Genomic DNA, 72089 nt, shown 5'->3' on the forward strand with positions numbered 1-72089 from the left:
CACCACCCCCACACATAATTTTTTTTTTTTTTGTATTTTCTATTTTCTATTTTTTCGTTTTTCTTAACCCACACCCCCCCGTGCAATTTATTTTCTTATATTTTCAGTTCTGGTTTTTTATTTTTCAGTTCACAAGTTTAAAATTTTACGAGTTCCAAAGTTATGAGTTCAAAGGTTTATGTAACTACCCGTCCGGTTATTTTGAGTATTACATCCTAATTCCCCCATTTACTGCTTATTCTGTGTTCAATTATAATTATGTGACTCGGCGGAGAGGGTTCAAAATGAATTGGAACACTTAGTTCAAAGATTTAAAGCTTAAGTTGAAATAGTTGACCGGATGTTGACTATGTGTAAACGACTTCGGAATATAATTTTGATGATTCCAATAGCTCTATATGGTGATTTTGGATTTAGGAGCGTGCCTGGAAAATCAGGCTTGAAATGGCTAAAATAGAAATTTAGGTTTGAAAGTTTGACCGGGGAGTTAACTTTTGGATATCGGGGTCGGAATCCGATTCTGAAATTGGAATAGTTCCGTTATGTCATTTATGACTTGCGTGCAAAATATGAGGTCAATCGGACTTGATTTGCTATGCTTCGGCATTGAATGTAGAAGTAGAACATTCTTAGTTTCATTAAGCTTGAATTGGGGTATGATTCATATTTTTAGCATTGTTTGATGTGATTTGAGGCTTCGACTAAGTTCATATCGTGTTTTAGGACTTGTTGGTATATTTGGTTGGAGTCTCGGGGGCCTCGGGTGTGTTTCGAGTATGTTTAAGGTGTTATCACATCATTTTAGTCTACTTTGGATGCTGGTTTTTTGATGTCTGGTATTGTGCTTTGCGTTCACCAGGAGCCTCTCACGTTCGCGAAGAAGGATTTGACTCCTGAGATTTTGTTCTTTGCGTTCGCTGAGAGATTCTCACGTTCGCGAAGGAGGGATTCCTGTTGTCCGTCACCCGATGAAGCTTATATATTGTAATCTATAAGGAATTTGGAGATGATCCAAAAAATGAAAGTTGTAGCCCTTTGTGTCTAGTTTTGCATAAAAGTAAACCGTTTGGAATTTGGAGTTGTGTATAAAAGGTTATAGTGGATAAACTACAGGCTGTCTGGGAAGAGTTTCGAAATTGCGAAGAAGAAATTTGTGCTGCACAGGGCTAACTTTGGAAGCTTATATCTTGAAATATATAAGGAATTGGGAGATGAGTAAAACATGAGATAGTCCTTGATGTCTAGTTTTCAGAAAGTTAGACCATTTGACATTTGGAGTTTTGTACAAAATGTTATGACCATTATACTAGAGGCTGTCTGGGAAGAGTTTGGAAATGGCCGTTGAGGAATTTGTTCATCGCAAACGCGAAAGGATGGTCGCGAACGCAAAGAACAAATCCCTGGGAAGCAAATTTAAGTTCTGAAAATGGGACTTCGTCCCATTTTCCATTTTTAACGATTTAGAGCTCGGAGAGAGATGATTTTCGGGATATTTTCAAGGAAAACAACAGGGTAAGTGTTCTTAACTCAAGTTTGGTCAAATTATCCAAATCTATTGTTATTTTTAGCATTTAATTGGTGTTATAAGTTGAAAAAATTATGAAAACCCTTAAGTTTAAATTGTAGATTTGAGGGTCGAGTTGATGTCGGAATTTGGTAAATTTGGTATGGTTGGACTTGTGATTGAATGGGCGTTCATATTTTGTAAATTATGTCGGGTTCCGAGACGTGCCCCACCGGCAATTATTGGGTGCAATTTTGAATTTTGTTGGAAAATTAATATTTTCATATGGAATTAATTTCTATAACTTGTATTGACTGAATCAAATTATATTTGACTAGATTCGAGGCGTTTGGAGACCGATTCGCGAGACAAAGGCATAACAGAATAAAGAATTACATAGTTTGAGGTAAGTAATAGTTCTAAATTTGGTTCTGAGGGTATGAACCCCCAGATTATGTGTTATGTGATCGGTTTTTACGTGACGCACATGTTAGGTAACGGGCGTGTGGGCGTGCACCGTAGGAATTGTGACTTGGTCAAATTTCATGGAACTGTAGTTGAATAATCTGTTGTTATATGTACATTCTCCATGTAGTAGAGAAATTGAACCACAAATCTTATTCAGATTATGTGTTGGCACTGTAGTGACCCACAAAGGTCGTGTACATGTTGAATTATCTGCTAAATCACTATTTTGTACTCAGTCACAGCTTACTTGTTTATTTTATCTTAGTCTCTATTGTTATTTGTTGATACATTATATCATTTCTGTTGGGGTTGATTCTCATGATTACTGAGAGCCCGAGAGACTGGAGAGATTTATGATTGAGTGAGGCCAAGGGCCTGGTTGTGAGATATTATACCATAGCACGTGAGTTGTCCGTGCGGATCCAGATATTATACTATAGTATGTGAGTTATCCGTATAGCACGTGAGTTGTCCGTACTGATCTAGATATTATACTATAGCACGTGAGTTGTCCGTGCAAATTAGAGCGTTTGGGCTGAAGGAGCCCTCCGGAGTGTGTACACCTCCAGTGAGATGAGGTACCTACTGAGAGCGAGTTTCAAGTGCTATGCGAGTGGAAGGACTGAGTGACTATTTCTTTGAGAGGATGGATTGATTTCGTTATTGTTGTACTACAATTGTCATGTATCACTGTTTTAGAAATTTCTGAGAGATTATCTTCTGGTTCAGTCGAACTTGATATGAAATTACTGTTTGGGCCTTAATTGGTGAACTTGCAAGCATGCCTACTTTCTTGTGTTGGAAATTTATGTAATTGGACTTAGCTGTGAAGCTCATCACTACTTTCAGTCCTTTATTTAGTATTGTTACTTCCTGAGTTGGTTGTACTCATACTACACCCTGCACCTCGTGTACAGATCCAGGTGCTTCCGGATACGATGACTGTTAGTTCTCAGAGTGTTATTAGTTGGAGACTATCAAGGTAGCTGCTTGGCATCCGCTGACCTTGACTCTCTTTCTTTCAGTTATTGTACTGTTCTATATTTTCATACATTGTTTTTATCAGTCACACTTTGTAATAATTTAGATGCTCATGTACTTAGTGACACCAGGTTTTGGGAGTGTAATTGTATAAAAAATTATGGGATTTTCTGTTACTTCTACATATTATATTTTCAAACGTAAGAGATTATAATGTTTATTGAGGTTATCGGCTTACCTAGTGTTGAGATTAGCTCCATCACGACATGTTAGGATTTTGGGTCGTGACAAGTTGGTATCAGAGCCTAGGTTACATAGGTCTCATGAGTCATTAGCAGGTTTAGTAGAGTCTTGCGGATCGGTACAGAGACGTCTGTACTTATCTTCGAGAAGCTTCCGAACCCTTAGGAAAATTTCACTTTCTTTATTCTATTGTGCATAATTGATTCAACTTGAAACATAACTTTTCGAATTCCTTCCACGCATACGTATGCGCATGTGAGCGCTCGTTATCAGTTGTGCATCATCGGCTGTGGTTCCATGAATGGGGTTCGTGATGTGTATTCTGTGTTTTGATAATGGGCCAGTCTGGAGAACTTGAGGCCAGGATTAGATCGCAACTTAATCTCGGTAGTTTCGGTTGTGATAACTTGTGTGTTTGGACTTATGCATCCGATAGTGTCCCTATTAGTGAAATTTGTGGCTCGATGAGCGATTGGATGACTATGTGTTGGATTGAATGAGTCAGGGAGAGTTTCTCGAGATGTAAAAAGGGTTATTGGGTGCTTGATGTCTGTCTTGATTTGACATATAGTCTCGAGTATGAATGTGTTAAAGAATCTTTGACATTGTTAAATTGTGGGACAAATTAAATTCTCATGTCTTGTTAATGAGTGTGGACTCAGAAAGATTAAGTGATTGTGTAGTAATTGTGGTTGCGAAAGTGTATAACAAGATGCCAATGTGAGGCTAAGTAGGTGAGTTATCTCCTGAGAAGTAATCTACGTATGAGTGTTACTTATAATGTTGAGTGGAGAGTTTCTTTTCTACTAGCGGGTGTATGTGATTAGACTTGAATTTGAATCTGGTTTAGAAAATCGACCTGACCGTCGTGAGAATGAAGGCGAGCCTAGAAGATGAATTGAGGTATCTTTATGGTTTGTGTTACTTGAGCGTGTGAAGCATTTTTGTTGAAGTGACTACGGGATTATGACAATAGTAGAGTATGGGTATGGTCAGTTATCAAATGTTTTATTATATAGCTTTGAGCCAAGTGGGGGAGTCTTCTATCTACGATTTGATTGCACGATTATGTGTTGTATTGGTTTTGGTTCGAGGCATACTTGTGGGTTAGTTATGAACTGCAAGGGTTGAGATCGAGGATGACTGGAGTAAGAAAATCCCTGGATATGGGTTATATTTCACTTTATGAGTATATGAAAGAAATCATGGGATGAGTGAGTTGTTATTTATGACGGATGTAGTGCTCACGAAATATGAATTTGATTGGTGTTTTAATGCAGGGTTACTTCTTTGGGTGTTGTTGTACTAAGGGGGCATGTGTATTTCGGTCAGTTTGAGCGGTTCAATTTGGGTTTTTGAGCAAAGGGGATGACTCTTGAGAGGGTTCTAATCGATTCAAAATGTATATGTGGTAATTGAAAATTTTTCGGATTCGTATATCGCTAGAATTGGTTATTTACATTGGATGGTGTCGGTACTTACGGTAATTCTGTAAGACTATGGATTTTACATTCTAGTATCAGAAAGGTAAAAGAATAATTTTTAGTTCAAATAAGGTCTTTTCAGAGTAGGCGTTCGGTTATGGTACTTATGGGGGTGCTTAAGAAGAATACAATGGCTTATGGGCCTTAGGGCAGTGTAGTTGTATGTTAGGATGTCTTATAGTGAGCTTTGGGTAAGGATCGTGGAGTTCTAACAAGGAGAAGTGTCAACTTGAGGGTAATTCAGATGAAACTCTGAGAAAATAGGACGACTAGATAGTAGGTTGGACTAGTTAGGTAATGGTATGATTGGTTCTTTGTTTACCTATGATGTGGTGAGGCTTTACAAATGCTTTGGCGGCAATATTCTCAGATTTCGCAACATGTGTGGCTTGTTCGAGTTAGAAGAATTCAGTTCTGATAGCTTGGTTATGTGCAAATGGGTTTCGAAGAGTTCTCGATGGTTTCTATCATGATTTAAGATGGATATGTCCTACCGGTGTAAGGAACATGTTGTGTATTGTGATTTCCTACGGTATGGGAGCAAATGGAAGGTTTCTAACCAATCGGGTATGTATTTTGCTGGTGACTCAGAGTGTTAATGAAGATCTCATGTTTTCATAAGATGACCTAATAGAGGCGATGAGTGGAGTGAGATTGGGATTTGCATGTGCAAGTATACGATTCAGTTTCAAAGGGAGGTAATGAGTTTATGGAGAACAGACGATTTTAGATATTGGCACTAGTGGTATTATCTGAGAAGAGGGTACATTCAAAAGGGCACAATGTGTTTTGACTTACGGATGTTTTGTTGGTATTGCGATACTCACTTGGTTGATTTATTGCTGATATTTAGAATTTTGCTATGTGGAACAGAAGAATCATAGAAGTATTCCTCGCGGGATGATCTTGTATGAGAGATATGTTAGACATTCGGGCGGCGAAGTTGGGATCAAATATGGTGATTCGTGTGTTCTATGGATTTGGAGACCGAAAATTCTCAGAAGCAGATTGTTTCATGGTTGTGGACCGTGAAGATGTGGCCAAAACCAACCAGATGATAGTATGTGTTATGATTCAGTCATTGTGGACTTTCTGAGGGTTATTTATCTATTGTGGGTGGCCAAAGTTGGTTTGGGGTCCATGGTAGGCCCAATAAGGATGTGTGTCCTACACCAGGTCGAATTGGGTAACTCAGTACTGCCATTGTGAGGGATGTGCCATTCGATTAGTGTTGAGCTTATTCGTGTTCTGATATATTCCATGAGTTACCCTTCTATACCACGAGGGGTTGTGGTTCGTTGGTTAAATGCACACATGGTGCAGTTCTATTGGGGCCTTATAGCGGAATTTGAGTAAGATGGGTATTTGGGTGTTGCATGATTGATTGCGCATTGGTTATGTTCTTCCAGGTTTGTGTGGCATTGTGTAATTTTTTTGTCCGTTGTTATGGTCATGCACCTTGGGTACTTGATGTCAAATTGCGCGTTGTTGTGGTTTTGAGCATGGTAGCTGGAGGTATTTCATGTGGACTAATGTTTGGATGGGGTCACACATTGTAGCGGGGATACGTCAGGATATGATACTTTGTTTTAGATTCGTGTGTTTTGGTTCTACTATGTATGATGAGCTAATAGCATTACGATGGTAGTGGTGCTTGTGAACTTGCGAAATGGTTCTCTTCTTCGAGACATTTCCTATTTTGGGGGTGCACAGATTATGCAGTATGTGGCTTGAGTTATATTGGTGTGGCATGTCTGTGGAATAGTTGTGTTTAATAATATAATGTCATTATACCTAGAATGGGTACTATCAAGTTGGATTACGGTATATTCGGGAGGATAATATTGAAAGTCGGCTTAGAAAGTGATTATGATTCTGGTTGGGGCAAGAGGGCTCCATGACTTTTTGATCTAATAAGTGGTTATGCGATTCCGCGTGTTTATTTCATTATCGGCAATGTATGAAAGTTTTGGAATGAGGTTTTGTTGATATGGGGTTTAATACTAGTACCAGGTTGGTTTTGAGTGGTTACTGTGGTCGGAAATGGTGATGCGAGTATGCGAGTTGTGTAGTATGTTATGTAATTATATGTGGGGTTATGACTATGTATTGATAGAGTTTGTTCAGGCTTATACAGTGTGTAGATGTGAGATTCGGGTCTTGAAAAGAAATTTTGAATGTTGGAAATTGAATTCCAAGGTTAGGGACTAAGGTTGAATTAATGATTTTCAGTTATGTTGTGTTGTGGGTCTACATAGAATAGGGTGACGTGGGATCACCCCCGGGTATGTGCATGGTTGGGTGGAACAGTGATTTAAAGGCTTAGGAACAACTCTTGGCACGTTCGAGGACGAACATATGTTTAAGTGGGGGATGGGGTATGTAATGACCCAGCCAGTCTTTTTGAGTATTACAGCTCCGTTCCCCCGTTTAGTGCTTATTCTGTGTTCAATTATAATTATATGACTCGTCGGAGAGGGTTCAGAATGAATTGGAACACTTCGTTTCAAGATTTAAAGCTTAAGTTGAAATAGTTGATCGGATGTTGACTATGTGTAAATGACCCTGGAATAGAATTTTGATGATTCCAATAGCTCCGTATGGTAATTTTGGACTTAGGAGCGTGTCCAAAAATTTATTTAGAAGTCCGTAGTTAAATTTAGGCTTGAAATGGCTAAATAGAAATTTAAGTTTGGAAGTTTGATCGGGGAGTTGAATTTTGGATATCGGGGTCAGAATCCGATTCTGAAAATTGGAATAGGTTTGTTATGTCATTTATGACTTGCGTGCAAAATTTGAGGATAATAGGACTTGATTTGATAGGTTTCGACATTGAATGTAGAAGTTGAATTTTTTTAGTTTTATTAAGCTTGAATTGGGGTATGATTCGTATTATTAGCATTGTTTGATGTGATTTGAGGATTCGACTAAGTTCGTATCATGTTTTAGGACTTGTTGGTATATTTGGTTAGGGTCCCAGGAGGCTCGGGTGTGTTTCAGGTATGTTTCGGATGTTATCGGATCATTTTGGGCTACTTTGGATGTTGGTTTTCTGATGTCTGGTATTGTGCTTTGCATTCGCGAGGAGCCTCTAGCGTTCGCGAAGAAGGATTTGTCTACTAGGATTTTGTTCTTCGCGTTTGTGAAGAGACTCTCGCGTTCGCGAAGAAGGAATTCCTGTTGTTCGTCACCTGATTTCGGAAGCTTATATCTTGCAATCTATAAGGAATTTGGAGATGATCCAAAAATAAAAGTTGTAGCCCTTTGTGTCTAGTTTTGCATAAAAGTAAACTATTTGGAATTTGGAGTTGTGTATCAAAGGTTATGGTGGATAAACTACAAGCTTTCTGGGAAGAGTTTGGAAATTGCGAAGAAGAAATTTCTGCTGCACAAGGCTAACGTTGTAAGCTTATGTCTTGAAATGTATAAAGAATTGGGAGATGAGCAAAACATGAAAGTTGTATCCTTTGATGTATAGTTTTTGAAAAGTTAAACCATTTGTCATTTGGAGATTTGTACAAAATGTTATGACTATTATACTAGAGGTTGTCTGAGAAGAGTTTGGAAATGGCGTGTTGAAGAATTAGTTCATCGCGAATGCGAGAGGATGTTCGCGAATGCTAAGAACAAACCACTGGGCAGCAAATTTAAGATATGAAAATGGGACTTTGTTCCATTTTCCATTTTAACAATTTAGAGCTCGGGGAGAGGCGATATTAGGGAGATTTTCAAGGAAAACAACTGGATAGATGTTCATAACTCAAGTTTGGTCAAATTACCCGAATCTATTGCTAATTTTAGCATTTAATTCGTGTTTTAAGTTGGAAAAATTGTGAAAACCCTTAAGTTTAAATTGAAGATTTGAGATTTGAGTTGATGTCAGAATTTAGTAAATTTGGTATGGTTGGACTCGTTGTTGAATGAGCGTTCATATTTTGTAACTTTTGTAAGGTTTTGAGACGTGGGCCCCACGAGTGATTTTTGGGTGCAATTTCGGATTTTATTGGAAAATTAATATTTTCATATGGAATTAATTCCTATAATTTGTATTGACTGAATCGAATTATTTGTGATAAGATTTGAGGCGTTTGGAGACCGATTCGTGAGGCAAAGGCATAACAGAATAAATAATTATACAGTTTAAGGTAAGTAACAGTTCTAAATTTGGTTCTAAGGGTATGAAACTCCAGATTATGTGTTATGTGATCGGTTTTGAGGTGACACACATGCTAGGTGATGGGCGTGTGGGCGTACACCGTAGAAATTGTGACTTGGTCAAATTCCATGGAACTGTGTAGTTGAATAGTCTGTTGTTATCTGTACATTCTCCAGGTAGTAGAGAAATTGAACCACAAATCTTATTCAGATTATGTGTTGGCACTGTAGGGACCCACAAAGGTCGTGTACATATTGAATTATCTGCTAAATTGCTGCTTTGTACTCAATCACAATTTACTTATTTATTTTATCTCAGTCTCTGTTGTTCCTTATTGATACATTATATCATTTCTGTTGGGGATGATTCTCATGATTACTGAGAGCCCGAGAGACTGGAGAGATTTATGACTGAGTGAGGCTGAGGGACTGATTGTGAGATATTATACCATAGCACCTAAGTTATCCGTACAACACGTGAGATGTCCGTGCGGATCCAGATATTATACTATAGAACGTGAGTTGTCTGTGCAGCACGTGAGTTGTCTATGCAACACGTGAGTTGTCCGTGCGGATTATATCGCTTGGGCTGAAGGAGCAGCTCCAGAGTATGTACACCCTAGTGAGTGCAGGTACCTACTGGGAGCGAGTGAAAAGAGTGACTGGTGCTCTAAGAGGATGCTTTGATTTTGTTATTGTTGTACTACAGTTGTCATGTATCACTGTTTTGGAAATTTTTGAGAGATATTATCTTTTGGTTCAGTCGAACTTGATATGAAATTACTGTTTGGGCCTTAATTGTTGAACTTGAAAGCATGCCTACTTTCTTATGTTGGAAATTTTTGTAATTGGATTTAGCTATGAAGCTCGTCACTACTTTCAGTCCTTTATTAAGTATTGTTACTTGCTGAGTTGGTTGTACTCATACTACACCCTATACCTCGTGTGCAGATCCAGGTGTTTCCGTATACAACGACTGTTAGATCTCAGAGTGTTATTAGTTGGAGACTATCAAGGTAGCTGCTTGGCGTCCGTTGGCCTTGACTCTCTTCCTTTTCAGTTATTGTATTATATTTTCAGACAGTGTTTTGATCAGTCACATATTGTTATCATTTAGATGCTCATGCACTTAGTGACACTGGGTTTTGGGAGTCTAATTGTATAAAACATTGTGGGATTTTCTGTTACATTTACATATTATGTTTTCAAACGTAAGAGATTATAGTATTTATTGAGGTTATCGGCTTTCCTAGTGTTGAGATAGGTACCATCACGATAGGTTAGGATTTTGGGTTGTGACAAGTTGGTATCAGAGCCTAGGTTACATAGGTCTTACGATTCATGAGCAGGTTTAGTAGAGTCTTGCGGATCGGTACAGAGACGTTTGTACTTATCTTCGAGAGGCTGTCGAATTCTTAGGAAAAATTCACTTTCTTGTATTCTATTGTGCGGAATTGATTCAACTTGAAACATAACTCTTTGAATTCTTTCCACACATTCGTATGTGCATGTGATCGCTCGTTATCAGTTGTGCATCACCGGCTGTGGTTCCATGAACGGGGTTCGTGATATATATATTCTGTGTTTTGGTGATGGGCCAGTCTGGAGGACTCGAGGCCAGGGTTAGACCGTAGCTTAATCTCGGTAGTTTCGATTATGAGAACTTGTGCGTTTGGACTTATGCGTCCGATAGTGTCCCTACGAGTGAAATTTGTGGCTCGATGAGCGGTTGGATGACTATGTGATGGTTTGAATGTGATGGGGAGAGTTTCTCTAGATGTAAAAAGTGTCATTGGATGCTTGATGTCTGCCTTGATTCTACGTATAATCTCGAGTATGAATGTGTTGAAGAATCTTTCACGTTGTTAAATTGTGGGACAAATTAAATTCTCATGTCTTATTAATGAGTTTGGACTCAGTAAGATTAAGTGATTGCGTAGTAATTGTGGTTACGAAAGGGTATAACAAGATGCCAATGTGAGGCTAAGTAGGTGAATTATCACCTGAGGAGCAATCTACGTAGGTGTGTTCCTTAAAATGTTGAGTTGAGAGTTTCTTTTCTACTAGCAGGTGTATGTGTTGAAACTTGAATTTGAATCTGGTTGAGAAAATCGACCTGACCGTCATGAGAATGAGGGCGAGCCTAGCAGATGAATTGAGGTATCTTTATGGTTTGTGTTACCTGAGCGTGTGAAGCATTTTCATTGAAGTGACTACGGGATTATGACAATAGTAGGGTATGGTCAGTTATCAAATGTTTTATTATATGGCTTTGGGCCAAGTGGGGGAGTACGCTATCTATGATTTGATTGCACGATTATGTGTTGTATTGGTTTTGGTCCGAGGCATACTTGTGGGTTAGTTATGACCTATAGGGGTTGAGATCGAGGATGACTCGAGTAAGGAAATCCCTAGATACGGGTTATATTGCACTGTATGAGTATATGAAAAAATTCATAGGATGGGTGAGTTGTTATTTGTGACGGATGTAGTGCTCACGAAGTATGAATTTGATTGGTGTTTTAAGGCAGGGTTACTTCTTTGGGTGTTGTTGTGCTAAAGAGGCATGTGTCTTTCGGTCTGTTTGGGCGGTGCAATTTGGATTTGAGCAAAAGGGGTGACTCTCGTGAGGGTTCTAATGGATTCAAAATGTATATGTCGCAATTGAATTTTTTTTGGATTCGTATATCGCTAGAATAGGTTATTTACATTGGATGGTGTCGGTACTTACGGTAATTCTGTATGACTATGGATTCTACATTCTAGTATAAGAAAGGTAAAAGAATAATTTTTAGTTCACATAAGGTCTTTTCAGAGTGGGCGTTCGCTTGTGGTACTTATGGGGGTGCTTAAGAAGAATACAATGGCTTGTGTGCCTTAAGGAATTGTAGTTATATGTTAGGATGTCTTGTAGTGAGCTTTGGGTAAGGATCGTGGAGTTCTAACAAGGAGAAATGTCAACTTGAGGGTAATTCAGAAGAAACTCGGAGAGAATAGGATGACTGGTAGTAGGATGGACCAGTTTGGTAATGGTATAATCGGTTCTTTGGGTACCTATAATGTGGTGAGGCTTTACAGATGTTTTGGCAGCAATATTCTCAGATTTGGCAACCTATGTGTCTTGGTCGAGTTAGAGGAATTCAGTTCTGATAGTTGGTTATGTGCAAATGGGTTTCGAAGTGTTCTCGATGGTTTCTATCATGATTTAAGATGGATATGTCCTACCGGCGTGAGGAACATGTTATGTATTGTGATTTCCTCCGGTATGGGAGCAAATGGAAGGTTTCTAACTAACCGAGTATATATTTTGCTGGTGACTGAGAGTGTTAATGAATATCTCATTTTTTCATAGGATGGCCTAATAGAGGCGGTGAGTGGAGTTAGATTGGGATTTGCATGTGCAAGTATACGATTCAGTTTCAAAGAGAGGTAATGAGTTTATGGAGAATAGACGATTTCAGATATTGGCACTAGTGGTATTATCTGAGAAGAGTGTACATTCAAAAGGGCACACTATGTTTTGACTTACGGTTGTTTCGTTGGTATTGTGATACTCATCTGGTTGATTTATTACTGATATTTAGACTTTTTCTATGTGGCACGGAAGAATCATAGAAGTATTCCTCGCGGGATTGTAAGGCCTTATAAAATTTCACAAAGGAAAAACAATGCTTCGTGCTGCCGAACTGGACTTTTTTGATTGAACAATGCACTGAAAAGTAAAGGAAAAATTTAGGCAGAAGAACGACACTTCTGCGGCCCACTATGTGGCCGCAAAATCACTTTGTGGACCTCATAATGGCCGCAAAGTGAGGCAGGCAACTGGGGAGTTTTTGATGTCATTTCGCGGTCCTTTATGCAACTGCAAATCGATTTCGATGGCCGCACTCTGACCGCATATCCATCTTTGTGATTTTCGGAGGGAGGTTTTGCGACGCATTATGCGACTGCAAACCAGTTCTATGGTGCATTATGCGAACGCAGAACAAGTGTGTGAGCCGCATAATGACCGCAGACCGATTAAGATTTTCCCAGCTCCGAAGGCAAATTATGCGGCATGTTCTACGAACCGCATATCCATTCTGCGGTAGCATGTGCGACTGCATACCCTGTTCCGGAGCTTCATTTTTGGGGTTTTATAACCCGACCCTATTTCGTTAAATAGATGATTTGTACCATCTTTGACCAAAAATCTGATATTTTTAGAGTGAGAGAGTGCCCTAGAGTGAGAAAGTGTTCTTCAACAATTTGTCCTTTAGTTCTTGCTAGAATCTTGGAAGATTAACAAGGAAAACTCACTAGGTCTTCATCCTAAAGGTAAGATTCTACACCCTAACCCTCAATTTCGAATTTTGTCTAGAAGTGGGTAATTAGTAAGATAATATTTGGGCATGGGAGTTGTCCATCTTGCATGCACGTATTATCAAAGGGTGTAGGAAGATTGTTGAGCTAAAAATTGTAAAAAATGTGTTGTGGGATGATGGAATCCTGCATAAAAGGACCTTGAAACCTTAATGCACACCTAGTGTTTGATAAAATGATCAAATGAGCTAGAACCATGATCATCTTCCTAATGTTGGTTCAATTTGTTATATTTCTAAAATAGATTGAAGTTGCTAGAAATTCCGAAATATTTTAGAGTTTAAGGAAGCTCCATTGAGGTATGTTGGCTAAACTCTTCTTTAAGAATTGGAACCCCAATATCCTTGTAAGTTCTAAGATATTTATTACAAGTTGAGTATTCCGAATAAGTTTTGTGACAAAGATATATGTTTAATTCGTGTTTCAAATGCTCTTATCATATTGTATTATAAATTGAGGATGTGTTCCAAACTATGGATTTTGTATCTACGTGTTATGATTCAAAGTCGTGATTTATGTGGAAAACTATTATGCCAAATTTGTGTAGAGCTTGTGATTGGGGTTACACCTTCACCCGCATATATTGGGGTGAGGCAGAAGAGTCGCTTTGTGTATGGTTTTGGTATTGCTGTTGCACCCCCCCACATATATATATATATATATATATATATATATATATATATTGGGGTGAGGAGGCATGGTCGTTTTGTGTAGGTATTGGTATCACTGATGCATTTCCACCCGCATATATTGGGGTGAGGCGGCGGGGCATTTTCATGTGAAAATGGGTATTGTGTTTACATCTCCACCCGCATACATTGGGGTGAGGCGGCAGGGCCGCTTGAGTGGAGTTTTGTTATTGTGTTTACACCTCCACCTGCATACATTGGGGTCAGGCGACGGGGCCACTTTGTGTGGAAATGGTTACAGATGATCTCATCTTAAATTCTATAAATGTTAATGACAACTCTTGATAAGCTTGCTTTGGTTTAAACGACTATCTATGCTATTCTATTGACGCCCTGATTCATCATATTCATATTGTATTTCTGAGTTCTTAAATTTGTGTTTGGTTTTCATACTAGTACTATTCGACATGTACTAATGTCCTTTTTGCCGGGGGCGCTGCATCCTTAATGGATGCAGGTGGTTCCACATCGGAGGATACTGACCAGTAATAGCAGTGATTATTTTTCCCAGCTGACTTGGTGAGCCCCATCTGAATTGGGTAACTCCGTACTGCCATTGTGAGGGATGTGCTATTCGATTAGTGTTGAGCTTATTCGTGTTCTGATATGTTCCATGAGTTACCCTTCTATACCACGAGGGGTTGTGATTCGTTGGTTAAATGCACACATGGTGCAGCTCTATTGGGACCTTATAGCGAAATTTGAGCGAGATGGGTATTTGGGTGTTGCATAATTGATTGCGCATTAGTTATGTTCTTCCAGGTTTGTGTGGCATTGTATCATTTGCTTCTCCGTGGTTATGGTCATGCACCATGGGTACTTGATGTCAAATTGCGCTGTTGTGGTTTTGAGCATGGTAGTTGGAGGTATTTCATGTGGACTAGTGTTTGGATGGGGTCACGCATTGTAGAGGGGACACATCAGGATATGATCCTTTGTTTTAGATTCATGTGTTTTGGTTCTACTATGTATGATGAGCTCATAGAATTGCGATGGTAGTGGTGCTTGTGAACTTGCGAAACGGTTCTCTTCTTCGAGACATTTCCTATTTTTGGGGTGCACAGATTGTGAAGTTTGTGGCTTGAGTTATATTGGTGTGGCATGTTTGTGGAATAGTTGTGTTTAATAATATAAGGTCATTGGACCTAGAATGGGTACTATCAAGTTTGATTACTGTATATTCGAGAGGATAATATTGAAAGTCGGCTTAGAAAGTGATTATGGTTCTGGTTGGGGGGGAGAGAGCTCCATGACTTGTTGATATGATAAGTGGTTATGATATTCTACGTGTTTCTTTCATTATTGGCAATGTACGAAGGTTTTGGAATGAGGTTTTGTTGATGTGGGGTTTAATACTAGTACCATGTTGGTTTTGAGTGGTTACTGTGATCGGAAATGGTGTTGCGAGTATGCGAGTTGTGTAGTTTGTTATGTGATTATATATGGGGTTATGGCTATGGCTTGATACCGTTTGTTCAGCCTTATACAGTGTGTAGATGTGAGATTCGGGTCTTGAAAGGAAATTTTGAATGTTAGAAATTGAATTCCAAGGTTTTGGACTAAGGTTGAATTAATGATTTTCAGTTATGTTTTGTTGTCAGGCCTACATAGAATAGGGTAACGTGGGATCACCCCCGGGTATGTGCATGGTAGGGTGGAACAATGATTTAAAGTCTTAGGAACAACTCTTGGCACAGTCGAGGACGAACGTATGTTTAAGTGAGGGGGAATGTAATGACCCGGCTGGTCCTTTTGAGTATTACAACCCTGTTCCTCAATTTACTACTTATTCTGTGTTCAATTATAATTATTTGACACGTCGGAGAGGATTCAGATTGAATTGGAACACTTAGTTCCAAGATTTAAAGTTTAAGTTGAAATAGTTTACCGCATATTGAATATGTGTAAACGACCACAAAATAGAATTTTGATGATTCCAATAGCTCCGTATGGTAATTTTGGACTTAGGAGCATGTCCGGAAAATTATTTGGAAGTTCGTAGTTAAATTAGGCTTGAAATGGCTAAAATAGAAATTTTAAGTTTGGAAGTTTGACCGGGAAGTTGTCTTTTGGATATCGGGGTCGGAATCTGATTCTGAAAATTGGAATAGGTTCTTTATGTAATTTATGACTTGCATGCAAAATTTGAGGTCGATCGGACTTGATTTGATAGGTTTCGACATTGAATTGAGGTATGATTCGTGTTTTATCGGTGTTTAATGTGATTTGAGGCTTCAACTAAGTTCGTATCATATTTTAGGACTAGTTAGTATATTTGGTTGGGGTTCCGGGGGTATCGGGTGTGTTTCAGTTATGTTTCGGGTGTTATCGGATCATTTTGGGCTACTTTGGATGTTGGTTTTCTGATGTCTAGTATTGTGCTTCGCGTTCACGAGGAGCCTCTAGCGTTCGCGAAGAAGGATTTGGCTCATGGGATTTTGTTCTTCGTCTTCGCTAAGAGACTCTTGCGTTCGCAAAGAAGGAATTCCCGTTGTCCGTAACCCGACTTCGGAAGTTTATATCTTGCAATCTATAAGAAATTTGGAGATGATCCAAAAAAGAAAGTTGTAGCCCTTTCTGTCTTGTTTTGCATAAAATAAACCGTTTGGACTTTAGAGTTGTGTACAAAAGGTTATGGTGGATAAACTACAGGCTATCTGGGAAGAGTTTGGAAATTGCGACGAAGCAATTTCTGCTGCACATGGCTAACTTTGGAAGTTTATATCTAGAAATATATAAGGAATTGGGAGATGAGCAAAACATAAAAGTTGTAGCCCTTGCTGTCTAATTTTCAGAAAATTAACCCATTTGTCATTTGGAGTTTTGTACAAAACGTTATGACTATTATACTAGAGGCTGTCTCGGAAGAGTTTGGAAATGGCCGTTGAGGAATTCGTTCATCACGAACGCGAAGAACAAACCACTGGGCAGCAGATTTAAGTTCTGAAAATGGAACTTTTAACGATTTAGAGCTCGAGGAGAGGCGATTTTCGGGAGGTTTTCAAGGAAAATAACGGATTAGTGTTCCTAACTCAAGTTTGGTCAAATTACCCGAATCTATTGCTATTTTTTGCATTTAATTGGTGTTTTAAATTGGAAAAATTGTGAAAACCTTTAAGTTTAAGTTGAAGATTTGAGGATCGAGTTGATGTCGGAATTTGGTAAATTTGATATGGTTGGACTCGTGGTTGAATAAGCGTTCATATTTTGTAACTTTTGTCGGGTTCCGAGATGTGGGCCCCACATGCGATTTTTGGGTGTAATTTCGGATTTTATTAGAAAATTGATATTTTTATATGGAATTAATTTCTATAATTTGTATTGACTGAATCAAATTATTTGTGACTAGATTCGAGGCGTTTGGAGACCAATTCACGAGGAAAAGGCATAGCAAAATAAAGAATTGCACGGTTTGAGATAAGTAACAGTTCTAAAATTTGTTTTGAGGGGGTGAAACCCCGGATTATGTGTTATGTGATCGGTTTTGAGGTGACACACATGCTAGGTGACAGGCGTGTGTGCGTACACCGTATGAATTGTGACTTGGTCAAATTCCATGGAACTGTGAAGTTGAATAATCTGTTGTTAATTATACATTCTCCATGTAGTAGAGAAATTGAACCACAAATCATGTTCAGATTATGTGTTGGCACTGTAGGGAGCCACATAGGTTGTGTACATGTTGAATTATCTGCTAAATTGTTGTTTTGTACTTAGTCACAGTTTACTTGTTTATTTTATTTCAGTCTATGTTGTTCCTTGTTGATACATTATATCATTTATGTTGGGGATGATTCTCATGATTACTAAAAGCCCGAGAGACTGGAGAGATTTATGAGTGAGTTAGGCCGAAGGCCTGATTTTGAGATATTATACCATAGCACGTGAGTTGTCCATGCGGATCCAAATATTATACTATAGCACGTAAGTTATCTGTGCGGATCCACATATTATACTATAGCACGTGCGTTGTCCGTGAGGATTATAGCGCTTGAGCTGAAGGAGCCCCTCCGGAGTCTGTGCACCCCAATGAGTGCAAGTACATACTGAGAGCGAGTGGAAGGACTGAGTGACTGTTGCTCTGAGAGGATGCATTGATTTCGTTATTGTTGTACTACAATTGTCATATATCACTGTTTTGAAAATTTATGAGAGATATTATCTTCTGGTTCAGTCGAACGTGATATGAAATTACTATTTGGGCCTTAATTGTTGAACTTGCAAGCATGCTTACTTTCTTATGTTGGAAAATTCAGTTATTGGACTTAGCTGTGAAGCTCGTCACTACTTTCAGTCCTTTATTTAGTATTGTTACTTGCTGAGTTGGTTGTACTCATACTACACCTTGCACCTCGTGTGCAGATCCAGGTGCTTCCGGATACGACATCTGTAAGATCTCAGAGTGTTATTAGTTGGAGACTATCAAGGTAGCTGCTTGGTGTCCGCTGACCTTAACTCTCTTCCTTTCAGTTATTGTACTGTTCTATATTTTCAAACAGTGTTTTTATTAGTAAGACTTTGCTATCATTTAGATGCTCATGTACTTAGTGGCACCGGGTTTTGGGAGTGTAATTGTATAAAATATTGTGAGATTTTCGGTTACTTCTACATATTATGTTTTAAAACGTAAGAGATTATAATGTTTATTGAGGTTATCGGCTTGCCTAGTGTTGATATAGGCGCCATCACGACAAGTTAGAATTTTGAGTCATGACAATTTATGTGTTTGGAAGTTTGCGGGCATAGAAATTATAGAGTTTACGGGTTCGAAAGTTTGCGGGTTCAAAAGTTTAGCGGTTCAAAAGTTTAGCGGTTCAAAAGTTTATGAAGTTTGTGAGTTTGGAAGGTTGTTGGTTCGAAAGTTTATGGCTTCATGTTTATTGTATCTAAATTATAATTTATGATTACTCTTGAGAAGTCTTTTCCTTAATTTGCGTACCAAACACCGGAAAATGAGTAAGATTACTACTTGTTTTCCACAGAAAATATTTTCCGTTATACCAAACACACCCTTAATCCAAAAACAAAAGACACCTCCGAAGACTAATCCTGGCAAGAACATGAGATGCTATAAAGTTTCCCTTCTTATTGTCAGCATCCAAACTTATGAAATTCTGTAGGCTTGACAGTAATATCATAAAATAGGCTATCATTCGAAACAAACCCAAATTTCTCATAAAAACATTCGAAACAAACCCATAATATAGGCTAGCATTCTTATAGTTGCACCAGAATATACACAATTCTGCAGAATTATATCAGAAACAAACAAAATTTTCTCATAATAGCAGTCAGTACAGAAACATTAAAAGTAGATCACTTATTGCATTCCAGTCATGATAGCAGCCAGTTGTTCTTGAATCCTCTTGGCTACTTCTACACTAATCCGGTTGTCTACTTCCACATTCACGTGCTCACGCATTTCTTCCAACTTCCTTTGCAACTCTTGTTCCATGTTACTTTTTAATTCAGCAACCATTTGTTCACGTTCTTCTTGCAACTTCTGACTTATCCCAGCTTGCATTTCTACACGCACATTTGCCATCGCAGAAGACACACTAGCCTCTAAGTTTACTGCTTGAATGTGACTCTTTTTTGGAGGCTTCTTTCCGTACCCTTTACCACGAACATAGCATGTTCTCTCACTTAGAACGGAGGATAAAATCTCATCTCTAGTCATGGGATGCTCGTTCTCTTCAGATTGTTACTGAGCAACTAGTTCTTGTAGCTAGCCCTGCAATTACTCATAGCCATTTACTCTACTAGGTATTTCCAGTCCTCGATCTCAACATCTTCAGTTCGATGAGATAATACATTTCCATAAGCAACGTGGCGAGAGTAGTGAATGCTCAATTGAGCTTTCCATGCTCTAAAAAGCCTTTGCATAGTATTGATCACAAAGGCTTGCAACACATGCTCTCGCACGCCGCCAATGACTTCAAACTTATCCTGAACATATATAAACGTAACATTATATTAATTTTAACTACAATAATAAACCATGTAATTTGAAGTCAACTGTCAGGATCCGAAATTCCCACCTTCGGCCTAACATTTCACTTGCTAGGCAAGCAACGTTAGAATAATATTATCCATTTTAAAATAATTTTTAAATTTATTAATAATAATAGAATTAAATGCGGAAGTAAAGTCTGAAATGTAGTGAATAATCGATAAAAAAAATAACGGTGTCTAAATACCATCCCAGAATTGGTGTCACAAGTGCACGAGCTTCTAGAATAATACAAATAAAGGGCCTGAATAAAATAAACCTGTCTGAAAACAAACTAAGGCTGCTTATCGAACAGATAATACTCTAAACGGTTTGGCTTATCGGTTATCAGTTTTTAAATGTACTAATCCGTTAGCCAACAAATAAGATAGTGGGCGGTTCGGTATCAAATTAGCAATTATCGGGCAGTTATCGGGCGGTGTATCGGTTAAATCTAAGACTAAGTGACAATAAAAATTTAAATTATATGTAGTCCAACTTCAACTGGCAAAATTAAAATAACCGCTTCTAGTATAAAAGTCATCCTCATATCTGTATCGTAGGACATCATTCTTATTTAAGAGTACCTGTTTTTGACTTTAATGGGATAATCATTTTGCCAGACCATCTTATTTCATAGATTTTAATTGTATTGTTTGAAATTTGGACATATTTAAAGCTAAAAATTGTACCATACATTGTTAGCTAAAATAAAATATTTTTGCAGAATCAAAAGAGGCTAACAATAAAGAGGAAGTCTCGTTTCCGATCATAATACATATCCTTTGGTGGGTAAGCAATATGCAGGATTCATTTTTATGCTTTGAATTGCAATTGTATAGACCTCACTTGTTTTTTAAAGGTATTTTTTAATGAGATTAAATCTTGTAACATAGAAAATAATTTAATTACTTTTCACAATATGCTGTAAAACTTTATTTAATAAGAATTAAGAATAAGAGGGAAATAGTATAGCGAGAAATGCCCTCCACAAATGCACAACAAAGCACACTAGACTGATGTGACACATGTATACAAAAAATTTAAATAATTCTTAACGGGTTAACGATTTATCCGATAAGAAAATCGAGTAATCCATCCCAAACCGTTAAGCCGTTAATTATAAAATCTCAATCCGTTAACCATCGATTACACCGATAACCCGATACCAATAAGCTACTAAGCCATCTGTTCAGTTTGGTTAACGGTTACGGTTCGGTTTTGAACACTCCTAAAACAAACACACAGCTAAAGTAAAGTAGACGGGGACGTCAGAACTGCGGACGCCGTGAAGTTATACCTCAAGTCTCCTCTGGGTAGCTGAAATCCGAGCAAGTCTATGGTACGCCGCTGGGACCAACTCCGAAATCTGCACAAGAAGTGCAGAGTGTAGTATCAGTACAACTGACCCCATGTACTGGTAAGTGCCGAGCCTAACCTCGATGAAGTAGTGACGAGGCTAAGGCAGGTCACTTACATTAACCTGCACGCAATAATAGTGATAACCACAACAATAGAATTAAATCAGATAACTCATTTTTAATAGTTGAACCCAACTCAGCAGTCATAACCAATTTTAGTTGCAGCATGCAACCCGCTCCCACAATATATTCATTTTCAACCCTCCAATATATTTATTTTAATCAAGTATATATATAGACTTTAAAATAAGTCTGTTACGGCGTGCAATCCGATCCTCCAATATGGATTTTTAAACAAGTCTGTTGTGTTGTGCAACCCGATCCCCCAATATGAACTTTTTAATAGGTCTGTTGCGGCGTGCAACCCGATCTCCCAATATGGACTTTTAATAAGTCTGTTGTGGCGTGCAACCCGATCTCCCAATATGGACTTTTAATAAGTCTGTTGTGGCGTGCAACCCGATCCCCCAATATGAACTTTTTAATAAGTCTGTTGCGGCGTGCAACCCGATCCCCCAATATAATTATTTACTTACCAATTCTTATAAAAGAATTTGCCCCAATAAATACAACAATTAATCTGAAATTATAAGACAACAAACATACAATAATTATGATTTATTCATGAAGCAGATAATGACAAGTAGCAATTTATTTTAAAAATCAGGGAGAAAATAGGCTGTTTAATATTTAATATGCTAAATGTCAAGTAACAATCAAGACACATAAATCAAATAGCATGTAATAAATATTGCAGGAATTCAAGAATTAATATTTGACAAAGAATAGGAGAGAAATAATTATTATAACAATTAATTCGTGTCTTAAAATAATTTATGATTTCAAATAATTATGCAAACAATTAATTTGACGACGTATAGACACTCGTCACCTTGCCTATACGTCGTTCACATGCATTTCACATAACAAATAATTTAAGGGTTCTATTCCCTCAGGTCAAGGTTAACCACGACACTTATCTCGCTTTGCAATTTCAATCAATTACCCGGCCACAACTTTTCCTTCTGAATTTGTATCCAAAAGTGTCAAATCTATTCACAAACAATTTGATATACTCAATATGAATCATAGGAATTAATTCCATATGAATTTATTAATTTTTCGGATAAAATTCGAAATTCACTTTAAAAATTGACAGTGAGGACCATGTCTCAAATCTCGGAAAAACTTACGAAATCCGAACTCATTCCGAGACGAGTCCAACCAAATAAAAATTATCAAATTGCGATGTCAAATGGACCGTCAAATCTTAAATTTTCGTTTTTGGAAGATTTTATAAAAATCTGATTTTTCTCCCAAAATTTCACGGATTCATGATATAAATGAGTATGAAATCATGAAATATAATCAATATAGGATAAGGAACACTTACCCCAATGTTTTCCCGTAAAAATCGCCCAATAATCGCCTTACCCGAGCTCAAAAATGAAAAATGGTTGAAAATGGGACGAAATCCCATTTCGAGAACTTAAGTTTTGTTTTACCGATTTTTACCCTTCGCGAACGCGGTCAGTGCCTTGCGTTCGCGAAGCACATTTTTGTGCTGCCAAAACCTTGCTCTTCGCGAATGCGAAGGCAACCTTGCGAACGCGAAGCCTTTCCAAATTTGGCCTTTGCGAACGCGATACACACTACACAAACACGAAGCTTTATCGCTTGGTGCCCGGCCAGACCTCGCTTTCTATGCAAATGCGAACGCTTCCACGCGTTCACGATGAACACTACCCTCTACCCTTCACGAACGCGACCCCCTCTTCGCGAACACGAAGAGTACATTTCACCTGCCTCAAGTACCTCTTCGCGAACGCGATTCCTCTATCGCGAACGCGATGAAGGAAACCAGACAGTGCATCAGAAAATTTTCCAGCAGAGTTTCAAGTCCAAAATTCAACCCGTTAACCATACGAAACTCACTCGAGCCCTTGGGGCTCCAAATCAAACATACACCCAAGTCCTAAAATATCATACGAACTTGCTCGCGCGATCAAATTGCCAAAATGACACCTAGAACTACGAATCAGACACCAAATCAAAGGGAATTTTCAAGAAAACTTTAAAACTTATATTTTCACAACCAGACGTCCGAATCACGTCAAATCAACTCCGCTTCTCAGCAAATTTGGCATACAAATCATAAATATTATAATGGACCTATACTAGGCCCCGGAACAAAAATATGGACCCGATGTCAATAAATCTAACATCGGTAAAATCTTAAAAATCATTAAGCTTTCAAACTTTTAATATTTTATCAAAATTCCATATCTCGGGTTAGGGACCTCAGAAGTCGATTTCGGGCATACGCCCAAGTCTCAAATCACGATACGGACCTATCAAAACTGTCAAAATACTTATCCGAGTCCGTTTGCTCAAAATGTTGACCAAAGTCAACTAGTTGAGTTTTAAAACTCTATTTCACATTTTAATCTATTTTTCATACAAAAACTTTCCGAAAAATTATACGGACTGCGCACGCAAGTCGAAAAATGATAAATAGTGCTTTTTGGGATCTTAGAAGACAAAATTAATTATTAAATTTAAAGATGACATTTTGGGTCATCACATCAACATAATATTGAAAATAACTTGTTACCTTAACCTTTAACCATATTGTTTCTCCATATTTTGAAACAATCTTTTGCCAATTCCCACCCCGGAATTAGATAGTGTTCCTCATGATCAAACCACAGTAATTAACAATATCTCTTGCCCCAGCACCTACTGCTCTATCAATGTCATCTAGAATCGTAATTGTGATTTTTTCGCCGTACTTCGTTTTAATATCTACAGTGTTAGATTTATATTTTCCTCTTCCTCTCTTGTTGTTCCTAGAAGAAATTGCAAAGGAAAAAAAAAATACTGAGAAAGCATAATACTGATACTTGTACCAGTAAATTTAAGAAATAACATATGTGGCCAAATATATATATATATATATATATATATATATATATATATATATATATATATATATATGCAGTTACATTAAAGGAAAAAATAAAAAACTAACCTGCACTACCAATTTTAGCTTCTGGAGAAAGATACGCACTTCTGTCCAGATTTCTTGATGAAACTGTCTCTACAGAAGGTCTCTGCCAAGGGTTGCTTGATATTTGTCTTGTCTCTATAGGTTCTTGACAAGGATTATTTGATTCTCCTGTCTATAGGGATGCTCTAGTATTTCCCCTTAGCTGCAATTGTGGCCAAGACGTCGCTCCACAATTGCTTCATCCATGAAAATGGCCACGTCCACAACCAGTTCCACCTCGACCTTTGCCTCATCCAATTCTTGTCATGTGGAACCTCCTGCATGATATAGAAAAATATTAGTAAGAACAAAGGCACAATTAGGTGTAAGAACTTATCATTATACATGAAAAATTAAAATTAAGCTTACTGCACATAGAAGGTAGGTAACAATTCAATTCATAAAAGCATAATAGATAACTAGTTATGAAATTAAAGTTACAATCTGTTGAGGTTTTATTTTTTAAGATGTAATATTCTTAAAATGAGGGTGAATGGGAAATGGAGGGAAAATGAAATTTTGAGTAAAATTTTAAGTTTCCCCCTCTTAACAATGAGACATTGTGTTCCAACCCGCATATTTTTCGCCCAAATTCGCCGCCTAAAGGGCTGCCAAACGAGCAAAACTGGGCTGGCAAAGACCAGAAGGTCTTTGCACATGGAGGCAACAATCTGACAGGCTGTCCGGGCCCTCATAGAGGCTACTTTCCGCCAGCAAAACCAAGTGCTGCGCCGCTAAGTAGGGCCACATCCTGTCTGGAGGAACATGGGAGCAAATCCCGCCAGTAAGAAAGGGATCACAGCAGCTGGACAAGTCAAATGGCAGCTGGACTGCCAACATCTTCCAGGAATCCAGCATAGAGCAGTGCATCCCAGGCTGGCCGGTCCCACAGCCAACTTAATTGCCTGTGGGCATTTTTCTGTATAAATAGGATACATAAGTCTTGTTAGAAGACAGATCTTTGTACTTGTATTTCCTTCTTTTGTATATGAGATAAACCCCGAAAATTGGCCTTGGCCTCCCATCTTTGTGTCTCTCATTTCGTTATCCCTCCAACCTTTCAGTTTGTGTGATTGCCTTGGTCCCAAGCACGATTTTGTGCTTGTTTCTTGTTAAGGGCTGAAGCAAGAGTAGTAGTCAAGCTATCTTGCTGCCCTCGCGGAGTCCTCAGAAAACGAGTCCGTGATAACTGGTATCAGAGCAACGGTTATCGACCATGGCAACTGATGGAGATATCGCAAATCTAGACAATAATCGTGGCAGAGACGAGTCACCAACAAAGAGGCAGAAACCAAAGAAGAGAGGAACAAGCAAAGTTCGAGATCCCACCATAGCCATAACAAGTGAGGCGCCAGCTTTACCGCCGCCCCCACAACATGTTAGACTTGGTGAAGATCGTGAGGCTTCTGTCTCAGATCCTTTAAATGTGAGAATGGGTCTCACTGAAGCTAGTTTAGATGCTCTAAACCAGCACATGGGGGAAGTTCTACATAACTTCCAAGCACTTGAGTCTACGACGCTAGATGGACTTGACGAAGTCAAATAGTCAGTAGATCAAGCAAGTATTGAGCACAAGGAAGGACTAACCAACCTTGAGCTGAAGCTGACCGAGGCTGTATCAGCATTGCACGGGGAGATTGAGCTCCTGAAGAAGCAACTGAAGGCAGTAGAGTTAGCCGGTGGCACTGGTCATGTGACAGTGCGAGAAACCAAGATCGAGGGCCCAAAATCGAAGGAGTTTAGGGGCGAACGAGACGCTCAAGAAGTAGAGAACTTCATCTGGAAGATGGAAGACTACTTTGAGCACCTTTACATCATTGATGAGGCTGCCAAGATCCGGCCAGCGACGATGTATCTTGCCGAGACCGCCATGCTTTGGTGGAGACGGAAGAAGGCCGATATGGAGAAGGGAACTTGCTCCATCAATAGCTGGGATAAGTTCAAGTTCGAACTAAAGCGCCAGTTTTACCCACAAAACATTGTCAATGAGGCACGTAGGAAGTTGAGAGAGCTCAGGCAAACAACTTCCATAAGTGAGTATGTGAAAGATTTCACGAAACTCATTCTGCAGATTCCAAACTTAGCAAGCGATGACTTGTTATTCACTTTCATCGATGGTCTTCAAGACTGGGCAAGACAGGAATTGCAGCGACGTCAAGTCAAAGACGTCGATGAAGCTATTACGGTTGCGGAGTCCTTAAATGATTATAGGACAGAACCCACAAAGGCGAGGGACACCAACTTCCAGACGGATGGAGACCATGGATATCATGATAGGGGCAAACAAGTTGCTGCCCCAGATCGCGATTCCAGAGAACAAGGCAATCAGGCGCCTTGGCGCGATCGGTACAACCAAAGGAGGAAGGATGATGGTTCCCGCCATCGTTGTTACATCTGCAAGGAAACCAGTCATAGTCTTAAAGATTGTCCTACTTTGAAGAAACTCGGCACTATAGTTACTGCCGAGCGGAAGCTTACAGAGGAAAGATTTCAAGCAGGTCAACAAGCCAGAGAACAACCGCCGCACATAGCTCATCTTGGCAACATGGTACTGGGCGCAGTAGTTGCCGAAAAGCCTGCTTTGAAGCAGGTCGCCCAGGGAAAGCATGACATTGTCAAACTGGTTCACGCTTTAAGCGACGATGTGATTGACAAGGAGCGTCAGTCAGAGGAACCAGGGTCTCTGTTCGTGGATGCACAATTAAACGGACAATCAGTCCGCATCATGGTAGACACCGGCGCGACACACAACTTTGTGTCCGAAGCAAAGGCTAAGTCACTTGGCCTTGTGTTCGGTCCTAGCAGTTCTGTACTGAAGACGGTAAACGCCAAACCCACCAACGTGAAAGGGATCGCCCGCAATGTGCAGCTCAACTTAGGAGCTTGGCAGGGAAACGTGAGTTTCTTTGTCGCTTCCCTGGACGTGTTTGATCTGGTTCTGGGGCTAGATTATTGGGAAGCAGTGAAGGCATTCATCTGCCCATTTCTCAACCAGATTTACATTTATGACCCAAGGGGTCCGTGTGTGGTGCAGGCAGTTAGGGTGCCACAAGTTGTTAGTTTGATGTCCGCAATTCAAACCGTAAAAGGCTTCAAGGAGAAGGGAGCACCGGTGTTGGCAGTCGGGACAGGGACTAAGGAGGTCAAGAGGGACAAAGCCTTGACTCCTTCGGAACAACGAGTCCTTAAGGGTAAGGACTTAATTGTGTGGACGAAGCCACCTGCCAAGGGTCCGTACATGGCACCTCCAAAGTTGGGGGAATCAAGGAAGCAACGTGGAAAGCTACATGGGTCGAGGCATGTCAGTCCGTTACAGGCACCTTGTAGGGACAAGGGTGATAAGGAGCGGAGGCAATCCAGGCGACCAACAGTTTTCACAAGTTCTTCGGTCGTCGACAAAAAGGTCGAGACCATTATCAATCATCGGGTGATACAAGGAGTAGGTTGGGGCAATTCAAGCGCCCAATTCCTTGTCCGATGGAAGGGGCAACCGACAGAAGGGGCGACGTGGGAAAAATATGAGGCATTATGGCCGTTCAAAGATCAAGTTCACGACTACTTGAATCGTTGTGGTGCCGAGGTCGTCGCCATTTCAGGTGGGGGAGAGTGTTCCAACCCGCATATTTTTCGCCCAAATTCGCCGCCTAAAGGGCTGCCAAACGAGCAAAACTGGGCTGGCAAAGACCAGAAGGTCTTTGCACATGGAGGCAACAATCTGACAGGCTGTCCGGGCCCTCATAGAGGCTACTTTCCGCCAGCAAAACCAAGTGCTGCGCCGCTAAGTAGGGCCACATCCTGTCTGGAGGAACATGGGAGCAAATCCCGCCAGCAAGAAAGGGATCACAGCAGCTGGACAAGTCAAATGGCAGCTGGACTGCCAACATCTTCCAGGAATCCAGCATAGAGCAGTGCATCCCAGGCTGGCCGGTCCCACAGCCAACTTAGTTGCCTGTGGGCATTTTTCTGTATAAATAGGATACATAAGTCTTGTTAGAAGACAGATCTTTGTACTTGTATTTCCTTCTTTTGTATATGAGATAAACCCCGAAAATTGGCCTTGGCCTCCCATCTTTGTGTCTTTCATTTCGTTATCCCTCCAACCTTTCAGTTTGTGTGATTGCCTTGGTCCCAAGCACGATTTTGTGCTTGTTTCTTGTTAACGGCTGAAGCAAGAGTAGTAGTCAAGCTATCTTGCTGCCCTCGCGGAGTCCTCAGAAAACGAGTCTGTGACACATTGTCTCATATTGGAAGTGGAAGACATTTTTGGTGGGTATATATATAATTGCTCTTCTTATAGCTCTTAAAGAGTTAAGAAGAAAGCAAGCCTCGCGCCATCGTCGTCGTCGCTCGCTCGGCTCAGCTTCGGCTACGGCTACGGCTACGGCTTCGGCTTCGGCTTCGGATTCGGATTATTTTCCAATCCGTGTATTGATAATTTGGCAGCCGGATAATGGTCTTCCCACCATGAAGTGCTTGCTCCACAAACATGAAGTGCTTGCTCCACAAATATGTAATGCTTGCTCCACCATGAAGGGTGGACGTTTGGTCTTGCACTCCTTCTTGGCTGCTATATATATGAGCAGCAAATGGTGAAGAAAGACACTCAACTCAACATACAATTCGCTCAACAAATTGGCTATACATTGCACTCCTTCCTCTCAGAACTTCCATACGTTTTTCTGAGTATATACTCCTTCGTTCTGCATTGTTTTTAACTTCAAACAAAGCAACTGTAAGTGTGATTTGCTACCGAACTTTGTGTTCGCCGAAACACTGGGGTTTGAAGTACCGCTACACCAGTGTATTATTCGTTCTATCCTGGGAGGAAATAATCCATTACCTTGGGTACTAGGAGGGGATTAAATTCCTTGAGGAAACACTGTGAATTCAGTGGGCTCGAATTTATTATTATTGTTTCATTACGTTAACTTATATTTTGCAGAATTAATATTTACAAATACAACAATATTGACGGGAATAACAATCTTAAGGAATTTAATATTTATTTCTGTATTTGTGTTATTCTAATTATTTTGCAAACCAAAAAACCTTTGTGGTTTGTGTACTCCCGTTTTGGAGAGTTAAGCCTTCGTGGCGTTTTGTTGGATATTAAAATCTACGTGATTTTTACTCCAGTTTGAAAACGTGTATTAAACGTTTGTTTGTGTCATTCTTTTACAGAAAAGATGATGACTGAAAACGAAAACCAAGCTGTTCCGATGGCGACTGCCAACGCAACGACAAGCCGAACACCGGCGTTGGCACCGGCAGAAAAACCCGGAAAATTTTCCGGGATTGATTTCAAACGCTGGCAGCAGAAGATGTTCTTCTACTTAACTACGTTATGTCTACAGAAGTTCATCAAGGAAGATGTTCCTGATCTGCCGGATAAAACTCCAGATAATGAACGCTTTCTCGTGATTGAAGCGTGGAAGCATTCTGATTTTTTATGCAAGAATTATATTCTTAGCGGACTGGATGATAATCTGTATAATGTATACAGTAGCATGGAGACATCCAAAGAATTGTGGAATGCGCTTGAAAAGAAATATAAGACTGAAGATGCCGGGATGAAGAAATTCGTTGCCGCAAAATTTCTGGACTACAAAATGATAGATAGCAAGTCTGTTATTACTCAAGTCCAGGAATTGCAAGTGATTATTCATGATCTACTTGCTGAAGGTCTTGTAATCAACGAAGCATTCCAAGTAGCAGCAATGATTGAGAAGTTGCCTCCGTTGTGAAAGGACTTCAAAAATTATTTGAAACACAAACGAAAGGAAATGTCCCTTGAAGATCTCATTGTTCGGTTGAGAATCGAAGAGGACAGTGTATGGTCTTGAAATTCATCAAATGGATGTTAAGACGGCCTTCTTAAATGGAGAGTTGGAGGAAGAAATTTACATGGAACAACCTGAAGGGTTTGTGGTTCCAGGTAAAGAAAAGAAGGTATGTAGACTTGTTAAGTCTCTTTACGGACTAAAACAAGCACCCAAACAATGGCATGCAAAATTTGACCAAACAATGTTGTCAAATGGTTTTAAGATAAATGAATGCGATAAATGTGTGTACATTAAAAATGTTCCAAATCACATAGTCATTGTTTGCATATATGTGGATGATATGCTGATAATGAGTAATGACATTGCCAACATAAATGCTACTAAGCGTATGCTCAGTAGCAAGTTTGATATGAAAGACTTGGGAGTTGCTGATTTAATTCTGGGAATTAAGATCCATAAGACTCCTCAAGGTCTGGCATTGTCACAATCTCATTATATTAAGACAGTACTTGAAATATTCAAGCACTTGGGCTTTAAAGTTGCAAAGACTCCAATTGACGTGAATCTTGCATTAGCAAAGAATAAAGGCCAAAGCATATCACAATTGGATTATGCTCGTGTGTTGGGATGCTTAATATATATCATGAATTGTACACGACCAGATATAGCTTGTGCTATAAGTAAACTGAGTCGATATACGAGCAATCCAGGCCAATCTCATTGGATGGAAATGAAATGAGTTTTGGGATATTTAGAACATACCCAGAACTTTGAATTGCACTACAGTAATTTCCCTGCGGTGATTGAGGGATACTGTGATGCAAATTGGATCACCGGTTCAACTGATTCTAAGTCCACGAGTGGATATGTATTCACTATTGGTGGAGGAGCGGTATCTTGGAAGTCGTCCAAACAAACATGTATTGCCCGCTCTACAATGGAGGCTGAATTCATAGCCTTAGATAAAGCCGGTGAAGAAGCTGAATGGCTCCAGAATTTCTTGGAAGACATTCCATTTTGGCCCAAACCGTTGGCACCAATATGCATACATTGTGATAGTCAAGCAGAAATTGGAAGGGCTGGGAGCGTCATGTATAACGGTAAATCTCGTCATATACGACGAAGACATAAAACCGTTAGACAATTACTCTCTAGAGGAATTATCACGATTGACTATGTAAAGTCAAGTGATAATGTGTCAGATCCACTTACAAAAGGCCTAACTAGAGAGGTAGTTGAGAAATCATCAAGGGGAATGGGGCTATGGCCGAGAACAAGTCATTGTGGCGGTAACTCTACCTAGAAGACTGGAGATCCCAAGATCTAGGTTCAAGGAGATCAAACAAAGTCATTAATGACGGTTCAACATTGTCAAATAAAATTTTAGTCCATTCTCGTGATGAGACAATGTTCAGTACCAAGGATAAAGCATTAAGGCTTTTTAATGATTTCTAAATTTGATACGGGGTATATCAAATAGTGTATCTACAGGATGACACGTTTAGGAATCACCTATTTAAGTGTGAAGTGTGAGCCGCTTCAAGGAGAACTTTGTAAGGCCAGTTCTCTACGCACTTATGAAACCAGGCGGTGTTCATGGCTGAAACGAACACAACAATGAGAACCAAAGACGGTTAAGGGTTGATTGTGTGACTTATGGTTGTCTAGGTATACACCAAAGATCGACGGTTCAAAGATATCAAATCTACCGATTGACCGAGTATATCCGACATAAGTTTACTACGGAAAGTTCAAAGGAAAACCTACTTATCCAGATGCAATTAATCCTTGATTGTAAATCACACAGTTTTTTCATGCATACTTCCGTGATATAACCATTCCCCATTCATGTGGGGAATTGTTGAGGTTTTATTTTTTAAGATGTAATATTCTTAAAATGAGGGTGAATGGGAAATGGAGGAAAAATGAAATTTTGAGTAAAATTTTAAGTTTCCCCTCTTAACAATGAGACATTGTCCCATATTGGAAGTGGAAGACATTTTTGGTGGGTATATATATAATTGCTCTTCTTGTAGCTCTTAAAGAGTTAAGAAGAAAGCAAGCCTCGCGCCGTCGTCGTCATCGCTCGCTCGGCTTCGGCTTCGGCTACGGCTACGGCTTCGGCTTCGGCTTCGGCTTCGGATTTGGATTTGGATTTGGATTTGGATTTGGTCAAATGATCGATTGATTGATTAATTTTTTGGACCAAATTTATTTGTTAATAGTAAATATTAACGTAAGATTATCCGTATTTGTAATGGATATTTTCCAATCCGTGTATTGATAATTTGGCAGCCGGATAATGGTCTTCCCACCATGAAGTGCTTGCTCCACAAACATGAAGTACTTGCTCCACAAATATGTAATGCTTGCTCCACCATGAAGGGTGGACGTTTGGTCTTGCACTCCTTCTTGGCTGCTATATATATGAGCAGCAAATGTTGAAGAAAGATACTCAACTCAACATACAATTCGCTCAACAAATTGGCTATACATTGCATTCCTTCCTCTCAGAACTTCCATACGTTTTTCTGAGTATATACTCCTTCGTTCTGCATTGTTTTTAACTTCAAACAAAGCAACTGTAAGTGTGATTTGCTACCGAACTTTGTGTTCGCCGAAACACTGGGGTTTGAAGTACCGCTACACCAGTGTGTTATTCGTTCTATCCTGGGAGGAAATAATCTATTACCTTGGGTACTAGGAGGGGATTAAATTCCTTAAGGAAACACTGTGAATTCAGTGGGCTCGAATTTATTATTATTGTTTCATTACGTTAACTTATATTTTGCAGAATTAATATTTACAAATACAACAATATTGACGGGAATAACACAATCATCATGATTAATTTCATTGTTAGTTTAATAACAACTAAGATACAAAGAAAGTTCTATTTGAGCATCTTCTAATAATTTGTAGAACTTTGTTGCATGTATATTTGGCTCTTCATTGTCCTCTGAAAAATTATTATTATCCGCCATATTAGTCTATCCACAAGTATCGTGAATCATTTCCGTAATATTATCCTCTTCAATGCTATCATCTCCTACTTCATCATTGCGTGCTACATTAAAATTTTCAATTCTAACTAATACTTCTCCATGCAAGTCCCACACTTTACAAGAACATAACTGAAAAAGATGAACAAATCAAATCACCCATAAAAAATTAGCATTGCGGCAACAACTTTTTCTTATTAAGAGTAGTATCTCAATAGAAACAGTGCATCAAACGAAAATACAGTAATACTATACTAGTCAAAGAGGGAAATGTTTACTGTCAAACATGATCACTTGTCCATAAAATATCTCAATTCCATAGACATATAGCCATAGAATCCAATCAATGTAGACATATATTAATGAAATTAGGCCATTTCTGTACCACATATTTTTAAAAATAAGAAACTAAAGTTTTATAAATTATAAAATACCAAGCACTAAGATAGTGCTCAGTACATAAAGGGTATTCTCCTAGATACATGAAATTTTTAGTTTTGTGCCTCATACTATTGAAGAATGAATACAGTTTCCTCATGTTAATACAAATTCTCATCCATTCAAATAATGCGGCACACTAGTTATGTAATTTCTATTCTTTTTTATATTCTTTATCTTTATAACAATTAGTGAGCAAATCCTTATAACTTACAAGCACGAATAAATTTCCCACATATCACACGACTAAGAGAGAGTCAACCACATCTAAAAGAATAATTCCTTCTGATCTCTAACCTTAAAGAAAAGAAAAAAAAAATGGGAGGAGATGTTATAGTTTAGTGTGAGCAGAAATTTATAATTACTGAAAGTCTGGACTATGAAAATATGTTTAGCAAAAGTATTGCAATTTTATATTATATAATAGAATTTTACTGGACATTTTTATTGTTGGTATTACTCTCCCTGGATTGTAATTGCAATTTAGAACTTGGAGGGATTTAATGACTTATGAATATCAATTCTACATCAATTGTTCTCGCGAAAATAGTTTAGATAAACTACTAATCATCTTTCTTTTTTCTCTAAATTAAATATGGATGTGCCATTTGAAAAAATTCAGGAAGTAATGGTGGGTATTGAGTACAGGTCAACGAGGGATGGTGTATTATATATAGATGGTTTTCACAACCTAATTGTTGAATCGGGTTCTATATTCGTAGTGAATGTATTGATAGTACTCTGTTTTCTTGAAGATATTACCCCAATTTACTTTGTTCCGAGAAACTAATCCAATTGGAGATCATATTAAGAGCAACAAGTGGTTAGAACTGAAGATGTGATCATATTAGGACATCCCAATATATTCATTTTCTCCATTTTGGCCTTCTTAAACTCATTTTCTCCTTCAATCTATTAATGTGTTATATTTTCAGATATTGTATCAATTTTTTAAGTTGGCGCAATAATTAAGATGAGATTACTTTGTTTTTAAGATTCATTCCAATATTTTTTATGTTCGTTATCTAAGATAGGCAGACAAGATCGTGTTTAATTACAATATAGCTTTTGGTAATGTTGAATTGCTTGATCTTTCAAATTCTAATGATTGTGATGATGCCATACTTGTAATCGAGGTATTAAAGCTTGAAAATATATAGAAAAATAGCTGCCGTTTTATAGCTAATCGCCAACATTAGTATAGGCCATAGAATTTTGTTTTCCTATGAAATTAAGTGGAGGATCAAATGTTAAATATAACTTCAATGGTCTTTACAAGAAAGAAATTTCACTATTTGCTTTCACTTTATAGAACATGTAACTTTATCTTGTGAATACAAGGGATAAAGCATGGGTCTTTAATTCAGATTAATTAATAATATCACTTAGGCAAACTTTGCTGCTAGAGCTAGCTCTGGACCATGAGGTTATAAATTGTAGCTTTCTCTTTTAGATTTATTTATTTAATTATTGATCAAATTATGTCAAGAGAAAAAAAAAAAAAAATCTTCCTCAGCTCATGTAATAATACACTTAATTGATTAGAAAAATTAACTTTCCATTAACTATTTACCATATTATTTTTTTATAATGGCGCAAAGCGGGGACTAATTCACTAGTTTGGCAATAAAGGAAGGAAATAAAAATATTAACCAGACTCTAAACATTCTTTTGATTCTTTTCTTTTCTTTTAATTTTATTCTAATAAAAAACTGTAATCCAAGAGGTGTACTCAATCCGTTTGCAATCAAAAGAAACCCTACCTAGCAGCAGTACGTTACTACCTTATTTTCTTCTCTGAATACTAAGTGCATCCTTGAGCATGGATATAATTTCAGATTTATCACCGGAAATCCTTCACGAAATACTCTCTCATCTCTCCATTAAAACTACGATTTGGACAAGCGTGTTGTCAAAGACATGGCTTATAGCATGTTCTATGAACCCTCATCTGAATTTTCATATATATTAGAAATTTCAAAGATGGAGTTTTGGAAGCTTTTATGGAGAACGCTTGAGGTTAAATCAGTTTTATGGTAAATTCTTGAAGTTTATAGACACTACTTTGGAAAGATATCTCCGTGAAAATCTACATATTTCAACTTTTAGGCTTTACATCTCTTATCAAAGTGACGTTAATGATCGCCTGGATAAATGGGTTGATATCGTAACACAGAAAAGGGTTTCACATTTTGCACTTCTGCTGAACAGTATATTCAGAGGAAATTATTCAGAAAGATATAGTTTGTCTGATGCCGTATTTGCCATGGAATCATTGCAGCATTTGGACCTAAATCACTGCAAAATATTATTGAAACAAGAAGCAGTTAAGTTCCATGACCTAAAAGATCGATCTAACTATTTGCACTATGTTGTTACTGTCTCTGAATCAGCACTTCATAGCCTAATTTCTTGTTGCCCTAAGATCATGACAATATCTTTTGAATGTTGTGTTGGGTTTAGTTGCATTCGTATATCAGATCTTCCTAACCTTTTGTCTCTTGAAATAATATACTGCGAAGTGGAGGAAATTCATATTGCTGATACACCAAAATTATTATCTTTCGAATTTTCATCTACTGTTGAGATAGTTCTGCGCCATTCGTTGGATATTGGTACTTGCCAGAATCTTAGAAGCGTAGAATTTCGGATGGTCACCTTTGATGATACAGTTATTTTCAATCTTATACGAAAACTACCTTTCATCAAGGAATTGATCTTACGCTTCTGTGACTACTTGAAAAACTTAAAAATCTCAAGTTCAACACCCTCGAGTTCTGTAGCATAGTTAGGTGCAAGAACTTAGTGCAAGCCAATCTTGATGTGCCAAAGTTACTCTCCTTAGTATGCCATATTCATTATATAATACCTTCTATATCCTTTGACCGTGTTTCAAGTCAATGTAGGATTTCCATAGATTATCGTTCTCTTTCGGATGCTTCACGGTTCATTAACTTGAGGAAGCATCTAGTTGAGTTGACTCAGGCTGTAGACTTGACATTGGATAATACAGACTTCGGTAACTGCTGCACTGACAGCTTGAGAGCAAGTGGACTTGATCATCATCCCATACCTGAAGTTGAGAATTTAACATTATTTAATAATGACTATACAACAATGTTGTCATATTCAACTTACTTTGATGCCATCTTCTCGACTTGTCGGCCCAAGAGATTGACGGTACAGTGTGACGAACGATTCAGAAAGTTTCTACATCAACATTTGTTGTTGAAGAAGATGCTACAGAGGAGAAAGATTAAATGTACTTGGAAAGAATATCTCATAAATTCTCGGATAGGTACAAGAGAAAGGTTGACGACTGTTGGGTGATTCTTGATAGGAAGATATTAAGAGTAAACTCTAGTATCATTAAAGAGATCCATACAATTCGTTTCGAGCAAATTCAAACAAAAGAGAACAATAAAAAATCATCTATTTCAAGGTAACTGTTTATTATGTAAAATCTATAAATTATATGATGATGCATGCACACTTTTATTTTCCTTAGTACGTTGGCATCCCTCTTTCCTAATAGTTAATTGTATTGTTTTTGCAGATGCATTCCTAGATGGAGAGCTCATTAGATTGGAGTGCTCATTGTAGTTTGGGTTGGATTTCCTTTTTTTTTCATTTGCTAGTTAATCTCCTTAACCTTGAGATCACAAAAAAAGTTTAACATGGTTTATTTTCAGCTATTTTCTTTTTCTCTCGTTGTAGACTTGCTTAGTGGTTCGTGGTTTATGTCAATTTCAACAATTTCAATTTCTCTTATCTTAATTTCATGTGGTCTCGTTTTGATTGGGTTTGTTAATTTCACCTGGACTTGACTAGACAATGGAAAGTGATGCCTACAATATTGCATGTGAACCATAATAAGCACATTCGATCAATCTAAAATATAGTGATGAAGTAATTGTCCAATCTAGCTTCTGAAGATGCTACTTCAGAGTTCCATCTGACCATCTCAGTGCCTTATTTGAATGAACTCAAAAATGTCAAAAATTGGGGTAGTTTCACTTGTTTTGTTCATCATCATCAACACTGAAACTTTATTTGCATGCTTGCACTAAGTTACAACTCCTTCCCGTGTCTTAAATTCCAGTTTTGTCGTTTATTCAAAAGATTGAATAAAATTACACTTTTGCATCCTGAATGGGAGAATTTGAACTTAAGTAATTAACATGGTTGACTTGCATGACGCTATCTATCATTGTTACTCCAAATTTACGTTTGCTCAAGCTAATAGATCCAAAAGGAATCCCAATTAGCTCGTCTCCCGTGGTTGATTCTGTTGAGGTTTTTGTTTTTAAGATGAAATAATCTTAAAATGAGGGTGAATGGGAAATGGAGGAAAAATAAAATTTTTGAGTAAAATTTTAAGTTTCCCCCTCTTGACAATGAGACATTGTCCCATATTGGAAGAGGAAGAGATTTTTGGTGGGTATATATATATAATTGCTCTTCTTATAGCTCTTAAAGAGTTAAGAAGAAAGCAAGCCTCGCGCCGTCGTCGTCGTCGTTCGCTCGGCTCGGCTACGGCTTCGGCTTCGGTTTCGGATATTAATTTTTTGGACCAAATTTATTTGTTAATAGTAAATATTAACGTAAGATTATCCGCATTTATAACGGATATTTTTCAATCCGTGTATTGACCACAAGGCAGCCGCCTAATGCTCTTCCCACCATGATTGTGCTTGCTCCACAAACAAACTAATGCTTGCTCCACCATGGAGGGTGGACGATTGGTCTTCTTCAACACTGGCTGCTATATATATGTGCAGCAGCTGTTGAAGAAAGACACACAACACAACACACAACACACAAGAACAACAAACTGAAAATCGCTCAACAGATTTGGCTATACATTGCACTCCTTCCTCTCAGTATTTCCATACGATTTTCTGAGTTTCTACTCCTTTGTTCTGCATTGTTTTAACTTCAAACAAAGCAACTGTAAATGTGATTTGCTACCGAACTTTGTGTTCCCTGAAACACTGGGGTTTGAAGTACCGCTACACCAGTGTGTGATTCGTTCTATCCTGGGAGGAAATAATCCATTACCTTGGGTACTAGGAGGGAATTAAATTCCTTAAGGAAACACTGTGAATTCAGTGTGCTCGAATTAATTACTGTTTCATTACGTTAACTTATATTTTACAGAATTATTATTTACAAATACAGCAATATTGGCGGGACTAACAATCTTAAAGAATTTAATAGTTATTTCTGTATTTGTGTTATTCTTATTATTCTGCAAACTAAAACCTTTGTGGTTTTGTGTACTCCCATTTTGGAGAGTAAAGCCTTCGTGGCGTTTTGTTGGAAGATTAAAATTTACGTGATTTTTACTCCAGTTTGAAAACGTTTATTAAACGTTTGTTTGTGTCATTCTTTTACAGAAAAAATAACGACTGAAAGCGAAAACCAAGTTGTTCCGATGGTGACTGCCAACGCTTCGACAAGCCGAACACCGACAGAAAAACCCGGAAAGTTTTCCGGGATTGATTTCAAGCGTTGGCAGTAGAAGATGTTCTTCTACTTAACTACGTTATGTCTACAGAAGTTCATCAAGGAAGATGTTCCTGATCTGCCAGATAAAACTCCAGAGAATGAACGCTTTCTCGTGATTGAAGCGTGGAAGCATTCTGATTTTTTATGTAAGAATTATATTCTTAGCGGACTGGATGATAATCTGTATAATATATACAGTAGCGTGAAAACGTCAAAAGAATTGTGGAATGTGCTTGAAAAGAAATATAAAACTGAAGATGCCGGGATGAAGAAATTCGTTGCCGCAAAATTTTTGGACTACAAAATGGTAGATAGCAAGTTTGTTATTACCCAAGTCCAGGAATTACAAGTGATTATTCATGATCTACTTGCTGAAGGTCTTGTCATCAACGAAGCATTCCAAGTAGCAGCAATGATTGAGAAGTTGCCTCCGTTGTGGAAGGACTTCAAAAATTATTTGAAACACAAACGAAAGGAAATGTCCCTTGAAGATCTCATTGTTCGGTTGAGAATCGAAGAGGACAATAAAGCTGTTGAAAGGAGAAGCCGTGGAAATTCAACAATAATGGGAGCAAATATTGTTGAAGCTAACAAAAAGAGGAAGAAGGCTTCTGGTCCGAAATACAACCCAAGCAAGAAGCGGTTCAGTGAAAACTGCTACAACTGTGGGAAAACCGAACACAAATCTACGGAGTGTCGTGCTCCGAAAAAAGATAAGAAAAGGGGTCAAGCAAACATGGTAGTAAGCCATGATGATGTTGATAACTTGTGTGTCATGCTTTCTGAATGTAACTTGGTAGGAAATCCTAAACTGTGGTGGTTTGATTCAGGAGCCACTCGCTATGTTTGTGCAATTTAGAGAAGCTTTTGCTACTTATGCTCCTGCTGGACCCGGAGAGACAGTTTGTATGGGAAATGCTTCAACAGCAAAAGTTGAAGGATATGGGAAGATATTTCTGAAAATGACTTCTGGCAAGGTCATGACTTTGAACAATGTCCTTCATGTTCCCGAAATGAGAAAGAATTTAGTCTCTACTGGACTTCTTGTTAAGCACGGTTTTAAGTGCATTTTTGTGTCCAACAAGGTTGTCATTAGTAAGAATGAAATATTTGTAGGAAAAGGTTACCTCACCGAGGGCCTTTTCAATCTGAATGTAATAGTTGTGGAAAACAATAATAATATTTCAGCTTCTTCTTACTTACTTGAGTCAAATGATTTATGGCATATACGTTTGGGTCATGTCAATTATAAAACCTTGCGGAAAATGATTAACTTGGAAGTACTGCCCAAGTTTGAATGCGAAAAATCAAAATGTCAAACATGTGTAGAATCTAAGTATGTTAAACATCCTTATAAGTCAGTTGAAAGGAATTCAAATCCTTTAGACTTAATTCACACAGATATTTGTGACATGAAGTCAATACTATCTCGCGGTGGAAAGAAGTATTTCATAACTTTTATTGACGATGGTACTCGATATTGCTATGTTTACTTACTGAATAGTAAAGATGAAGCAATAGATGCATTCAGGTAATACAAAAATGAAGTTGAAACGCAACTTAACAAGAAAGTAAAAATGATAAGAAGTGATAGGGATGGTGAATATGAATCTCCTTTTGAAGAAATATGTTTAGAATATGGAATTATTCATCAAACAACAGCCCCTTACACGCCCCAATCTAATGGGATTGCGGAAAGAAAGAATCGCACATTAAAGGAGATGATGAATGCGTTGTTGATAAGTTCTGGTTTGCCACAGAACTTGTGGGGGGAAGCCATTCTTACGGCTAATCGAATATTAAATCGAGTGCCCCATAGCAAAACACAATCCATTCCATATGAAAAATGGAAAGGAAGGAAGCCCAACTTGAATTATTTTAAAGTGTGGGGGTGTTTGGCAAAAGTGCAAGTTCCTAAACCCAAAAGGGTAAAGATAGGACCGAAAACCGTTGATTGTGTTTTCATAGGATATGCGACAAATAGTAAAGCATATCGATTTCTGGTTCATAAATCAGAAAATCCCGACATTCATAATAATACGGTTATAGAATCAGATAATGCTGAGTTTTTTGAAAATATATATCCGTATAAAAAGGAATGTGAGTCGTTTGGTGAAGGATCTAAACGACCTCGGGAAGAAACAAAAGAAAGTACATGTAATCAGGAGAATCCAAGACGTAGTAAACGTCAAAGAACGTCTACTTCATTTGGACCAGATTTTGTGACTTTCTTATTGGAGAATGAGCCTCAAACATTTAAAGAAGCTATGACTTCTTCGGAATCATTGTTTTGGAAAGAGGCAGTCAATAGTGAAATAGAATCCATATTGAACAACCATACATGGGAATTGGTTGATCTTCCTCCTGGAAATAAACCTTTGGGTTCTAAATGGATTTTTAAGAGAAAAATCAAAGATGATGGCACTATTGATAAATTCAAGGCAAGGCTCGTAGTCAAAGGGTATAGACAACGAGAAGGTCTAGACTACTTTGATACATACTCTCCAGTTACAAGAATTACGTCCATACGGATGTTAGTAGCATTAGCTACAGTGTATGGTCTTGAAATTCATCAAATGGATGTTAAGACGGCCTTCTTAAATGGAGAGTTGGAGTAAGAAATTTACATGGAATAACCTGAAGGGTTTGTAGTTCCAGGTAAAGAAAAGAAGGTATGTAGACTTGTTAAGTCTCTTTACGGACTAAAACAAGCACCCAAATAATGGCATGCAAAATTTGACCAAACAATGTTGTCAAATGGTTTTAAGATAAATGAATGTGATAAATGTGTGTACATTAAAAATGTTCCAAATCACATAGTCATTGTTTGCCTATATGTGGATGATATGCTGATAATGAGTAATAACATTGCCAACATAAATGCTACTAAGCGTATGCTCAATAGCAAGTTTGATATGAAAGACTTGGGAGTTGCTGATTTAATTCTGGGAATTAAGATCCATAAGACTCCTCAAGGTCTGGCATTGTCACAATCTCATTATATTAAGACAGTACTTGAAAAATTCAAGCACTTGGGCTTTAAAGTTGCAAAGACTCCAATTGACGTGAATCTTGCATTAGCAAAGAACAAAGGCCAAAGCATATCACAATTGGATTATGCTCGTGTGTTGGGATGCTTAATGTATATCATGAATTGTACACGACCAGATATAGCTTGTGCTATAAGTAAACTGAGTCGATATACGAGCAATCCAGGCCAATCTCATTGGATGGCAATGAAACGAGTTTTGGGATATTTAGAACATATCCAAAACTTTGAATTGCACTATAGTAATTTCCCTGCAGTGATTGAGGGATACTGTGATGCAAATTGGATCACCGGTTCAACAGATTCTAAGTCCACAAGTGGATATGTATTCACTATTGGTGGAGGAGCAGTATCTTGGAAGTCGTCCAAACAAACATGTATTGCCCGCTCTACAATGGAGGCTGAATTCATAGCCTTAGATAAAGCCGGTGAAGAAGCTGAATGGCTCCGGAATTTCTTGGAAGACATTCCATTTTGGCCCAAACCGTTGGCACCAATATGCATACATTGTGATAGTCAAGCGGCAATTGGAAGGGCTGGGAGCGTTATGTATAACGGTAAATCTCGTCATATACGACGAAGACATAAAACCGTTAGGCAATTACTCTCTAGAGGAATTATCACGATTGACTATGTAAAGTCAAGTGATAATGTGTCGGATCCACTTACAAAAGGCCTAACTAGAGAGGTAGTTGAGAAATCATCAAGGGGAATGGGGCTATGGCCGAGAACAAGTCATTGTGGCGGTAACTCTATCTAGAAGACTGGAGATCCCAAGATCTAGGTTCAAGGAGATCAAACAAAGTCATTAATGACGGTTCAACATTATCAAATAAAATTTTAGTCCGTTCTCGTGATGAGACAATGTTCAGTACCAAGGATAAAGCATTAAGGCTTTTTAATGATTTCTAAATTTGATACGGGGTATATCAAATAGTGTATCCACGTTTAGGAATCACCTATGTAAGTGTGAAGTGTTAGCCGCTTCAAGGAGAACTTTGTAAGGCCAGTTCTCTACACACTTATGAAACCAGGCGGTGTTCATGGCTGAAACGAACACAACAATGAGAACCAAAGACGGTTAAGGGTTGATTGTGTGACTTATAGTTGTCTAGGTATACACCAAAGATCGACGGTTCAAAGATATCAAATCTACCGATTGACCGAGTATATCTGACATAAGTTTACTACGGAAAGTTCAAAGGGAAACCTACTTATCCAGATGCGATTAATCCTTGCTTGTAAATCACACAGTTTTTCCATGCATACTTCCGTGATATAGCCATTCCCCATTCATGTGGGGGATTGTTGAGGTTTTTATTTTTAAGATGAAATAGTCTTAAAATGAGGGTGAATGGAAAATGGAGGGAAAATGAAATTTTTGAGTAAAACTTTAAGTTTCCCCCTCTTGACAATGAGACATTGTCCCATATTGGAAGAGAAAGAGATTTTTGGTGGGTATATATATATTTGCTCTTCTTGTAGCTCTTAAAGAGTTAAGAAGAAAGCAAGCCTCGCGCTGTCGTCGTCATCGCTCGCTCGGCTCGGCTCGGCTTCGGCTTCGGCTTCGGCTACGGCTTCGGCTTCGGCTTCGGATTTGGCTTCGGATTTGGATTTGGATTTGGATTTGGTCAAATGATCGATTGATTGATTAATTTTTTGGACCAAATATATTTGTTAATAGTAAATATTAACGTACGATTATCCGCATTTGTAACGGATATTTTTCAATCTGTGTATTGACCATAAGGCAGCCGCCTAATGCTCTTCCCACCATGATTGTGCTTGCTCCACAAACAAGCTAATGCTTGCTCCACCATGGAGGGTGGACGATTGGTCTTCTTCAAAACTGGCTGCTATATATATGTGTAGCAGCTGTTGATGAAAGACACACAACACACAACACACAAGAACAACAAACTGAAAATCGCTCAACAGATTTGGCTATACATTGCACTCCTTCCTCTTTGCATTTCATACGATTTTCTGAGTTTTTACTCCTTTGTTCTGCATTGTTTTAACTTCAAACAAAATAACTGTAAGTGTGATTTGCTACCGAACTTTGTGTTCGCTGAAACACTGGAGTTTGAAGTACCGCTACACCAATGTGTGATTCGTTCTATCTTGGGAGGAAATAATCCATTAACTTGGGTACTAGGAGGGGATTAAATTCCTTAAGGAAACACTGTGAATTCAGTGGGCTCGAATTAATTACTGTTTCATTACGTTAACTTATATTTTGCAGAATTATTATTTACAAATACATTAATATTGACGGGACTAACAGGTTCAAGGCTAATGGAAGCTGAGATTGTATTGAAGTACGTTCACTCTAACCAATAGGTTGCCTTACATAATAACTTTTGCTAAAAATCTGTATGAAAATTTGTCCTTTTCATTTACAACTACCACAACTAAATCAAAAGGTATGGACATGACTAAGTGATCAATTTCCTTTCATGTTTGACAATTCGTGTTGAATATAATTTATCATTGTCTATGAAGGAGATAAAATTTCATTGGCGCAATCTTGGAAGCAACATTCGACCACTCTGCTCAAATTCATATGTTGTTGGAACACAACATGATTTAGGTCTGCAAGTTGTAAGCCAAATCAATAGCTCGGGAGTTTTATGTATTATCCCTTATTATTAATATATCATTACAATATGAGTAAGAAATGAATATTATTATGTTTTCATAATATAAGTTAGTAATTTCTCCTTAAATTGATATATGTCTCTGTCATAATACACACTTACAAATATAATGGTATGCTCGCCAATGGTTTTATTTTATTTTATTTTATATATATATCAATTCTTCCCAGTGTCTCTGGGTTTCATTCAACCAAAGAAAATATTACACAAAATGAGTTGGGGGGAGGTCAACATCCACTCCTCCAAGCCCTTATACCTTAAATCTACCTTACACCAAAAAGAGTTATAAGTTACAGGACAGTCCTGCTAACTACAACAAATATTAACTTTCAAGCATAGAGTATCACAAAAAACTGAAATTTTTGTGCTTATGTCTGAAGGAAGGCATTTGGTTCATATCAAGTCTGTACAATCCCCTAGATCTTTGTGGTAGATCAATACTAGAGTGGAAAATTTTGTCCAAATTTTCTATGCTCCACTTGGCTAATGCATCAGCTACTTGATTGGCTTCTCTAAAACAATGTTGGAATATACAGTTAGCCATCCTAGCAAGTTCCTGAGTCTTCAAAATAATTTCCGACATATGCCATGGTGATTTAATGCTACCTTTTAGCATGTTGATGATCAGTAAAGAGTTTCCTTCAATAATAATGTTAGAAAAATCATTTTCGATACACCATGTCAGGCCAATTAGAACTGTTTTGGCTTCTGCGACATTGCTGCTGCAAGTTCCAAGAGGAGAAGAAAAGGCCATGATTAAAGTACCATTGTCATCCCTGCAAATCCCTTCAGCTCCTGCCAATTACCCCTCTTTTGTTTTGCTTCCATCTGTGTTCAGCTTGATCCGCGAAGAGATAGGCTTCTCCCATGTCACCATGATGCTTTAAGAAAGTTGCATTATTTGATCAAAATGGAAAACGAATCAGTTGACCAGTTCCTGTTCACTTTTGTTTTGGATAAACTCCATCTACGATGAGTGAGGACTTGATACATAATTCTCCTTATTGAACACCTGGTATCGCCATACCTTACTGTACATCTAGCTTTCCATATTTCCCAACAAATAACCATTAGTGTGATTTGTAAGAGCATCTTATGAATGCTATTTTTGGGACTAGTCCTCCACCCACCTAACCAGCATAACTTTGATTGTAATATTATCGCATCTAACACCATAGGGCTACCAAACATCTTCCATAATATAACGGAAATATCTCCGTTCATGAACGTGTGATGAATAGACTCAATGTCACGACCCAATTTAGGATCGTAACCGGCGCTAAGGAGCAAGTGCTCCCAAGTAAGCCTCATCGGTATTGTACAGAAAATCGGGCAGAGTTTCCTCTATTTTTGGTCTATCCAAAAAAATTTCCTGTCTCAAAATCAACAACCAACCATCCTAATATCAAACCAAACAATCGACAACTTATCAATTAACCAAAACAAGTCTCCACCATTAGTAATTAACCCATTAACAACCAGAAATACTAATTTATCTCTAACTTTGATAATAAAGAACGATACTCAACATAATACTATAATAACGAAAGAATACTCATGACACAAAATATTGACTATGGAGCGACTCTAAGAGTTCAAAGAAAGACCATAACAATAAATAAAGTCTCCGCTCATGCGAACAAGTGCGAGGCTCACCAATAACTATCAACATGTGCGCTCAAATTAACTAAATTCTCGCCCGCGTCAACTGATGTCTCTGTAAAAATAATTAACGGGGAATGAGTCACTAGCTCAGTGAGTAATAACACTTAATCACAACCGTTTTTATTGGGAACAATTCAGAAAACATGCTAGTATCTCAAACAGAAAATAACATAAAAATGCCCTTTTCAGAAACAATAAATAATTTTCAGTCTCATCATGCTTTTCTTGTAGTATAATACAATTAACAATTCAGTAATAAGTTCGGTAACCACTGTATAATATCAATATTCATATTTGGGGGGTTTCAATGAACGGATCACGTAATCGGTATAACTGCGGACTTCTTCGCAAGAAGTCAAATATAACGGTAGTCCTTACTTGAGGAAAATCGGTAACGATATGCTAGTTCTACTTTCCCACTAGCGAGGGCTGTAACGATAATCGGTAATTATAAGGTGCACCAGGTCTAACGAACCCGCCGTTAGCTATGGGATCCTTCAAAGTCTACTCCCATTTATACTTGTCTTTGTATCCGTATATACTCATAGGAAAATATTTTAAAACAATATAGGGCATTTCGGTTCTTATCAAATCATGTAATTTCATTTCGATAACAGTAAATTTTAAGTAACGGTAAAACATATCTAGTGACAACAAGAATATTTAAAACAATGGTAATTATCTCAAATAATTATTTCGGTATTATATCGAGTAAAAGACTTGTCCCACATGCAACTCAAAATAATCGGTAACATATTCATATTAAAAATCAAGTGTAAATCATGCAAGCTATGAAAACACAAATTGCGGTAAGATTACTACTCACAATACTCGTGCCGAAATACCAAATGCTTCACCTTGAGCAATTCGTACAACTTCCTCCAAATAATCTATAATTATATAATATCGATCTCACGTTAATTGCCTCATTTAGGCTAAATCCATCACTAATTTAGAATACCCAATCCTCCGAGTTTTATATTCTATCATCAATTCGCCGAATTATATTTACCCATGCTATGAGTAATTTAAATTAGTCCAAAACATTTTAAATAAAAACATATTTATATGGTTTATTCCATGTACTGCTCAATTTCCTTAATCGTGTGCATAAATTGAAACTGAAATTACCTTACTGTCCATAATATTCCTTCTTAATTGGTACTTATCTTTTGTACTCAATACTTGACTTACCACATTCAAACCCAAATTCGATATTGTCATTGCAATATAGTTAAACACCAAAACTTAATCCTTGCAACCTAACATAATTTACACCTATCAAAGATGTATAATGAAACTAGTTTAAGTACAAATACATCAATACCCTTCTTTTTTCAAGTGAATTTATCCTACAGTAATATTGACCAACTTTCAATTGCATAATTTGCCCGGAATAACTCTTATTGGTATTAAATTTCTTATACCTTGTGAAACCCTTCAAATATATGAACTGAGATAAAAAGAATTACCACAAGAAAAGAATCTAGATGAGAAATACGAGTATTACCCGTAAGAACCAGTGCATATTTAAAATTTCTCAAGCTTTGGTTCCAGCCTTTTTCTTCTTTTTCTTCTTCTTCTTCTTCTCTTTTTGAATTTTTTTTTCGGCATTCCTGAAGCTTCTGCTTCGATGTAGCAGCCAGCCCCCCTTTCCCCCTTTCTTTTCTTTTGGCAGATGGGCTTCGACCCTTTTGCTTTACTTATCCCTTTTTGTTTTTTGATTTATTTTGTTTTATTAATTTGCTCCCCCCCCCCCCCATTTTTTTGTTTATTAGTTATTATTATTTTTTTTTTTAAATTACTTAATTACTTTTTTTTTGTAATGAGGAGTATTACATTCTCCCCACCTTATGAAATTCGGTGTATCTTCTATTTCCCAGGTAGCTTCTTTAATAGAATAATTTCTCCATAAGACTTTCACAAATAGTATTTCTTTTGACCGTAGTTTTCTTACTTGTCTATCAACAATAGCCATCGACCCCTCCTCGTAAGACAACTTCTCATCGAGCGGTATAGTCGGTGCTCCAATCACCTGAGATGAGTCTGATATACATTTTCTTAGCATTAAGACATGGAATACTGGATGAATAAATGACAAGTCAGGAGGAAGTGTCAAATGATAAGCCACAGCTCCCACTCGGTCTCGTATCTCATACGGTCCTATAAACCCGGGGCTCAACTTGCCTTTTTTCCCAAACCGCATCACACCTTTCATAGGGGAGACTCGTAGGAACACTTTGTCCCCTGTGAACACTAAATCTCTTCTTCTCTTATCAACATAAGACTTTTGTCTACTTTGAGCTGCAAGCAATCTCTGTCTGATCAACTGGACCTTGTCCATAGCTTTTTGTACTAGGTCGGGTCCCAATAAGTTAGTCTCACCAGCTTCAAACTATCCGATAGGAGAACGACATCTTCTACCATACAATGCTTCGTACAGTGCCATTTGAATACTGGACTAGAAGCTATTGTTGTAAGCAAATTTAGCTAAAGGTAGATAAGCGTCCTAACTACCTTCAAACTCAAGAATGCAAGCTTTCAACATATCCTCCAAGATCTGTATAGTACGTTCAGACTGTCCGTCTGTCTGTGGATGAAATGCAGTGCTAAGATCTACTCATGTACCCAATGCTTCTTGAAAATATTTCCAAAAGTGTGAGGTGAATTGTGATCCTCTATCAGAGATGATGGATTTTAGAACTCCGTGAAGTCGGACAATTTCGTTCATAAATATCTGTGCATACCTCACTCTGCCATATGTAGTCTTCACTGGCAAAAGGTGTGCTGATTTCGTCAGCCGATCTTTAATCACCCATACAGAGTCATAACCTCTAAGGGTTCATGGTATCTCAGTGACAAAATCCATAGTAATTCTTTCCCATTTCTAGTCTAGAATCTCAATTTGTTGTAGTAGTCTTGCGGGTCGTTGATGCTCAGCCTTGACTTGCTGACAAGTCAAATAACTAGAAACAAAGTTAGCAATATCTTTATTCATACCTTCCCACCAATAGAATTGCTTCAGGTCTTGGTACATTTTTGTGGATCTAGGATGTATGGTGTATTTAGAGTTGTGGGCTTCTTCAAGAATAGAATGTCTCAACTCATCTATGTATGCTACACATAGCCTGTCCCCCACTCGAAGCACACCATCACTTTCAACAATCATATCCTTGCTTTTACCAACTAAGGCCTCATCTCTGTATTTGCATAATCACTCATCCTCATATTGGGTGGCCTTAATGCGCTCAACTAATGAAGACTTAGCCTGAGCACAAGCCAACAATGCCTCTGAATTTCCTACACTAAATCTGATACTTATATCTTCTAGTATCTGAATATCTTTGGCCAAAAGTCTCGTTGCAGGAGCTATATGTGCCAAACTCCCCATAGATTTTCTGCTCAATGCATCTGCCACCACATTGGCTTTTCCAGGATAATACAAAATAGAACAGTCATAGTCTTTGAGTAGTTCCATCCACCGGCGTTGTCGAAGATTCAGATCTCTCTGCTGAAAGATATACTTCAGACTTTTATGGTCAGTATAAATCTCACAAGTTTCGCCATATAAGTAATGCCTCCAAATTTTTAGAGCAAATACCACTGCAGCCATCTCCAAATCATGTGTAGGATAGTTTTGCTCGTGCCTTTTCAATTGTATTAAAGCATAAGCTATAAAACGATCATTTTGCATGAGAACACATCATAATCCCACCCTGGAGGCATCACAAAATACTGTAAATCCTCCAGAACTTGATGGTAAGGCTAATATTTGTGCAGTTGTCAAACATGTTTTGTGTTTTTGAAAGATCTGCTCACATTCCTCCGTCCACTGAAACTTTACATTTTTCTATGTTAGCTTAGTCAGTGGTGCTGCTATTTTGGAGAAATCCTGCACAAAACGTCTGTAATAGCCTGCTAAGCCTAAAAAGCTACAAATCTCTGTAAGAGAAGTAGGTCTGGGCCATTTATGCACAACTTCAGTCTTCTTAGGATCTACCATAATTCCATCTTTGGATACCACATGCCCCAAAAATGATACTGAGTCTAGACGAAATTCACACTTCGAGAACTTAGCATAAAGCCGATGTTCTCGCAATGTATGCAACACAGTCCTGAGATTATCCTCGTGTTCTCCTTGGCTACGAGAATATATCAGGATATCATCAATAAATACTATTACAAATCTATTCAGAAACGGCTTGAACACTCTATTCATTAAATCCATGAATACAGCTGGAGCATTAGTTAGTCCGAAAGGCATCACAAGGAACTCATAGTTCCCGTATTGAGTTCTAAAAGCAGTCTTAAAAATATCTTCATCTTTGATTCTAAGCTGATGATAACCAGAACAGAGGTCAATCTTTAAAAAGTGGGCAGCTCCTTGTAACTTATCAAACATGTCATCTATACGAGGCAAAGGATATTTATTGTGTATTGTTATCTTGTTCAACTGCCTGTAGTCAATGCACATTCTCAGGGATCCGTTTTTCTTCTTTACGAACAGTACTGGTGCATCCCATGGAGATATACTCGGTCTGATAAAACCCTTATCTAACAAATCTTATAGTTGTTGTTTTAGCTCCTTCAACTCCGTTGATGTCATCTGATATGGTGGTATTGATATGGGCTGTGTGTCAGGTGGCAAATTAATATCAAAATCTATTTCTCGTACTGGAGGAAATCCTGGTAAATCCTCAAGAAATACATCAGAAAATTTTCTCACTACTAGAACATCGTCTATACTAATTGTTTACTTTCTTGTGTCATTTACAATATCTAAGAGTCCCAGGCAACCTTTCTTTAGAAGTCATTGATCCTTCATAAAAGATACAACTTTGCAAGTCTCTGGAACCTGACCCCCTTTTAGAACAAAACTGGGTTCATTTGGTATCTCAAACTTGACTATCTTTGTATGACAATCGACGATAGCATAGTAAGAAGATAACTAATCCATTCCCATCAGCATGTCAAAGTAAATCATATCAAGTACAATAAGATCAGTTAGAGTATCTCTACCCTCAACCCGAATATGACTAGCACGATACACGTATTCAGCTAATAGAGACTCTCTAACAGGAGTAGCAACTAGAAAAGGATCATTCAATAACTCAGGTTGTCTGCTAAACCTCAAAGCAAAGTACGAGGACACAAGACAAGTGTGTCCCTGTCTGAGAACCCTGTTGTTGTTGTCCCTGATTTCCTGCTCTTCGATTTTTACTAAAACCGCCACTGAAAGACCCTCTTGTCTTGGCCTTCTTATGTAAATCACTAGCTGCACGATGCTCACGTCCTTTGGTTTCAATCTTTCTAGCAAGGTCGACTGTATCAAAGTAGGATAAAGTCTTCATTTGTGGGGCTACTACAGTATATAGTGAATTTGTCTCATGTTAGTGGTGCTGCTCCTGCTGGCCTTCCTAGCAATACAGTTTCATACCACGTGTTAGCCATATCCTCTAGTTTGTGTGATGCGAGCTCCACGACTCTCTCATTAGAACATCCTAGAGCACGTATTGCCTTGAGTGTCCCATCCAAGAAACTTTGAGGATCTGTCGAATTATCAAAACCTGTGAATTTTGGTGATTTAAATTTCAAGAAGTCTTGTAGGGATACTTCCTTATTCCCGAAAGTCTGAGTCTGTACAGGTTCTTGTGTCTGTAAAGTAGCCTGGGGAGCTGAACATCCATCCTGAGTAGGAACCAATGCCTCTAACACATTTAATAACTTTGCCACTGCATCTGCAGGTAAGGCAACAATAGGTACAACAATTGGCACTGGTGGTGGAGCGTCCTGAGCTCCCTACCCTTGCACTTAATCTGGCATAGCACCTTGGTATTGACCCATGTTCCCAACTTCAGGTTGAGGAGCAGTCTGTCTTCTAGTTTGATGAACCCCAACTTGACCGCCACCCCGGGTAGTACCACGTCCAGCACCACGTCCAGCAGATGAGGGTGTGCGTGTCCTAGCCATCTGCAAAAGAAATACTCCAAAGTCAATCTAAAGTTATCTCAACGCACGATCAAAGGATGAAAGAAGGGAAAACATTCCTAGATGTTCAGTAGCCTCAAGATCATAAGTATGGGCGCCTACATACCCATGAACAAGACTCTACTAAACATTGCTCCATGACTCGGGACTTAAAGCCTAAGCTCTGATACTAACTTTGTCATTACCCAATTTAGGATCATGACCGACGTTTAGGAGCAAGTGCTCCCAAGTAAGCCTCATCGGTATTTTACAGCAAATCGGGCAGAGTTTTCGCTATTTTTGGACTATCCAAAAAATTTTCCTATCTCAAAATCAACAACCAACCATTCTAATATCAAATCAAACAATCGACAACTTATCAATTAACTAAAATAAGTCTCCACTATTACTAATCAACCCACTAATAACCAGAAATACTAATTTATCTCCAACTTTGATAATAAAGAACGATACTCAACATAAGACTATAATAACAAAAGAATACTCATGACACACAATATTGACTCTGGAGAGACTCTAAGAGTTCAAAGAAAGACCAAAACAATAAATAAAATCTCCGCCCACGCGAATAAGTGCGAGGCTCATCAAGAACTACCAACATGTGCGCTCTAATTAACGAAATCCTCACCCGCGTCAACTGATGTCTCTATAAAAATAATTAGCGGGGAATGAGTCGCTAGCTCAGTGAGTAATAACACTTAACTACAACCGTTTTTATTGGGGACAAGTTAGAAAGCATGTTAGTATCTCAAACATAAAATAACATAAAAATGCCTTATTCAGAAATAATAAATAATTTGCAGTCTCATCATGCTTTTCTTGTAGTATAATACAATTAACAATTCAGTAATAAGTTCGGTAACCACTGTATAATATCAATATTTACATTTGGAAGGTTTCAATGAACAAATCATGTAATCGGTATAACTGTGGACTTCTTCGCAAGAAGTCAAATATAACGGTAGTCCCTACTCGAGGGGAATCGGTAACGGTATGCTAGTTCTACCTTCCCACTAGCGAGGGCTGTAACGATAATCGGTAATTACAAGGTGCACCGAGTCTAATGAATCCGCTATTAGCTACGGGATCCTTTAAAGTCTACTCCCATTTATACTTGTCTTTGTATCCGTATATACTCATAGGAAAATATTTTAAAATAATATAGGGCATTTCAGTTCATATCAAATCATATAATTTCATTTCGATAACAGTAAATTCAAGTAACGGTAAAACATATCTAGTGACAACAAGAATATTTAAAACAATGATAATCATCTCAAATAATTATTTCGGTATCATATCGAGTAAAAGATTTGTCCCACATACAACTCAAAATAATCGGTAACATATTCATATTAAAAATCAAGTGTAAATCATACAAGTTATGAAAACACAAATTGCGGTAAGATTACTACTCACAGTACTCGTGCCGGAATACCAAATGCTTCACCTTGAGCAATTCGTACAACTTCCTCCGATCAATCTATAATTATATAATATCGATCTCATGTTAATTGCCTCATTTAGGCTAAATCCATCACTAATTTAGAATATCCAATCCTCCGAGTTTTATATTTTATCATCAATTCGCCGAATTATATTTACTCATGCTATGAGTAATTTAAATTAGTCCAAAATTTTTTAAATAAAAAGGTATTTATATGATTTATTCCATGTACTGCTCAATTTCCTTAATCGTGTGCATAAATTAAAACTGAAATAACCTTACTGTCCATAATATTCCTTCTTAATTGGTACTTATCTTTTGTACTCAATACTAGACTTACCACACTCAAACCCAAATTCGATATTGTCATTGCAATACAGTTAAACACCAAAACTTAATCCTTGCACCCTAACTTAATTTATACCTATCAAAGATCATATATAATGAAACTAGTTTAAGTACAAATACATCAATACCCTTCTTTTCCAAGTGAATTTATCCTACAGTAGCATTGACCAACTACCAATTGCATAATTTCCCTAGAAAAACTCTTATTGGTATTAAATTTCTTATACCTTGTGAAACCCTTCAAATATATGAACTGAGACCAAAAGAATTACCACAAAAAAGAACCCGGATGAGAAATTCGAGTATTACCCGTAAGAACCAGTGCATATTTAAAATTTCTCAAGGTTTGGTTCCAGCCTTCTTCTTCTTCTTCTTTTGAATTTTTTTTCCGGCGTTCCTGAAGCTTCTGCTTCGACGTAGCAGCCAACCCCTCTTTTACCCTTTCTTTTCTTTTGGCAGATGAGCTTCGGTCCTTTTGCTTTACTTATCCCTTTTTATTTTTTGATTTATTTTGTTTTATTAATTTGCCCCCCTCCCCCCCCCCCTTTTGTTTATTAGTTATTATTATTTTTATTATTATTTTAATTTACTTAATTACTTCTTCTTTTTTTGTAATGAGGAGTATTACACTCAACCTATGGGGTCCTGCAGCACAAATAACTGGAGACAATATTCTTCCCAAAATAAAGCAAAATATCATCAAAAGGCATTTGTTTCTTCAATAATTTCCATATTAGAAGGGACATCCTGAATGGGAGGAGTTTATGCCAGATGTCCATCATGATGGTAGACTTTTTCTTTCTTTGTCTGATAATGTCCCTTGCTGAAAATGTAGATAAACATCCACTAGCATTAGGAGTCCAAATTGGCAAATCAGGACAATTATGAGCCCCGATAGTAATAGACAAAATATGTTCTGATAAGTATTCTGGGAATTACATATGCTCAATGTAATAAATCTCATTCCTAAATAAATCATTGACACTCTAGTTTCCTGGAGGGTCTTCAACATGAATAATATGGGCCAAGGCCCCCATATCAGTCCAGTTATCACACCATAGATTGCAACTACCATCATTGATCTTCCAGAGAATTCTCTCCTCCATTATATCCCTACTTTTTAACATCTTTCTCCAAGCTAAAGACGGAGTAGACAAGGCTGGTTTGGCCACATGAGACGTAATTCTGCAGTATTTTGCCTTAGAGAATTGAGACCATAATGAATCAAAGGTCCGGAATCTCCACCATCTTTTTATTTTGAGACTCTCACTAATATCTTGCAAACTTCTAAATCCCAATTCACCTTCATGAGTGGGATAGCATATGTTGGACCAAGAACTCCAGTGGTATTTGGCCTTATCCCTATCAGAACCCCAAAAGAACCTAGCTAGGTATTTTTCAATATCCTTGAAAACTATTATTGGAGGTTTAACCGCAGCTAACAGATGAATAAGTAGGGATTGAAGAACATGTCTAATCAAAATATTCCTACCTCCAACATAGAGAAGTTTCCCATGCCAGCCAGTGATCTTTTTCACTATTTTGTTCATCATGTAACTATAAATAGAAATCTTTTGTCTTCCAATATAGCGAGGGAACCCCAAATAAGTAATAGGGAATATAACCTGCCTATACCCCATGACCTCCTTGATCCTCAATATCTGAATGGTCTCAATGATGAAGACAAGAATTAGTAATTTCTCCATCCTAAGTGAATATATACACGGTCTGAAAAAGAGTTCAAGGTCACTTATGTGGAAAATTCTTCCGTGTAAAATCCACATGTGAAGTTCACAACTGTTCACATGACTTGTAGGTTCAATATAATCAAGAAGCCCATGTCATATCTCTATTTTCTTCTATTAAGCTTATAAATGGAGTTTATATTGATTATTTAATTAAAGAAAATCTTAGTTCGTTGGTGAAGGAACACGTTAATCTAAACACATTAGATTAGTTTGTAAATCGTAAAATGAGAACTTACTTATTTTTCGTAAAGCGAAAGCGAAAACGGATTGAACAACGGCTGGAATTATTGGTCGCCGGTGGTTGTCACGGTGTGTTGGAGCAACTCCCAATTCCACAGTCTAAACCCTTGTATGGATTGAGAGAGAGAAAGAGCGTGTGGAACAATACTGCTTAGAGAGTCTTCTTTTGTGTACACACTAAGTGTACTTATATAGGGAATATTAGGGTTAACTAATAACCCTATTGGGCCTTAAAGCACCCTTTATGGGTGGACCCAATATTTCCTACATCTCCTACTCACATATAATGAGAGTGCTCATATAGTATGAGAAACATATTCTCAACTCATCTCCTCAATCATTCATACAGGGAAGTAGAACGTGCGACTAGTATACTGTGAGAGCTAAGTGCTATACATCTGTTAGGAGTATATAGCCTCTCGTCGAGCGCAAACCTGCAAGTGGATCATAAAGTATGTAGTACCCTAGATCATATAAATCACATTTGATATAGTCTCAAAATCTCATATATCATTATTTCTTATATTCATAATCATAACTCATAAGTTATAATTGGTGCACCAAGATCTTCCTCTTTTCACGATTCCCTTAACATTAGTATGACTGCTTTTCTAGATATGCTCCGCTAGACCGAATCTGTGTTCATGGTCTTTTGAAAATAATCTAAGATAACTAACATCACACTAAGTCTCAAGTATCTGATCTGAGTCTCTAAGGATACAAAATCTTGAGCTATCATAAAAGCTCTGGGTCTCACACAACAATAAGTTGAGAATGGACTTAAGTTAACCCAATTGGTCGACATTAGCACACATGGTATGAAACATGTGCTACAACATTTTCTCCCTTTTTCCAAGGAGTGTATGTCTTGATCTCATAAAGAATGTTGTACTAATGATATTTAGACACCATAAGTATCTAAATTTGAGTTCTTTGATCTACAATATCATTTTTAACTCACATCTGCCTCACAAAGTAGACTAGGTGAACGTTTTTCACCCTAATGACCTTATGTCATTGTTTAAGCGATATTCTAATTTTACTCTCAAATTACCCTTATGATAATTTTGCTTAAAATCATGTTTCATCTCTTCACATCACTAATATAAGGAGATTGTTGCCTGTGTGAGAAGTCCAACCTCTTGTCTACCCGACATACTAATAAAAAAACTAAAAATAAAGAATGCACATAACATTCAGCATTAAAAATATGTATGTATGTAAATCAACTTTATTGATAATCAGAGAACATCAGTTTTGTGAACACGAGAAAACAAATAACAAAATAAAGTATCTCAGAGTCTACGCAAGCCTTGAGACTTAGTGTGTCTCACAAATGCATCTCTAGACAAAGGCTTGGTCAATGGATATGCTAACATATCTTTTGTAGACACATACTTCACATTCACTACCTTGCGTCTAACCATGTCTCTCGCATAGTTATACTTGATATATATATATATATGTTTGGTTTTATAATAAAACTTTGGGTCCTTGGTGGAGGATATTGCAGCCTCACTGTCACAGTAGACTAATATTGGTTATGTATTTTTAGTGATATTCAACAAGTGCTCCAAGAACTTTTTCAACCAAACAACTTCTTGTGCTGCTGATGCGAGAGCCACGTATTCGGCTTCCATCGTAGATAGTGATACACATGATTGTTTCTTACTGCTCCATGATATGGCGCCATCACTGAGTAAGAAAACATATCATGAGGTAGACTTCCTCTCGCTTAGATCTCCTCCATGATCAGCATCACTGTATCCAACTAATCGCAGATCCTTGCCGCCTTGATAACAAAGGGCCTAATCAGCAGTTCTCTTCAGATATCTCATGATCCTCTTTACTGCTTGCCAATGTGCTAAACCTGGGTCAGTTTGATATCTACTTACCAAGCCAACTGCTTGACAGATATCAGGTTTAGGGCACACAATAGCATACATTAGATTTCTGACTGCGCTCCTATAAAAAACTCGGCTCATTCGTTCTGTCTCTTCAGGAGTCTTAGGATACATCTGACTTCCCAAGGTATGGCCTTTACTCATAGGAGTTTCAACTAGGCTACTATTTTGCATATTGAATCGTTCAAGAACTTTTCTAATGTAATTCTCTTGTGAGAGAGACAATAGTTTCTTTAGCTATAAGTATGTCATCTACATATAATGTTAAAATCACAAGCTTGCTTCTTGATCTCTTGGTATAAATGCAATGGTCTTCATCTATCATGGTAAAACCATTGGATACAAGAACATTCTGAAAGCGTATATACCACTGCCTTGAATATTGTTTGAGGCCATAAATAGACTTCAAAAGTCTACAAACCTTTTGTTCGTGGCCCTTTTCAATGAAACACTCAGGTTGTTCCATATAGATTTCTTCATCAAGTTCTCCATTGAGAAAGGCAGTCTTTACATCCATCTGATGTAATTGAAGATCCAAGTTTGCAACAATAGCTAGAACCAGGCGAACTGAGGTAAATGGTACAGCATGCGAGAACGTTTCTTCGTAGTCTATTCCTTTTTGCTGTGTATACCCTTTCGCCACTAGTCGAGCCTTATATATCTCAACTGTGCCATTAGCCTTGAGCTTAATTTTGAGAACCCATTTGCTCCCAATTGCTTTGTGTCCTTCAGGGAGGTCAACTAGTTTCCAAACTTTGTTGACTCTCATAGACTCCAATTCATCTTCCATTGCTTTTGTCCATTTATCCTTAGAAGGTCATGAGAGAGCCTATTTTATATTTTTAGGCTCGTTTTCTTCTTATAGGAGCATCATAAATAGTTAGCTGCCTTCAACAATCGTCGGTGGGTAATCTTTTTATGAGAACCACGTCTTATTTGCAATTCATCATTGTTCCCATTTGGATCAATGTTACTCCCACACGGATCAAGATCATTCATCTTGCTCTCACTTGGAACAAGATCTGTGACCATCTCGCTCCCAGTTAGAACAAGATTCATTTGGTCACTTCCACTAAATGTAGAAGGATCACTTTCATTCGCATCTGATGATGAAAGTGGTCTTTGATGAGAAACTAATTCATCATCTGCTAAATTTCTCCCACTCAAATGAAGTGATCCTTGTACTTCTTGATCTATTATCTCAAATAAGGTTAGGTTTTGACCTACCTCTCCCTTCTTAGGGAACTCATCCTCTAAGAATGTGACATCTCGTGATTCAAACTCAGTTACACTCCCACTGTCTTGCTGACCTATAAACACATAACCCTTTGAGGTTTCAGAGTATCTTATAAAGATACTTTTCTTTCCCCTCTGGCCTAATTTGCCATATTTGTGAGAGGAATCATGTGTATAGATAGCACAACCCCAAGGTCTTAATATACTCATATCGGGTTGTCTTCCAATCCATAACTCATATGGAGTAGTAGTAACTAATTTTATAGGCACTTGGTTAAGTACAAAGGTGGCAGTAAGCAACGTATCATCCCAGTAACTAATTGGGAGTTTAGCTTGTGCCATTATTGACCTAACTATTTCTAGGAGTGTTCTATTTCTTCTCTCTGCAACACCATTTTGTTGTGGAGTATTTAGGATAGTCAACTGATGAACTATTCCCTTTTTATTACATAAATTATTAAACTGGGTTGATAAGTATTCACGACCACGGTTAGTTCGAAGAGCTTTTATCTTGTTGTCTAATTGATTTTCCACTAAGCTCATATAGCGTTTAAAGCAACTTATTGCTTCTGATTTGTGGGAAATTAAACAGATATAACTGAAACGTGTAAAGTCATCAATAAATGTGATGAAATAACTTGTTCTGTGCCTAAACCTAACATTCGTAGGCCCACAAATGTCTGAATGGACTAATTACAAAGAATATTCAGCTCTAGTCGCTTGACCAAAAGGTTTTCTTGCAGATTTTCCAGCTAGACAATTTTCACAAGTAGACAATTCCACATGTTCAATGCTGGAAAGCAAACCTTGTTTTGCTAACCTTTGCATTCTTTGTTGGCGAATATGACCAAGTATAGCATGCCATATGTTTACATCACTATCATATTTATGTGAAGAAACAAACAGAAAACTAGCTTTATTATTAAATGAATCATAATCCAAATCCATAATAATTAAACCTTTGGTCACATGACCAAAAATAAATAAAGTTGAACCAAAATTCAACTTGGCAGAATTGCCATGACAAAACAAGTCAAATTCTAACTTAAGCAAAACTGAAACTGAAATAACATTCCGGCGAATTGTTGGTGCAAAGAGAACATCATGTAGTATTAGGTCTCGACCACCACGCAGGACTAACTTGCATGTACCGATCCCTTCAACATCAACTTTATTGTTGTTGCCTACATATATCCACTTTGCTCCATGTGGAACTCGCCGAAATTCAACAAAGGCACTGCGTTCCTAGGCTACGTGGTCCGTTTCTCTTGAGTTTACAATCCACAAAGGATTAGATTCAGTTAGAAAAACAGAACTAGAAACATAAATTTCACTAATTAGAGCATCGTGAAATACCTTTGTAGGAGGCTCAGAGCAATCTCTGGCATAGTGACCCATCTTGTCACAATTATAGCATTTGACTTTAGCAACTTTGACACGTTTGGGACGTCTGTTCTTGCCTTTTTCAGTCTTTACTCTTTTAGCAGGCTGAACTTGAGGTGGCCCTCTCTTCTTTCCCCAGTTCCTTTTCTTTGAATCACTCTTGGTTTTGGAGGTTGTTTCCATGTGCAACTCAGCTATTGGCTTTTCAGCCTCAAGTCGTTCCTCCTCTAACTCAAGGTGTCTCCGGACATCTTCCAAAGTTGTGATTCTTTCATTATGGGTCAAATGCATTTTCATATGATCCCAAGAACTAGGTAAAGAGCGTATGACAACTTGGATTTGTGTCCATCAATCAACACATGACCAACATTTTTGAACTCCCCGATCATATTTGTCGTTTTCCTCAGATGTGTTTTCATTGAATGTTCTGTGCGTTTCTTATATGAGACAAATTTGATCGTTAAGGATCACAGCTTTGTAGTGGAACAGGTACCAAACCTTTTCTTCAAAGCATTCCAAAGATCCAAATCTCTTTGGTGATCCTTAAACTCCCTTAAAATGCCATCATCTAAGGTGCTCAACAACGTAATGCGAGCAATGGAGTTTTTTTTCTTCCAACTGTCATAGGCTTCACGCTCACGCCTATGCTGAGAAGTATTGCCTTTCTCAGGCTCATTCATGACATTGTTAATGGCCTCCAGAGCCTCTTGCTCCTCTAGCACATACTGGACTTTCAAGCTTCAGGTTTCATAGTTGTCACCGTTGAGTTTCAACTCTTTGTTGAGCTCAGCAACAATATTTTTTGAAGCAGTAGTCATTCTTTAACAAAATAAAAAATAATATGAGGATCATGAAAAAAAAATAACGCAAGGCACGATGTTCTACATACATACATATTATGGCACTAAGCATCAACTGATTAAGTTAATAAACACATATATTAATTTTGGAGTCGAAAGTTCACTACGTTCCCAATCATCGTCCAAGAATTAAAATATTATGAAAATTAACCTATTCAATTATCTAGCTAAGTGACTTAATCATGTTTAAGACAACATAATCATCTTTCATGATTTATAATCCCATGTGGATCATAAGTTAACAAATAACTTATATTAGCATGCGAATAAAATTAATGTCAAATTAATTAACATTTATTACATGCTATATAAATTCACATAAAATTTACTTTAATGTTAAATTAATTAACATATTATACATGTTAAACAAATTAACAATTATTGTTAATATTAAACTAATTAATATTGATTTCATGCTAAATAAATTAACATAAAGCATGTGTTAAACTAATTAACCAAAGTAATGTTAAAACAATTAACATTCTAAGCATGTTAAACAAATTAATATTTTAAAGCATGTTAAACAAATTAACAAACAAGTTTATTGTTAAACTAATTAACATTTCAAGCAATTGGGATAATAATATAATTATGTTTTTATAGAAGAATATAAATACTAACTTTATATTCTGAAAATTAAGTTTATATGATGAATTTTCTAAATCTGAAATAAAAAAAATTCCAGAACCTTTTGTAATTTTAATTAGGCCATGAGCCTAAATAAAATAGCAAATCAATTTAAAAGTGGGCCTTTAGCCCAAGTTTATAAATCTGCCAAAAAGAATTGTGGCCCAGGTCGTCGTTTCATTTGAAGCCCAAGCTTCTAAAAGACTTTATCAGGTCTACCATTTATGGTGGGCCTTTATACTATATATACATCTTAAGATATATAAGCTATATTCGATTTATATACTATATATACATCTTAAGATATATATATATATATATATATATATATATATATATATATATATATATACTATACTATACTATATATACATCTTAAGATATATAAGCTATATTCGATTTATATACTATATATACATCTTAAGATATATATATATATATATATATATATATATACACACACTATGCTATATATACATAGTATATAAATCATATTCGATAGTATACACACACACACTATACTATATATACATAGTATATTCGATATACTCGATATACATATATATAAGCTTATATATATATATATATATATATATATATATATATATACACACACACACACACACACTATACTATATATACATAGTATATAAGTCATATTCGATAGTATACATCTTAAGATATATATAATATATATAGTAAGATGTATATATATTATAGTATAGTATAGTATATACTATATATACAACTTAAGATATATAAGCTATATTCGATATATTCGATATACATATATATATATATATATATATATATATAAGCTTATATATATACACTATACTATACTATAATATATATACATCTTACTATATATAAGCTATATTCAATTTATATACTATATATACATCTTAAGATATACTATATATATACATAGTATACTAGATATATATATATAGTAGATATACATGTATATATAGTATATCTTAAGATGCATATATAGTATAGTATAGTATAGTATATCTTAAGATGTATATATAGTATAGTATATAAAGTATATCTTAAGATGTATATATATTATATCGAATATAGTTTATATATCTTAAGTTGTATATATATACTATACTATACTATAGTATATAAGCCGTATTCGATAGTATATATATAGGCTTATATATATGTGTATATCGAATATAACTTATATATCTTATGAGATGTATATATAGTATAGACTATAGTATAAATATAAGCTTATATATATATATATGTATATATATATATATATGTATATGTATATCGAATATAGCTTAAGTTGTGTATATATATTGTGATAGATTGATGATTTTGTAAGAAAAAATAAAATAATGATGGGGTATTTAAAGTTGAAAATAGGGAAAAAGTGTAATTATAAAAAATTTGGGATTAAAACAAAGTTAGGGGTTAAATGACTATTATTATTTTTTTTAATTTTATTTTTATTTTTAAAATAGTCGTTGGGCCCGCTAGGCCCGCTAAGGGACCGGGCCAAACGGTCCGGTCCCGGGCCCTGGCGGGGCAAACAGTCCGGGTCTGGCGGGCCCAAATCATAGAACCGGCCCACGAGACCGGACCAGGCCCACTAAAACCGGACCAAACGGTCCTGACCCGTTTGGCCCGCGATCCTGAGCCGGTCCCGGACCTGGAGCAGCCCACTTGTCAGCCTTAGATACAACTAATGTAAGTGCTTATGTATTTTTATATTACTTATTTATCACATCTGAAAATTATTTTCAAATTGATAAAATAGATATGTTAAACAGATTAACAATCTCAGTTGCACAGTAAAAAAAGATACATGTATGTGACGTTCTAAATTTACATATAAATTTAGAACTATTCTATATATGTATCCGAACAGAAAACCAGCCTATGGCTCTGATACCAATGAAAGAATACGTTAATCTAAACACATTAGATTAGATTGTAAATCGTAAAACGAAAACTTACTTGTTTTTCGTAAAGCGGAAGCAAAAATGAATTGAATCGCGGCTGGAATTACTGGTCGGCGGTGGTTGTCACGGTGTGTTGGAGCAACCCCCAATTCCATAGTCTAAACCCTTGCTTGGATTGAGAGAGAGAGAAAGAGCGCGTGGAACAATAATGCTTAAAGAGTTTTCTTTTTGTGTACACATTAAGAGTACTTATATATGGAATATTATGGTTAACTAATAACCCTATTGGGCCTTAAAATACCATTTATGGGTGGACCCAATATTTTGTACAGTTGATTCAGTTAAATTGTGTGAATATCAAATTAGTTTGTTACCATTATCACATTTAATTAAGTAAAAAATCAATTTACAAGTCATAAAAGTTAGATAAAATTCACTAGCACTTAGAAGTAGAGCTAGAGAAGTAGATACATGTTTAGACGAACCGAGTAACTTTTTCTTAGATTCTGTATTAGTATTAAAAAATTTACTAAATATCTATATAATAATATAAAGAAGGGCCGAGAGAAGATGAGGTGATATTCTCCAAAACCAGTATTTGCATTTATCTTTTTTTCCACATGTTCCCTTTTCTCCTTTTTATGAATGATAAACAATTGCTTTTTTTAAGAAAATTCAATTCAATCGTCACTTTCGATTTTTACCCCAAACGCCACTTTTATTTAATCCTCTTAATTTGGAGCGTCTTTTAGCAGGAAATCACTTCCTCGCCAACGCTGCTATGGAGTATCGTGCTTGTAACTCATAAAGGTTGTAATGTAACTTTGCATTTACCAAATTTTTGGGAAGTTAGTGGAGAGGAATAGGGCGACAACGATATACATCCTTTTTCATTAGTGAGATTCTACCTTACAGTACAATTATCTCCATATTTACAGATTTTGCTGTGCAATTATTGATCTTTTGGTTTTATTAGTATTTCATTCTGAGATAAATCTGAGATACTGAATTTTTTTTTCCACAAAGGTTAGTGCTTTTCCTTTTCTCTATCGCCGCTTCTGTTAGAATATGTTGCTTAAATATTGAAGACAAATTGCGTTAAGCTTAAAGCCATTGTTACAATATGTTGTTTATTTTGCTTTTTGTGTTCCATATATTTCCAAGTTTGATTGATACACTTTGAAAAATTCTATTATGTTATGTGATGTGCTTATTTCAAATCCGGTATTAATTCTGCATCGATTTTGTGGATAGATCTGTTGTTGATCATAATTTTTGCTTCAAATGGTGCTGGAGGATGGTATTGGAATTGGTTCAATGAGATAGAAGAGGGAAGCTTCGTTTAACTTTCTGGAAGTATTAGCTAAACAAAAATGGGAGATTTAGCCTTTTTCCCGTAAACCGTGGCTGTGCTATTTTTCTTTCAAATTAGATTTATTCGTGAAAAATAAAGATGTCACACATATTTTTCTTAAGAATTTGGTCATTACCTTGTATGTTAAACTTGGATGGAGCTTTATGTCTTAATTTTGATACTCTATTTGCAATCTGAAACAAGAAGTCCAACCTTGCTTCTGTTGTTTGCCGTTTGTATTAGGTACCAACGGAGGCTCGCTTTCTGGCCAAGATGATCACCGAAGTGAGCATCAAAGGGACTGATTATTGACATCAACATCGTCGTTGGGCTATTTTAAAATTTAACTTTGGGTACAAATTTAAGACAATGATGTGGTACTTCACTATTAAATATTGAATACGTCTTGCCCTTCCTTTTGATCCAGTTTGATGATATGATAAAATTCTAATGATTTTCTTATGTTGTAGATATCAGTAGTGTTGCCCTTATATGTTATATTTAGATCAAAATTATGTTCCATTATTTGGTTTGTACTTTTTTACTATGTAATATGCATAATGTTCTACTCTTTCCATCGGGCTCCAAGTTGTCTTTCTCTGCTGAACTACAATAGGAAGGCAAAGCAACGCAATGAAAAAGGTGATTCATATAGCGCATTCATGTCAGAAAGGCTGGCTCTCTCAAGTTACTTTTTCCCTTCTTTTTTTTGGGTTGGGTCACCGCTCATTTAAAGTTGGTTGGGATTTTGCTCCTTATTATTTTCTTGCAACTTATTGAAAAGAAGGAACTTTATTTTCTAGATTTGACATTTAGTGCTGAGATTAATGAGTTTTTTTATAAGTAAATCTCTATATCTGGTCATTTGCAAGCTTGAACTATGTTAGATGCTATTAATTCATCCAAATTTAATTTGAGTACAAGGAAAACAATTTCCCTCGTGAGATAACAACAAATGAATTTTTTTGGTTTGACGTTTAGTACATAGATTGATACTGTGATAATATATTCTCTCAACTCATTGGCTGGTAGGACAATTGGCTGGGGCATTCACCTCTCAGGGAATAATTTTCCAGTACTCTTTATTACCTTGCAAAGGATATTTATCTCACAGTCGTATACAACCAGAAGGGTAATTCTTGGAGTATCACATTCAAAAGGAATTTAAATGAATGGGAATTGGATAAAATTTTAGAATTTTATATCATCCTCTCCTCATTCCAAGGTTACAGTAACAGAGAAGATTAAATGATATGGAAAAGGAAGGGAAATGTCATCTACACAGTAAGATGATACTACTCTATATCCTAGAGATGCTAACTACCTACTCATGGACATGGAAACAAATCTAGAACTCTAAGGCACCTGTTAAATTGAGGTGTTTTACGTGGTCTACATGCCATAAATTTTTATATGTCATTGTTAACACCGAATGAAAAAGGTGCAAATTTATTTGTAATGTATTTTTTTATTTCACGTATCTTCTTTGTTTTAGAACTTAAATAAGCATATAAAACTATACAATAATTATTACAGTTGGGGAATAGAAAGAAGATAAAACCTTCGAAGAGTAACGTCTAATTTTTTAGTTATAAAATTATGAAATTATTTAATCATATTTTAATTTTCATTAACGACCGCACGTAACGCGGACAAATTAACTAGTGTATAAATATTTAACGGGAAACTGAGTAACTAAAGGAGCTATGGGTTGGATGATAATTTCAGAACCCATAAAATTCAAATCTTGGTCCCGTCTCTGCTAGCACGTGGACAATATTAATTTCTCTGATTGGAGCAAGTTACCATTTACCAATCTTCTCTGCCAACTTTTAATTCTTATTGTATTTCAGTTAGCTAGGAAACAGAAAAAAGAAGATAAAAGCCAGACACTAAAGATATAGTTTAATCGAAGAGTTGTACTTATCCGTTTCACTTCCATCAAATTGTGGTGTAAATATAATTCTTTCCAACTCCAAATATTCCACCATTCGACACTAAATAGTACCTATATATAATTATGGACTAGACTCCCAATGGTTCATGTATTCTCATAGAGGAAACAAACCTCAGTGTTATGGATAGAACTTCAGAATTACCAACAGAAATTCTCCACAATATACTCTCTCGTCTCTCCACAAAATCTGCGGCTCGAACCAGTGTGTTGTCAAAGCCATGGCTTAAAGCATGTTCTACGAACCCCATCTTAGTTTTGATGATTCTTACTTTCAAAACTTTGAACGTAAGTTCTTGAGAATTGTAGACAATACATTGGAAAGGTATCGCCATGAAAAACTACCTATTTCAACTTTTAAGCTTTGCATCTCTTTTTCTGATCAAACTGATTGTGATGGTCTACTAGATAAAATTAAGTGTTGTAACCTGAAAAATCTTACCTTGTCTCATGTTAGTGTTTCTGAATCAACACTTCATAGTCTACTTTCATGTTGCAGCCCTCACATCATGAGGATATCATTGCACTACTGTGCTGGGTTCAGTTGCATTCGTATGTCAAACCTGCCTAAGCTTTTGTCCTTTAGTATCTTATGTTGCTATGTTGTGGAAGTTCATATTATTGATGCACCAAAATTATTATCTTTGGAATATGTTGTTGAGGTTTTATTTTTTAAGATGTAATATTCTTAAAATGAGGGTGAATCGGAAATAGAGGGAAAATGAAATTTTGAGTAAAATTTTAAGTTTCCCCCTCTTAACAATGAGACATTGTCCCATATTAGAAGTGGAAGATATTTTTTGTGGGTATATATATAATTGCTCTTCTTGTAGCTCTTAAAGAGTTAAGAAGAAAGCAAGCCTCGCGCCGTCGTCATCGTCGCTCGCTCGGCTCGGCTTCGGCTTCGGCTATGGCTACGGCTTCTTGCTCGGCTTCGGCTACGGCTACGGCTTCGGCTTCGGCTTCAGATTTGGATCGATTGATTGATTGATTAATTTTTTGGACCAAATTTATTTGTTAATAGTAAATATTAACGTAAGATTATCCGTATTTGTAACGGATATTTTCCAATCCGTGTATTGATAATTTGGCAGCCGGATAATGGTCTTCCCACCATGAAGTGCTTGCTCCACAAACATGAAGTGCTTGCTCCACAAATATGTAATGCTTGCTCCACCATGAAGGGTGGACGTTTGGTCTTGCACTCCTTCTTGGCTGCTATATATATGAGCAGCAAATGTTGAAGAAAGATACTCAACTCAACATACAATTCGCTCAACAAATTGGCTATACATTGCACTCCTTCATCTCAGAACTTCCATACGTTTTTCTGAGTATATACTCCTTCGTTCTGCATTGTTTTTAACTTCAAACAAAGCAACTGTAAGTGTGATTTGCTACCGAACTTTGTGTTCGCCAAAACACTGGGGTTTGAAGTACCGCTACACCAGTGTGTTATTCGTTCTATCCTGGGAGGAAATAATCCATTACCTTGGGTACTAGGAGGGGATTAAATTCCTTAAGGAAACACTGTGAATTCAGTGAGCTCGAATTTATTATTATTGTTTCATTACGTTAACTTATATTTTGCAGAATTAATATTTACAAATACAGCAATATTGACCGGGAATAACAATCTTAAGGAATTTAATATTTATTTCTGTATTTGTATTATTCTTATTATTCTGCAAACTTAAACCTTTGTGGTTTGTGTACTCCCGTTTTGGAGAGTTAAGCCTTCGTGGCGTTTTGTTGGATATTAAAATCTACGTGATTTTTACTCCAGTTTGAAAACGTGTATTAAACGTTTGTTTGTGTCATTCTTTTACAGAAAAGATGATGACTGAAAACGAAAACCAAGCTGTTCCGATGGCGACTGCCAACGCAACGACAAGCCGAACACCGGCGTTGGCACCGGCAGAAAAACCCGGAAAATTTTCCGGGATTGATTTCAAACGCTGGCAGCAGAAGATGTTCTTCTACTTAACTACGTTATGTCTACAGAAGTTCATCAAGGAAGATGTTCCTGATCTGCCGGATAAAACTCCAGATAATGAACGCTTTCTCGTGATTGAAGCGTGGAAGCATTCTGATTTTTTATGCAAGAATTATATTCTTAGCGGACTGGATGATAATCTGTATAATGTATACAGTAGCATGGAGACATCCAAAGAATTGTGGAATGCGCTTGAAAAGAAATATAAGACTGAAGATGCCGGGATGAAGAAATTCGTTGCCGCAAAATTTCTGGACTACAAAATGATAGATAGCAAGTCTGTTATTACTCAAGTCCAGGAATTGCAAGTGATTATTCATGATCTACTTGCTGAAGGTCTTGTAATCAACGAAGCATTCCAAGTAGCAGCAATGATTGAGAAGTTGCCTCCGTTGTGGAAGGACTTCAAAAATTATTTGAAACACAAACGAAAGGAAATGTCCCTTGAAGATCTCATTGTTCGGTTGAGAATCGAAGAGGACAATAAAGCTGCTGAAAGGAGAGGCCGTGGAAATTCAACAATAATGGGAGCAAATATTGTTGAAGCTAACAAAAAGAGGAAGAAGGCTTCTGGTCCGAAATACAACCCAAGTAAGAAGCGGTTCAGTGGAAACTGCTACAACTGTGGGAAAACCGGACACAAATCTACGGAGTGTCGTGCTCCGAAGAAAGACAAGAAAAAGAGTCAAGCAAACATGGTAGTAAACCATGATGATGTTGATAACTTGTGTGCCATGCTCTCTGAATGTAACTTGGTGGGAAATCCTAAACTGTGGTGGTTTGATTCAGGAGCCACTCGCCATGTTTGTGCAGTTAGAGAGGCTTTTGCTACCTATGCTCTTGCTGAACCCGGAGAGACAGTTTATATGGGAAATGCTTCAACAGCAAAAGTTGAAGGATATGGGAAGGTATTTCTAAAAATGACTTCTGGCAAGGTCATGACTTTGAACAATGTCCTTCATGTTCCCGAAATGAGAAAGAATTTAGTCTCTACTGGACTTCTTGTTAAGCACGGTTTTAAGTGCGTTTTTGTATCCAACAATGTTGTAATTAGTAAGAATGGAATATTTGTGGGAAAAGGTTACCGCACCGAGGGCCTTTTCAATCTAAATGTAATGGTTGTTAAAAATAATAATAATATTTCAGCTTCTTCTTACTTACTTGAGTCAAATGATTTATGGCATGTACGTTTGGGTCATGTCAATTATAAAACCTTGCGGAAAATGATTAACTTGGAAGTACTGCCCAAGTTTGAATGCGAAAAATCAAAATGTCAAATATGTGTGGAATCTAAGTATGTTAAACATCCTTATAAGTCAGTTGAAAGGAATTCAAATCCTTTAGACTTAATTCACACAGATATTTGTGACATGAAGTCAATACCATCTCGTGGTGGAAAGAAGTATTTCATAACTTTTATTGACGATGGTACTCGATATTGCTATGTTTACTTACTGAATAGTAAAGATGAAGCAATAGACGCATTCAGGCAATACAAAAATGAAGTTGAAACGCAACTTAACAAGAAAGTAAAAATGATAAGAAGTGATAGGGGTGGTGAATATGAATCTCCTTTTGAAGAAATATGTTTAGAATATGGAATTATTCATCAAACAACAGCCCCTTACACGCCCCAATCTAATGGGATTGCGGAAAGAAAGAATCGCACATTAAAGGAGATGATGAATGCGTTGTTGATAAGTTCTGGTTTGCCACAGAACTTGTGGGGGGAAGCCATTCTTACGGCTAATCGAATATTAAATCGAGTGCCCCATAGCAAAACACAATCCATTCCTTATGAACAATGGAAAGGAAGGAAGCCCAACTTGAATTATTTTAAAGTGTGGGGGTGTTTGGCAAAAGTGCAAGTTCCTAAACCCAAAAGGGTAAAGATAGGACCGAAAACCGTTGATTGTGTTTTCATAGGATATGCGACAAATAGTAAAGCATATCGATTTCTGGTTCATAAATCAGAAAATCCCGACATTCATAATAATACGGTTATAGAATCAGATAATGCTGAGTTCTTTGAAAATATATATCCGTATAAAAAGGAATGTGAGTCGTTTGGTGAAGGATCTAAACGATCTCGGGAAGAAACAAAAGAAAGTACATATAATCAGGAGGATCCAAGACGTAGTAAACGTCAAAGGACGTCTACTTCATTTGGACCAGATTTTGTGACTTTCTTATTGGAAAATGAGCCTCAAACATTTAAAGAAGCTATGACTTCTTTGGAATCATTGTTTTGGAAAGAGACAGTCAATAGTGAAATAGAATCCATATTGAATAACCATACATGGGAATTGGTTGATCTTCCTCCTGAAAATAAACCTTTAGGTTCTAAATGGATTTTTAAGAGAAAAATCAAAGATGATGGCACTATTTATAAATTCAAGGCAAGGCTCGTAGTCAAAGGGTATAGACAACGAGAAGGTCTAGACTACTTTGATATATACTCTCCAGTTACAAGAATTACGTCCATACGGATATTAGTAGCATTAGCTGCAGTGTATGGTCTTGAAATTCATCAAATGGATGTTAAGACGGCCTTCTTAAATGGAGAGTTGGAGGAAGAAATTTACATGGAACAACCTGAAGGGTTTGTGGTTCCAGGTAAAGA

The 72089-nt window shown here is 37.2% G+C and overlaps 2 protein-coding genes and 1 long non-coding RNA gene across 3 annotated transcripts; 2 read left to right on the forward strand and 1 right to left on the reverse strand.

Moving 5' to 3' along the window:
- Positions 1-35491: 35491 nt before the first annotated feature.
- On the forward strand, positions 35492-36359 carry LOC138893027 (uncharacterized). Its single transcript, XM_070176793.1, has 2 exons — positions 35492-35607; positions 35681-36359. Exons 1-2 carry the CDS (start codon positions 35492-35494, stop codon positions 36357-36359), a joined length of 795 nt encoding a protein of 264 aa, XP_070032894.1.
- An 18866-nt stretch (positions 36360-55225) lies between these two features.
- Positions 55226-55945, reverse strand: LOC138893028 (uncharacterized mitochondrial protein AtMg00310-like). The gene has a single exon (XM_070176794.1). It carries the CDS (start codon positions 55943-55945, stop codon positions 55226-55228), a length of 720 nt encoding a protein of 239 aa, XP_070032895.1.
- Positions 55946-64793: 8848 nt separating this feature from the next.
- On the forward strand, positions 64794-66091 carry LOC117278845 (uncharacterized). Its single transcript, XR_011408161.1, has 2 exons — positions 64794-64972; positions 65760-66091. It is a non-coding gene; the product is annotated as an uncharacterized lncRNA (long non-coding RNA).
- Positions 66092-72089: the final 5998 nt, after the last annotated feature.

The sequence above is a fragment of the Nicotiana tomentosiformis genome, chromosome 5 (genome assembly GCF_000390325.3).
Source record: "Nicotiana tomentosiformis chromosome 5, ASM39032v3, whole genome shotgun sequence".
NCBI lineage: Eukaryota > Viridiplantae > Streptophyta > Magnoliopsida > Solanales > Solanaceae > Nicotiana > Nicotiana tomentosiformis.

Excerpts from the sequence above, each read along its gene's own strand:
- LOC138893027 (XM_070176793.1), top strand. The coding sequence starts at position 35,492 with ATGGCTTATAGCATGTTCTATGAACCCTCATCTGAATTTTCATATATA. Across the intron at positions 35,608-35,680 it reads GAGGTTAAATCAGTTTTATG|GCTTTACATCTCTTATCAAA; the intron begins GTAAATTCTTGA and ends TTCAACTTTTAG.
- LOC138893028 (XM_070176794.1), bottom strand. The coding sequence starts at position 55,945 with ATGGAGAAATTACTAATTCTTGTCTTCATCATTGAGACCATTCAGATA.